Consider the following 72,089-nt stretch of genomic DNA (forward strand, 5'->3'; position numbering starts at 1 on the left):
ATTTGAAGTGTATCATGGATTACCATAAAATAAACTAAAACATCAAATCTGATCCTAGATTCGGCTTATAAACATTACTATCAAACCAGTCATGAACTCTTATGCAGCTATTATACTTGACTCAGACTAAATTTCTAGAAACCCGGTTGGCAAGATATGATCTTCTTAATTAAGAATTCATAAACATCAAATTCCCAGAAAAAGGCTTACGAGTGTAAAAAACAAACATATATGAAAGTACATACACAATCTATTGGTGGTTTCATTGGCAGAATCGACTACCTCCATCGTTCTAAGCTTCCCCTTTCTGTGAGAGTCGGCCACGTACTCGCTTAGTGAAAAGCAGAGCGAGAATGAGAATAAAAATGGTGAAGGACAGAACTAGAGCCAGAAGCCAAATCTCACCATCATGAGCAAATTTGGGGTCGCTCGAGAATTTCACCTCATGCCCTTGTTCTGCAGACTCGCTTGGGACTATGGAAGCTGAGGGAGACATTGACAATGGTCCTTGTTGAGAAGGACAAAGATGAAGAAAGAGCATGTATAAGCAAGTTGAGAGTGTTTGGAGCTTTTAAAGCATAATAGTCGTATTGAAACTGAAAAGGGAAAGAGAGAAGCTAGGTTTACAAAGGGATGGAAGGAAAGCTAGCAAGGACATGAAGCTTGCCAGGTCCAGAATATGTTGTCTGCGTCTCCAGGCGTCGTTTAGTTTAGGAGATAAGCATCTTGCACGAGGTATACGGTTTTCATATGCGTTTGGTCCTCTTGTCTACTTATCATTGGCAATGTGACATGTCACATCTCATCTTGGAGGATTGTGTTTAGTGTTCCTATTATTCATAGTCAGGGCACAATTTTGTTCCTTTCGTCGCACTATAGATCAAATTAAAGGCCAACTTTGGTGCAGCTAATTAAACTTATAGATATATTAATAAATTAAAGCACAATAATATCAAGTAATAATACTTTTCTCTCCTGTACTTTAATTTTATTGGTCTTCTTTAAATATGTGCAGACCCTCTTAGACATTTTTCAATTATTTGCTCCACAGTAGATGCCACATTAAATGAAATTACATATTGAAAAGGATTTTTTTGGTCAACAACATTTTATGAGATTTGGTTATTGATAATAGAGCATAATGGTTTTGTGTGTAATTTATAACTGACATCACCCAGTGGGATACAAACTTGCCATTATTGTAACTAAACTTCTGGATTTCAACCCCTTATCAGTTAGGAGATATATATTTATAGTTTTATTTCCTCCACCCATTGTATACGCTATGCACTTCAAGTAAAATAAAATTGCAACAGTCAAGCCATTGTTGTCAAACTCTTTCGAATTTAACGTTTTATATTTTTATTTTACAACATCATATTAACTCATTCATAAACTCGAACTAAATATAAACTCCGTTAAACTTATGAGTTTATCTCTGAAGTTACCATTTTTACATTTCTAATTTATAAAATCGTGTCAACTAATTCATAAACTTGAACTAAATACAAGCTTCATTAAATTGTTAATAAACTCATCAATTTTTTTAATTAAGTGAGTTAAGTATATATTTTGATGAATTCAATTCATAAAAGTTATTTGACCTGATTCAAAGAAAAAACTTGAAATGCAAAAACTAATCTTAATACAAAAATACAAAAATACTAAAAATAAGTTCTCCTAATTTAAAATTTTTATATCTTTTATATGATAATTTATCAATATAGATGAGTTTAATTTTAATGATTTATATTTTTAATATATTTAAATTAAACCACGGTCATATTTTAATAGCTATTTGTTAATAAGGATAAATTTTTACAAATTTACCATTCGAGTTTTAGTTACGAGTTTACATTACTATCACAAATTTATTTAAACTCATGAGTTTAACAACCTTAGGCCTAGCACTACAATAAAAAATGACCAACCAACGATCTGCCAAAAGATTTGATTTTGAAAGAGTAAGATTTTCTTATTTTTCAATCTTCTTGCTCATTAATCATCTTCCCTGCATATTCTTTTAGTAATACTCATTCATTCACAAAGAATTGAAAACCTCATCTTGAGTTGCATAAAGAACTGGATGGAACTGGATTTCAGCCTAACCTAAAGTCTGGTCTCTTTCATGTAAAGGATTGAGTTAAACAACCCATAATTCAGTCTAATCTAATGATAACTCAAAAATTAACAGGATTGAACTTGATCCATAGAACTAAAAACTTATCCTAATAGTTTAGTACTCACTTAGCTTTTTTTTTCCCTTTTCTTCTATAAGAGGTAATAATTCATTTTAACCTAATAAATTCAATTAAGATAATAAAAACACTTATAATCACAATACATCCATAATAATTTCTGACAACAAAAAAAATATTTCAATTACAGTCCAAATAGTCTAGATTATTAAATTATTAGTTTGAGCATGTGACCGTGTGAGGAACTAGGTTTATTAAATTATTAATAGTCTTAACTTATTATCATAAATAATTAATAAATTAATTATAATCATATTAAATAAATTTAATAGAATTATACTGGACCAAGTAGTTAAGATGTCCAGTCTCCTGTTTAGTCTAACCTAAAAAAATAGTATGATTTTTTTAGCCTTTTTAATCCTAAAGGACCAATTCTTAGTAAGACCAGACATGACCGAACTTTCTCAGGTCAAACTGAGTCAAACAAGATTGTAAGACTTCTACACAACCCTCGCCTATTTAAAGGTTTTGTTCCACAACTATAGTTCTTCTATCTTTACCATTCAATTATTTTGTAGCTACTGTTAGTTCTCCAATATCAATGTAAATCCAATCCAATAATTGAGAAAATCAAGCAAAAAATAGAGAAATATAGCTTGCAGATAAAATATGAGAGTAGATTCCCTTCATAATGAATAGAAGAATTTTAACTAACTCATTATTTAAAATTATTAATTAATTTTAATAACTATGTTTCGAATTAAAATGTTTTGACTAAAATGTCTGTGTAATTCATGCTTACCTTTTCTCTTTAATTTAATTACATTCTCCATTTATGAACGATAATGTGAGACAAATGTAATTAATATTTCTTGAAATTAAGTATAGGTCTAGAAGCTTTTAGACTATAAATTCATCTTTTATGCAATATTTTCTTTCATTTTTTGACAACGATACAATTTGACTCTTGTCATTGAAGTTAACTTTAACTATTAGTTTGATTAGAAAAATTTCTTGGCCCTTTTTTTATTTTCAAGTCATTATATCTAATTTTGGTCCCTTTTTTATCATTTTTAAGGTTGTTTTTCTTGTTTTTGAATCAACTAATAGTTAAAATTAATTTTAATTAATGACAGAAGTTAGATTGCATCCTTTTCAAAAAATAAAAAAGAACATTACGCAAAAGATGAATTTATAATCTAAATATTTTTAAATTTATAATTTAAAAATTAACTTATTTTTCTATTCAATAAAAACAAAAGAATATATAGTAGTTTCTATTATATTTAATAATAGAGGGAATATATAGTAAAAATATCCAGGCATCTTGGGGAATCAATGAGGAGTAGGTGTCACTTCCTATTTCTTGTCTTTCTTTACCTAACGCAGTTATTCACTATCAATTATTGGAAAGAATTCATATTGATCCGATGCAACACTTTCTCAATTACTTTTCTTTCATGTGAAATAATTCCTCGCGCATGTAGGTCTATCATTTCATTATTATAAACGTGTTGGACCCCGAGGACATTGGAGCATATTACTGGGACGAGGAAGAGTGAATGATTGATTGGGTGAAGAACTGTTTTTGTATGATTATATTGCTGATTAGCAGGATCTTACCTGGGGAATAATCCTTGTTTGTCTCGTATCCTGGTCCTATTTTAATTGTCCTGTTTGATGATTACTGATGTAACGGGGAACAGAAATCGAGAGATAAGAATACGAGGCAGGCGCGCTTGAGAAAGTTAAAGATTGGCTGGGCCGTACTCAAATTATTAATGATAAAGAATAAATATTGCAGCCACTTTTCCCATGCTACTTTATCATGTCCTAAAATATAAAAAAATTTAGTAAAAATATATTTAATTAAGTATAGATATTTTGATTCTACTTTTCTCTTCTTATTATATTTTCTTTTTTTTAATATAGTATTTTCTAAAAATTTATATTTTTATTTTTTCAAAACATAATGCCGTATATTGTGATAATGGAGTACCAGACAATTCCTTTGTCATCCTCCATTTCTTCCACATTCTGGGACCCTCCCTTTTCAATTATTTTTCTTCACCTTCAAGACAACGAGTCCATCGTGCGTTGTATGTCCAAAGATTCCAATCTTCTTTGGTTTATTTTAAAATTCCGATATTTGGGAATTGAACTATACAAGCCCTTCACTACTGGAAATAATTAACAAGGCAAGACTTGAAGATCACATGCAATTATAGTTCAAGGGCCTTGTGTCTTGTTTGGGTTGCTAGAATTGAGTCCATAGCAAGTGACTACCAAAGGTTTGCTCATCAGCCTCGTTACATTGACATGCCAAGCCTACACTTATAGATTGTACTAACCGATCTCATCTTAGACTTTTGGTGTGATGAAATGAGGTTTACCAGAACAGACCAGAATGCCCTAAATTAAACTGGTTCGATACTCTTGAGCCTATTTATGTGTGATGAATTGAGAGGAGAAAGGCTTTTTTTGTCCCTCTCCATTCACAAAAGGTGAGCTAAATGGACATTTTCCAAAAAGCAACATTCTGTTGCTTCTCATAAACATTGCATAAGAAAGTGTAAAATCGGATAACCAAACATGCTATAAGTATACTTTCAGAACATGCTGAATAGCAATACATCTCTTGAGCAGGCGTTATGAGGACTTCACATTGCAAAATATTTATTACATTATGAAAGGAAATAGTGGTGGTGATTTGATGTACGCTATTAAATATTTATGTCATCAAAGAAAGAGTATCTATATCTTTCTATTATTCTTTTAAGAGTTATGTATATATATATATAATGTTTATTTATTTTTTTCACTCAAAAATTCCACGGACCAAAAGGAAAAGGAAATGAGTGTTTTCTTCAAGTGCGGTGGCCCAGCAAGGTAGGGCCAATACCATGAGGGTGATGGCCAACAAGACCCATACAAATATGGGTCCTCCCTATTTAACCACAAGTTCTTTTTCCAAGCCCATGCATGGCCCATATACACTTTCTTTCACTGTTTTGCATTTGAAGAAAGTGAGCTTTTAAAATAATAAAGCAGTCTTTTAAAGCTAACAATGTTCACTGCACTGTTGGTGCTATTTAACTGTCGGAACTGGGCTTTATACAAGTCCATAGTATCTCTGTTTTCTTTCTTATTATACAGGAAGAAAAGGATTAAATGAAAAAAAATAGAAAATCCCATATTTAATAAAATTGATTATTAATTAATGCTAATCATGCATAACTAATTATGAAAAATCTAACACTTGACAAAGTGAGAGGGCTCAGGCGGCGCAATAATAATGGGATGATATTCAATTGAAAGCTTAAACTAGAGGCCCACCAGAAATGTCTTCGCATTTTCTTGTTGCATGCCTAAAGTCCTCTATTTGACAATAGAAAGGGCGATGAATCTCCGTGAGTTGATAGCATGCTCATGTAGATGATCAGGAAAACTACTGGTAATGATCTAGAAGATATTGAAATGTTTGGGTTGTTTGAAGATATTGATTACCATTATTTTTATTATCTGGAAAAGTAAAGTGGGAGGCTTTAATGTTTGATGGACTTTCTGATGATTTCATGTGACTTTTTCTTTCAACATTATTAAGCGTATCTCATATAACTGCTAATTAAATATTCTAACATGTACGCTATCTTTGCTTCGTTCTCATCTTAGCTCCCTTGACTAATTGCAACTTGCAATTTCCTCCTCGACTACATATATAATTACATACATTCATATAACAATCCCAAGTGTTTGGAATCCTCAATTCCCCCCCCCCTTCAAATTTTTATAGATTAATTCAAAACAATGATATATACAAGATATATGAGATATTTGAAATGAAATGCCTAAAACACACTAAAACCAGAGTGTTGGCAAAAAATATTATCGGCATCGTGTCAATGAATGACTATTTTGATCAAACAAAATGATCCCTAGAATCCTTTATCATAATTTTCTAAGATGTTAAGATACGGGTTAAATATAAAAATGAATGAAAAAAATATTTGTATTAAATGAAATGAATGAAAAAAATTGTATTAAATAAAAGTAATGCAGGCTAATGTCGGTTATAGCATGGGGATATGAAAAGACTAACTTTATTAAAAAAGGCCACAGTAAAATCATATAGGGAAAAAATTCAATTCATGTCAAAGCAAATAATACTTCTGCACCCCAAGTGTGGATTAACAAAAATGGTAAAGTCTAAATTGTTGTTTGAAGCATGATAAACCAATCAATTTGCACACTATTAACTTATCTAAAAGTATGATCAAAACTTACAATCTAGCTTTTCATAACTAAGTCCTCGATCTTATTGATGTTATTTGAGAAAGGTGCATGGTTCTAAGAGAATTCCCATTGAATAAGTGTGACGACTTTGGTTGAATTTGATGAGTAAACATTGACTTTAGTAAAATTGCTACTCTAGCAAAGTCTAAGGCCTTTTAAGATTCCTATAAATTATATTTGGTATGGAGGAATGAGGAAGTGAGATTAGGATTGGGATTGACTAATCCCAAGCTTTTGGGTTTGGTGAGTGAGAATGAAGATTTCAATCTCAATCTCAATCCCACCTAGGTGGGATTATTCAGTACCACTACCCCCTGGTATTGCAAAATTAATCCTGATATTGATTTTTTGTAAAGATAAAAATGCCCTTAGCCTTACCTCCCGTGCACTTCATCTCCTTCTTTCATTAGTTTGAGTATCTATACGCCGTCTGATCCATTATCTTCTTCTTTAGTTTGCTCAGATCTGTCGCACATGTCCAATCTTGCACCTTCGTCTCCACCTTTGTCTTTAATGCACTCTCTATTTTCTCCAATCTCATAGCCTTCTCCTTCTCCTTTGTCTTCGACGCCGTCGCCTTCTCCTTCTCCGATCTTGTAGCCACCAGCCTCTGGATCTAGCAACAAAGTGATGATGGAGTATGGAGCGTGGAGCGTGGTTGCTTGTCGAAGGAGATGAACCTCTCATAGTGAAGGGGTAATGGTGGAGTGCGGTTGCTCGTTGGGAGAAGGTGAAGTCCAGTTACAATTTTTTTTTAATTTGAAGGGGTCTTATTGTCTTTTCATAATTTATATTTAATTGTAAAATAAAAAAATAAGTATTTTTTACAAGTATTGCTTCATACCAAAACATAATTTTAAAGACTCATTCCTACTACCATTTCCACTACCTATCCTAATTCGAATCCTAATGCTAATCTCTTTAAATTGATGCCTATGTACCAAATAAGGCCATAAATTTTTTAGCAATGCTAGAATAATAACTATGGTATTTAGAAAAACTCCTAATCCAATTTTCTTGATTGTCTCAGAGGATTCCTTCACAAGCAATATAATCATTACCTCTAATAAAGCCATCCCATCAATATATATCCAATCTTATCCAGTTAGATTCAAGAAGGTTCCATTTTGCATGGGCCTAATCATGTCCCAAAGGATTGTTCTTGAGTTTTGAATGCAAATTAAGGTCATTGATAATGTTTTGGGTGTAGGCGAAAGAAATGTCTTTGGCAAAATGGTCTTCTTTTAAATAGATGAATTTGCATCCTACTTCCAGATATTCCAACATACATGAGCAAAAAGTCTCTACTATAAGGTTCTTCTAGTATTGGGTTTTCTCGAATTATTTTTTGCATTCTAAAAAACCAGTCCTACAATGAAAGATTAATTTTATAATTTTTGACATGTTGCAACCATACTCCTTGAATTTCATACAATCATACAGGATATGAATTAAAGAGTCAAAAGAATTGCAGCTCTAAGGGAGAAAATTCTTTTACAAGGGCTTGCACCCCTCATGGTAACAAATTTAGATTAAAGCCGATCCTAAGCGATTCTTCATAGGAAAGATTTGATTTTTTTTTCATATGTAGGCCATTTTCAAATAGCAGACCAAAAATCATATTTGCTTTTGCCTTGATGATTGGCAATTGTTTTATAAGTGAATTTGATAAAAAAATTATCATACGAAAATGGCCTCTAACAAAAAATGTCTTCGTTACCATGTGAATTGGGTGGTTTGACAAGTAAGATTGATTTAATCACATACTAGTGAAGGTAATGACCAATCTTATCAACATTCCATCTTCCTATGCTAGAATGAAAATTAGAGATAGTGGCGTGGAGGATAGACTTGATGCTAGGAGAAGCGTATTTGAAAAGGGCTTGAATAGGAGTCCACCTATTGTACCAAAAAGGATATCCAATTGCCCTTATTGACCTTCCACCCAAGATGAGCCATGGATTTATTCCAAACTTTGCTTATGCTAAACCGAGTATAAGAAGAGGAGCTAGATTTATAAACCATAAGTATAGTGGGTTTGTCACGTAAGATTTGAACCCACAAGCAATTAGATTTAGTCATGATACCCCATCAAAGCTTCATAGTAAAAATAATATTTTGGCTTTTGAGATTCTTGAATCCATGGCCTGCTTCATTTTTGTCTTTGGTATTAATGTCCAAGGAAATGAGATGTGATTTTTTAGCATTGTCAAAAGAGTTCCAAAAGAAGTTTCGTGAGCTTTTTGGCCAAATCGACAAGCAATTTATCTAGATGAAGCATTGTCTGCAGTGTGTAGCTAAGGAGGGCAGCAATAATAGTTTTTATAATTATAGATTTTCTCAGGCTTGTTGAGATAACGACACTTTCAAAATGACAAGCTTAAACTCCTTTTTTCTTTTTTTTTTTTCCATTTGCATTTGCATTCGCATTCGATGCTCATCAAGCTAGGAGCAATCATGACCCTCTATTTAGTCTAAATTGATCTTTTCCGTTCATTTAAATTAATTTTAAAACACTTTTAATATTATATTTATTAATATAAAAATATAAAAAAATTTAATATTAAATCTGGATTATTTAGATACATTAAATGGTTAATTTATAAAATTTATAAATTTTTTAATATTAATTAGGTCATTCAAATTATATTTGAACTGTCTAGAATTTATTTGGATAGTCAAATTATAAAATTATAAAATTTTTTAATATTAAATTAGACTGTTGGATTAAATCTATATTTGTTAGCACTTAAAATCTCAATTGAACATAGATTGTGTTATGGTTGAATCAAAGGTTAGGGGTTGTGCAAATTAATCAATCAAACAATTAGGTAATTTTTATAGCATTGAGTTAGTTATCGTTGCTAATTGGCCACTAGTAATAATAAGTAACTTGGTGTCCAACTTAAAAAATTTTAAATATTTTTAACCCAATTATTTGGAAAGGAATTAAAATTAAAATTAGGAACAAGGGTTAGGTAGCTAAGTCATCAAAGGGAATTCCATGTCATTGATTTTTCTAACATTTTCACACACTCATTTTACTCCATTAATTTCAATTTAGTTCATTAAAATAAAAAAAAATTGAAATAGCTTTTATTGTTTTATTTTAGATAGTTTGAACAAACTTTTACCTTGCTATTTTATTTGTGTTTTTAGCTATTAAAATTTTAAAATATCAACTTCTTGAGAGATTCAATCTTGATTGACTCTAAACTACGTTATAGCTAACTTTTTTAATTGGAGCATACATGATTAAGAGTTATCACCTATCAAAGGTGATGAGCACCAAATACAAACACTCTTTTTTTTGAAGCAAGAGTAAATTTAAATGTTGTTTCATGAAAGATAGGGATCTGAGATAGTTGCCTACATTTCTAATGAGAAGTATGCCCAAGTCTTTGCTAATTGAAAAGATTAAGGGTCCTACATAAAAAAAAATTAATATTATAAAATTCATTAATAATTAAATTAAAATCATGAATTTGTAATAATTAATTTTTGAATTAAAAAAAATATCCTGAAAGTTTTTCAAAAGTTCACGAGGTATGCTTATATTTTAATTGAAGTAATTTTATCTTGAAATTTTTAGAAAGAGAACAATTTTGTCTCATAAGTAACCTATAATTATGTTGACTATTAAATATTTGTGTTGACCCAAAAATTTACACGTGTCTCTGCCAGGCTGATCTTCTTCCTCAGTTCCTAACCTCTTCGTCTCTCCCTCTCTACTCTCACCGTCTTCCCTCTCAAGTCTTGATGGCCATAGCTAGGAAGCTAACCAAGCTCAAGTCTATCATCAAGAGGCGGCCCTCTCTATCTCCAAGCTCAGCCACTCCAACTCCTGCGTTCTCACCGCTTCCCACGAAGTCGTAGCTATTCCTCACCACAATAAGGATGGCGTCTTCCACCCTGTCTACATAGGCTGCTCCCGTTACTGTTACCTCGTCTCCTCCGACTTGGTCGACCACCACTGTTTCAAGAGCTGGTTGGCCTGTCTACTTCGGCTCGAGATGGCCTTGTGGTGGCTTGCAATGTAATCTTGTTCGAGGATTTGCTGTGGATGCTTTAGATCAGCACCGAGACCCTCCTTGGCTCCATGGACAAGCTCCAGTTCTATACTTGCTCCTCCAATTGATCCCATTCATTATTTGACGAACTATGAGTTGTAAGTTATTAAATTTAATGATTCTGTCCATGGTTGTTATATGTAGATATGGTGGTCCTCTATAATGATGGGATGTGGGTCTGCAAGTGAATGTAGATTGGGCAGCGAATTAAATATTGTGTGATTCAGAAGGGGGAAGTAGCATATCAATCTGATTCGAATCCAGGATGCAAGAAGTGAGATTTGAAGGGAGATTTTCAGTCATAGGCTCTTGGCAAATGCAGAAAGAGGAGGAAGAAGACAGAGGAGAGGTGCCGTTCAAAGAGAGAAAGGAGGAGAGAACTCAAGACAAAATTAGCTTAACACCTCGTGTCTTCTATTTAGTTAAACTTTAATTTTAATGGTTAACATTCTCCAGATTTAATGGTGGAGCAAAATTATTTCATTTTTTTAACATTTTAAGTTAAAATTGTTTCAAGTAAAAAATAAAGGTACCTCATGTTTTCTTTTTAAAACTTTTAAAATATTTTTTTTCTTAATTTTTAATTTTTTTGTGTGGCATTTTAACATAATTCTCCCAAAGATTAACTCTGCACACGCTAACGATTGAAAAAAAAATATTTTTTTAAAAGATTAACTATTATCTCGTAGTATGGTTTTGTAGCGATTTGCGTCCTTTTTACCTCACCGCCTATCGTAAGCCTATTTATAGGCCTATATTGTATGGTGGCTGTTTTGTTTCTGACATATGTACTCCATCCATTTTTTTATATAAAATATTTTTTAAAAATTTATTTTATTTTTAAATATAAAAAATGACATTAATATTTTTAAATAATTAAACACTTACTTTTCTCTTAAAAAATTGGATAAATTATTAATTATATATTATCCCTACCATTATTAGTGATAAAATTAAAAAATTATTGTATTTTTATGTAAGTTTAACTCAATAACAAATGTTTATTGATATCCGAGATTCAGTTAAAAATACTGTATATAGAGGAATGGAGGGAGTACTATTTTTATTAAAAAATATAAAATATTTTTAATAAAATCTCATCTTTTAATAAAGTCATTACTTATTTTTAAATTAATCTTATATTTTTATATTTACTCTTATTTAATAAAAATATCTTAAAAAATATAATAATTATACTTTATAATATCAAAAATATTTTATATTTTTAAATAAAAATATTTTATATTTATGAACAGAGAGAGTATCACCTTTCTAATTTCTTGGACAGTGTCCATGTTAATATTTTATGGAGCCACCTGGAGGAGTTATTTACTTTTTATATATCATTTCACCTATCTATCTATCTATCTCTTTAAAATAGTTGAAAGTTTAGATCCTCCATATCCATCCTCATTGGTTGTGATTAACTTGTTTTAATGACGGCTTTTATAAAACATTGAATCTGAACATCCCAATATAATTGGCCGGTACTGCCATGTTGATTCAAAATTCCAACATTAATTGAACAGTTAGCTGATGAATGGGCTCCCATGTGATTGAGCGTGGAAGTACACATGACTGCACGTTCCCCTTCTCCAGTCTCCAGACCGTACAATCCAAAGTCAAATTGCCATCTCAATGTAATCCGAAGCATAAACTCTAATTAAATGATCAGAGAGAATTGAACTGTCAAATAATGCTTCTCATTTGGACGCACGTCCTCCACGCGGCGCGTTCCTGCACGGCAGTGCTTTGGAGGTAGATATCAGATATGTGACATCAATATTTTTTAATTTTTCTTAATCTCTAGGTCAAAAACTTTATATTGACCGTCATAATTATTCATACGTCATTCAGAGTATTAATTATTTATTTATACAGTGAATTTACGTCATTTTATTTTCCCATCAGCTTCAGGGGCATGAGGTTAAATAATTACTAAACTTTAATTGCCATCCATTTCTGTACGGAAAAAATCCATGCAGATCAACAAACAAGATATTTATAATTTTATATAATTCCATAGGCTACCTCACGTCAGACCCGGCTATCGCAACAACTTGCTCTGCGCTTTCACACTGTGAACGAGCTGCCCGTGAGGCATTCTCTACCGTCTCACCTCTTTTCCTTTCAACTAAAAGTCAAAATCTTCACTGTAAACTCAATGCCTTTTTTAAATCACTAGACGAAAATTCAATGACAGTTCACACGAAGTTTCCTCAGATTCAAACCAGGTATCCAAACTCTCTCAACATATAGACATTAATTTATTCTCTACCAACCCACCATCAAAGCACCAAAGATAACAGAGACAATTCAGAGCTCACCTCATTTCACATCCTGAATTTGCAGATTCCGCAGCTCACAAGTTTTTAGCAGTCTACCCAATACCAGGCTTATAACCAAGCTTTCTTTAAACTTTGTGCGTATATATAAATAGCAAGGGATCAGAGAGATTAGAGGCCATTCATACCTCAAGAAATTTGCTTGAGGTATCCCAGAGTTTTGGGGGCAGCCATGGCTACTATTCCCGTGGCTTACCAAGAGCATCTTCCTGCTTCTCCTGAATGGCTAAACAAAGGAGACAACGGATGGCAGATGACAGCAGCTACACTGGTGGGCATCCAAAGCATGCCAGGGCTTGTGATTCTGTATGCGAGCATCGTCAAGAAGAAATGGGCCGTCAACTCTGCTTTCATGGCTCTCTATGCCTTCGCTGCTGTCCTTATCTGTTGGGTGCTTGTTGGTTTCAGAATGGCCTTTGGAGACGAGCTCCTTCCCTTCTGGGGCAAGGGAGCCCCAGCTCTGGGTCAGAAGTTCCTCATAGCTCGAGCCAATGTCCCTGAAAGCACCCACCTCTACAGCAATGGCACTGTAGAAACACAAACCGTGCGGCCATTTTTCCCATGGCTACTCTTGTCTATTTCCAGTTCACTTTTGCTGCTATCACGCTTATCTTGCTCGCCGGTTCGGTTCTTGGCCGCATGAACATTAAGGCCTGGATGGCTTTCGTCCCTCTCTGGCTCATTTTCTCATACACCGTAGGGGCATTCAGCTTGTGGGGCGGCGGATTCCTCTACCAGTGGGGCGTCATGGATTACTCCGGCGGTTATGTTATCCACCTCTCCTCCGGAATCGCCGGCTTCACCGCCGCATACTGGGTAAACAAAATTCCAGTCCCTTCCCGTGTCAGAAAGATTTTAGTATATATCAATCCCCCCAGGAAATCACGATTGCGATGCGAATAAACTAACTTCAGGTAGGACCGAGGCTGAAGAGCGACAGAGAGAGGTTTCCACCGAACAATGTGCTGCTGATGCTTGCAGGAGCAGGGCTTCTATGGATGGGTTGGTCGGGGTTCAACGGCGGAGCGCCGTACGCGGCAAGCGTTGACTCGTCGATGGCGGTGCTGAACACTAACATATGCGCAGCAACGAGCCTTCTGGTATGGACGACGCTGGACGTGGTGTTCTTCGGGAAGCCTTCGGTGATCGGAGCCGTTCAGGGCATGATGACCGGACTGGTTTGCATCACCCCCGGAGCAGGTACGCTACAGTACATCTTGATTGGAAGTTTATTGATACTAGTTTTATTAAATGTGATAAAAAAATATTACTTTGAAGGATGTGTAAATGTAATGATGAAATTTGAAAATGAGAGAGTTGCTGATTAAAAAATATCGCCGGCCACGTTATGGTGGTCCACGGAAGAGTGATTCATTTAAAAACAGTTAATGGAGAAAGGTTGAGGGTAGTGGGGGCAAATAAGGAAGGTGCAGGTTGACTATGATTTTCCAGAACTTTACTTTACTTTACGAAGATATTCCATTGATATTTTTGAGTGGATGTTAAAAAATAATGAAAAAGGAAAATATAATACAGGGTTGGTGCAGTCGTGGGCGGCTATAGTAATGGGAATTCTGTCCGGCAGCGTTCCATGGTTCACCATGATGATCCTTCACAAAAAATCTTCTCTCCTTCAACAGGTCCTCTTCCTCTTTTTTTTAATATTCATATTAATATTGGCTAAAACGAAGAATTAGAAAATGACTAATTCTTTCATTGAACTATTTTAGTTACATTTGATTCATAAATAAATTTGCTAAAATGAAATAGTCATTTTTTTATTTCGTTTGATTAGTAACTCAATTAGAATAATCATTTTTAACATATAATAATTATTGAGAGCATATATATTATCTTGTCAAAAATCAAAGTGTTAGACGAGTTTTTAAAGACTAAATAACAGTTTTTTATGTTTTAACTTACTTTTTTTTAAGGAAAAATGATAATGATATACTTCTGAATTATATCAATGATAATGCTATCTCTTAAAATATTATAATTTCATTCAAATTTTTAAAATTTTTTTTGTCATTAATAAATTCATTTAAATGATCAAATTATCTTGGTAGCAATATTGAAATTTGAACATACGAAACTGTAATTTGTTCTTGCATTATTATAAATATAAAAAAAATTATAATTATTTAAATAAAATTTGTGATTATTACTTGTTATTTTTAATCACAATATAATGATTTTTATTTTTAACAAGAATAATTTAATTATTTATATAAATTTATTAATGATAAAAAAGCTCCTAAAAATTTTAGTAAAATTATGACACTTTAAAAAGTTAATTTATCATTTATAGAATTTAAAAAAATTTTATTATCATTTTTTTCATGTCTAAGGATATATATATATATTGGTTTTTTTTTTTTTCCTTGTATCTTGAATCTTGATAGAAATGTAGTATTCTTTTATTTCCTTTTGCTTTTTTTGCCACGCTTAATTAGAAAGCCACGGTTTATCCGCGGCGTTCCCTTCACCTAATTTCTTTCCTTTTTTTTTTTTAATTTCATGAGACAATATTAATCCCATCATATAACATCACTCACAATATTGCATTATCATAAGTGCTTCATATCACGTCAATGCAACTACATGTCGAATTGTTGATATTATTTTAGCATAGAGCTTGATTTATTTATTGATATTCATATTAATGTATACATATACATACCAACAATAAAATACTTTTTCTTATAATTTCAAATGAACAATAAATAAAAATGCATATACACATCATGGATGTAGGTAGATGACACCCTGGGAGTATTTCACACGCACGCAGTGGCGGGGCTTTTGGGTGGCCTCCTGACTGGTCTCTTGGCGGAGCCGGAGCTTTGCCGGCTGATATTGCCGGTGACCAACTCGAGGGGCGCCTTCTATGGCGGCAGTGGCGGCATTCAGTTCGTGAAGCAGATTGTGGCAGCCCTATTTGTGGCGGGATGGAACCTGGTGTCCACCACCCTCATTCTTCTGGCCATTCGTCTCTTTATACCGCTGAGGATGCCGGACGAGCAGCTTGAGATCGGCGATGATGCCGTGCACGGCGAGGAGGCCTATGCACTTTGGGGTGACGGAGAGAGATATGAACCTAACAAGCATGGCTCCTCAGACATTCATGGATCTGCGGTGTCACCGTACGTGAGTGGTGCAAGAGGCGTTACCATTAATTTATAGAGACCATCATATTTTACCATTTAGAAATGTATATTTCTTGGATTTTTGGTCTTCGATGAATTTATGTATGTGTGAGATTTAAAATACGTGACATTTCCCACACATACATGAAATTTCCGACGTATGCTGTTTTATTTTGTTGTAAATCTTTCTGCGTTTTCTGAAGTCAAAATTTAGGTGATTGTTCATACATGAATATGACGTGATCTTGATGAAGAAATCAAAAGAAAGAAATTATTCTTTTTTATTTTTATAGAGATATTTCAAATTAATTAAACTATATATTATTGTTTTGGAGTAGTCGTTCTTGAAGCAGCTAAAACTGCGAGATCCATCAATGCCTGGAAATTAAAGAAATTATTACTTTTAGGCTATGTTCAATAATTACCGTGGAAGAAAGAAGTCTCAAGGAAAAACAGACCAACGAAGAATTCCTTATCGTATATGTCTAAAATTATCAAAGAATATTGACACTGCCCTTTTAGGCTATGTTTTTAAGGAAAGTATGTCTTATTTGTGCGTCCTATCATAAAAGAAATAAGACAGTGCTATTTTGCCCTCACTTATAAAAATATTTGGATTATCTTATCCTTTGGAATTTTTAAGATCATCATTATTTTATATAAATATTTAAATAATGTTATTTCTGTTAAATTTTCACAACTTACAAATTCTCGCCCTTTTCATTTCCCTAAAAAACGAGTCCATTTTACATTAAAAAGAAAAAGCTTAATAATGTTGTCACGCTCTGTACTTTGAATCTCTCTTTTGTTTAGCCGGCATGATTTCAATGTTCACGTGAAACGTAGAAAATCCAAAAGAAGAATGTTCACATGGACACCTCTCTTAACATAAATTAAAATATTGGTTGGCTACACTATAAACTCTTTTTGCTAAATCCAATCTCATCAGTCCGTATGTTGAATCTACAAAGCAGCAATGTGACGAAAATGTGATTCTCTCAAATCCAAGCGCATTAAATGGTTTTGTGGGGCCATACTTGTCCTTTGTCCATGAAAACTCGAAACGTTACACGTAAGACCACCTTCATTGGCGGTCTCCCTTTCATTTTTGAAAAGTCTTCAGTTATCGCAGTCTCTTCGGACCACATGCCACGTCCCCGTCTTGCCATTTCTGGGATCGTCGTTCATGACACGCTCATCAACTTGCTTTACTCGCTTAGGCCCCATACTTTCAATTACTAATTGAAAATTATCAGATTGGCAGCTCCAAATAGGATATGAGACAGTGTGAATTAATTATATACTCACTCCCTCCTCTGATATTTAATACAAGATAAATTTTAAAAGTTGTCTTTAATATAAAGCAAAGTTAAAATAATTAATTTGATTTTCCAATTTTATCTTTGTTTATTTATCATATTTTAAATTTCTTGATAACAACTTATTATGACTATTAATTACTTAGAAGGATAAAATTAAAAAATAATATATTTTTTAAATAAGTATGAAGTTGGTTAATTTTATTTTATATTAGGGATCGAAAAGAGTGGCTCATACATTTAAAGCTAGAGGTACTATTAAAATTATCAAATAATCGATACTTCTTGCCTGAAAGTATGTCTTCTTTACTTGGTATAGGAAAATGTGCTTCCTATCATGAAAGAAACAAGGCATTGTCAATTTCGCCCTCACTTACAAAATATTTGAACTATTTTGTCCTTTCTTACATCTAAAATAGTTTCCTTTAATTTTTTAAAAAGAGTATTATTTTGTATAAATATTTGGATGTCATTTCTCTTAAAATTATTAATTTTTTTTATGTCAGAATAGTAGTGTCTACGACTTGGAAGACTCAATTTGAGTACATTTTTAATTTTAAATTCAAATTGATACAATTAATCAATTACGGTTCAGAACGCATACAGTGAAGGATCACCTCTTAATCATTATCCATCACCTTCCAACAATACAGTGGAGGTTGATTAAAAAAAAATTAAAAAACCTTATCTAGTTAGAATTATTGGTAGCTAACATATGACCACAGCCATTAGCCTCTCTAAACATAAAAGACAAGGAAATATAGCAATTCCTAAACCAACGAAATTTAGCATAGTCAATTATATCTCTAGACGAGGGTAAAGCAGACTGTGTAAGAAGATTCAGGACCTCTGTATAATCCGTAAAAACAATAATATATTTGAGCTCCATTTAGAGAACCTCAAAGGCTAAGAGAACAGACAGATGCTTCATCTGTGGCCAAAAATCTGAAAGCTTCTAAGGCACCATAAATCCCAGCGTATATATCCAAACGGAATGTTCCAGGGGATGTGTTCTAATTTACGGGTCCAACCAAAGGACCGATGTCCCCCAAAATGTCACTCTCCCAAATCCTCAAATGGGCTTGTGGGGCCCCGACACGTTCTTCGTCTTTTGAAATGATACAAATAATTTCATAAGAAAAATGATACCCGCCAAGAGCATCTATCATCACCTTCTTCGGAACTTGGAACTCTCACTCGGACTTTTGAAAAGTCTTCAGTTACCGCAGTCGCTTGAGACCACGTGCGACGCCAGTCTTTAACGTCATTCTCGGATCATGGCATCCCTTCGAAGTTCAAACCGCGCCGATGACATTCTACCATGGCCATCCTTTTATCTTTGCATATAAAATATTTTTAATTAAATTACATAAATTAATAAAAATTAATTATTTACTTAGATATATAATAATATTTTAATTTTACTTTTAATTATTATAAATAAAAAGATGAATATCCTTTTTTTAAAGTAAATGAGTACTTTTTTTTTTCTATTCTAATGAAGTAAGGTTATAATTCATTTATTAAAAAAAATATCCTAACAACTTTTCATAATTAGAAATAAAATTTTTTTAAAAAAAACCTCTCACATATAGATATGTATAGATATGAAGGGAGCAGATAGTTCATATTTTTTCCCTTTTTCTTTAAATCATAGTTTTTTTTTTCCTAATTTTTTTATCATTTTTTTTTTGACTCATCAAGGTAAAACATACTCTAAACTCAAAAAACACTTACAAAAAATTTACAAATTATTCACTAACAAAATCCTTGCATCAAGAATAAGATTTAAATCCATAACTTTGTCGGTTATGCCAAACATAAAAAACTGTCACATTATTCATATATTACAAACAGTGCTGTTTGGCATAACATTATGTTTTATAGATATTGATTTGATTTTTTCAGAAAAAAATTGCACCACAAGGCAATATAAAATTATAAATCCATCGTGTTCTTGGTTAATATGATGGGCCGAAGTTACAGAGTATTACAGCAAATATATCCTACAGGGTAAACCGATTAATGGCATCTCGGTGAAAAAATATGATAATTTAAAATACGGCCGTGAATCGAAACTAAATAATAACAATGACACATGTTACAACCATGAAAATAGTGAAATGAATATAAAATCAAAATGCAACAATGAATCTAACTTCTAAGGAGTAGGTTTATCTTGTAAATATTTTATCTAAATCAAGCTAAAAATTCGAACCTTGAATTTATAAGCAAGGCCCAATAATATGGCGTTGATCAGGCTTTATAGTTGAGCGTGTCATACAATTTCCAATACGACCAGAGCAACTATCAATCGAACTGCTCCCAATCTTGAGTTACCCAGGTTGAAGTTGAAGACGATAACGTTGAGGGTGGGGTGTTCCCATTTCCCTGCTCAGAGTCGAAGGTCTCCCATTTGGTTGTTACTGACACACTGTTGCTGAAACCGTGAAAGGGATTGCCATTTCTTGACTTTAAAGAATCTAATGTATCCACGTAATTCTGCACACGACACACCTGTTGAAGGGTGGCAAAGTTGATCTTCAGGCTTTCAAATTATAATAAGAGATGATGCATTAATCAAATACAGGTAATAACAGAAATGTGAAGGTCACAACTGTGACAATATAGTTGAGTAGTGAAACTATGCATCCCTTCATTCCCAATGGTTGCTAGATAAAATCAGAAATTGGTATCTAAATAAATACTCAAAAAAAGAAAAAGAAAAGACAAAAAAAAATTGCTGAGAAGACAAAAACAATACATAAATGAGGACAAGATTACTTTTAATAGCCCTATGGGAAGAGTCAAGAGGGTTAACAACTACTCTTACCATGAGAGGTTTGGCCGAATTTTAGAAGATTTTACTCTACCTCAGTTGTTGCAGATTCATCCCTCAAAAATGCACAAAACATAGTTGCCGAAGGACATGGAGCTACAATGAACCTCCATTAAAGAATACAACTTCAATTTTTTCATTGTAACTTGACATTACTTACTCGCCTACAATTGGTAAACATATTGCATCTGCACCTATTTGCTATATTACTTCAGTTTATTTTTTCACTTTTAATAAGAATTTCGGCTAGCTTCAATTCATTGAATCATACTGCTAAATTACGATGGGAAAGAAGTTACGAAGTCTCATGATAAGCACAAACAATTTTCATGAACATGATGGCACAATATTGAGCAATACTGCACGTCTACATCAATTCAAACAAACCGTTGCACATTATTCCACAACCTGCTTTATAATTTACAATAAAACGAAAAGAAACTATACATTTCCCCCTGTGCAATGAACGTGACATAACAACATAAAGTTTCTTGAAAACTGTACTCATCTTTTTAAGACTTGAACCCTTTAAAATATGTAGAGAAATATTGAACAAATAGAAGGAAAAAAAATGTTGCAGGGAACCCCAAAAGAATTGCAATACTCGTGGTTTGTGAATAGGGCAACCTCTTATGTATTTAACATTTTATATAAGTATTGATAGTCATCCCTGACTTACCAGCACAGGGGATCACATTAATAAGAAAATTCCATCAATCAGAGACAAAAAGTTAAAATTTCAATCCACAATGACACCACATATTCTACCCCAGCATCCATGGCTTACCAATATAGAGGATCACATGAATAAGGAAAATGCATTGATCTCACAAAAAGAGTCAAAATTTCAATACAGTAACAATAACACCATGTATTCTACCTCAGCTTTCCTCTGCAACTTTGCTTCACCCTCAGCCTCAATACCATCCAGTTTCAGCAGTTGCCTCATAAGTAACTCAGTCAAGACAAGAAACTCATTCTCAGAAACCTGGAGCCCCCCATCAACGGCCGTTTTTATGGCAACCACCTGGAAAACTTAAATAATTTATATGATAATTCTCCAGCTACAATGTTTCTGGAACACTTATATTGGAGATAAAGGTGCTCACCCTCTCTGAGAGCTTGTCCACCTCTACTTTGACTCCAGCAATATCTTCAGACGCTTTTGAAATCTCTCTGTCCTTTGTAATTTCCTCATGTTTCTTCTCTCTGCTATTAGCATCATCCAAGAGCAAAATCTTTGACTTGTCCTTCACACCTTCAATGTGCAAGTGTTCTTCATCCTCTTTTTCCTTTCCTCTAAAGAAAAGCCGCTGCTCTTGAGGATCTAAACCAGTTGTATGCGTAAGCAGATTCTTGACATCCCCTGTTATCAAGTTACCCAAAGGATATGTGCACAAAAATCAGTGAGAACGTAATATATCCCTTAGCACATGCGTCTTTTAAGGCAAGCACCACTTTTCCAAAAAGACTTCGATGAACAATCAGTCAATACCATGATTATGAGCAAAAACATCAATATGCTTTCTTCATATATGAGTAGGATAAAAAATCAAGTCAAAGTAACATTTTTATCCATGTACATTGCTTTGAGTCCAAGAACTTCCAATCATATTATGGTTCTCGCATGATTGTATTTTACCACGAAAGAAAACAAGTCCTTCTATTAACTCTTATTTCAGAATTTTAGAAATTATTGGAATAGCATATTTTTATTTTCTAAATAACACTGAAACATGACAAATGCACAAATATCACCAATTTAAGGTGTCTTGTCTAAATCTTTAAGGCAGAACTATGGGAGCATTTCAGCAAATATTGTTGAGCTAGTGAAATCAACCCAAAATTTTTAGCCATTATAAGAAAATATTAGAATGTATATTAGTTCCTATAATTTTCTTCAGAGATATTATATTACCTCTCTCACACCAAGTTCGTTTACTTCGAGTTTGATAACTACCATTACACACGTTCTCACTAATTTTTATTGGCTATGTGAGAAAAATTATGATGTTTTCCATAGGATTTAAAATTTCATCTAGTATCGCAAACATATCGTTCTAAACAGATTCTCCACTCACCTTAACATTAGAATTCCAATTTACACCTTCTAGAAAAAGAAAGCAATACCCCTCCCTTCTGCTAGCATTGTCCATGAACAATTGGACAGAAAAGTTCAGTATCTTAAACTGAATATACTATTAAACTCAGATATAAATGAAATCATCAAAGAATGATACTATACTTTACACAAGAAAACGCAATGTCCATAATGGAATATCAATTTATGGTATCCACAAAATAAATAGCAATTTAAATTCTTCACCCACATATTAATTTATAATACATGATTTATAGCACTGAATCCAACAAAACAACAGCAGTCCCAATCCCAAGAAGCTCCCACCTTAAGCTGTTAGACATATCATACAAGACCAAAGACCAATATGAAACACTGTTATCCTGCAGAGTCCCAAAATCCAGCTCGCCGAGGACTTAACAAGCAGGATTACAGGGCATCATGCTGGCACGGTGACACAACAAAATATGTAGCCTGTTTTTAAAACGCTGCAATTTCCTATCCGAAGACTCGATGTAGCTTTCCAAGTTCAAGATGAATTAAAACATGCAATCAAATTCGATGCTTCAAATTCAAGAGTAATTGAAGAAACACCTAAAAGGAAGACAGGAGGAACTTACAGAAAGTAGATTGAGCTGGGAGCTGAACCTCGTGCAGAGATGAACCATGAGAGACATTAATCTTGATCATGGGCACACCAGGAGAAGAAGAAGAAGTTATACTACTATCATCTTCAACACCCACCTTGGGTCCTTGGAAGAATGCTCCGACGCGACTCATGTCTCTACTTATGGACTGGTCGTTCTGCGCCGCCGGTGACGTCTGATTCATCAGACTCCAGTCAATTCCAAAGTTACAGGAAACGAAACGATTCCGAGATTAAAGTGGAAGAGAATTTTTGAGTAAGCTAACGAAGTGGACAGAGTTTGACAAGACGCAGAGATTGTAGCAGCGAGAAGAGGAGGAAAAGGGTTTGGAGAGGAGGGACGGAAAGTGAATGCCCGGATGGGTTGAAAAATTGAACTCAATATAGTTCAGTTCAGAAAAGCGTCTTGTTTGGTTTCATTTTCGTATAATCCTAAACGGCTAAACCCTTAATTTCATAATAAATAAAAAAATTAAAAAAAAAACTTCCACGGTTAACTTTTAAACGTTGATAATATATTCTTTAATATTAATTTATTTAAATTTAATTTTTAAAATAATAATAATTAACATAAAATCATTAAATGAAAAAAAAATATTTTATAAAATTAAAGGATAAAATTAAAATTAATTAAGAAACACTCGACAAGCACGACTTAACTTTATTATTGTTTTTTTCCTCTCCAATGTTTCTTGTTTTAATCTTAGACAATCATGATATTTTTAATAGAAACATTTGAAATGGCACTTGCCTCAAAGCCTTCAAGTTCATGGGATCTTAAAGGAGTCTCTGGGTATATTATGCAATCATATGGTTCAGTAAAAGTTCATGCAAAAAGTTCCAAGGGTCTGAAAGGAAGCTCAGTAAAAGAATTCTGCAAAATTAGATATTCTTCAATCATATAGTTATACAATTGTTTTTGAGCAAAAGCAGTCGATTTTATCAATATCCAAAGAATTATTACACTCACTAATCAGACTCAAGAAAGCAAGAAAACCCTCTAGTATAAGACTCCAAAAAACCACCCAGATACAACTTCCCAATCCCATATAGTTATACATTTAAAGAAGAAATAACAGGGATGTGGGGTGTATATTTTATACAATCTTTTCAAAGATTAACCAAAAAAAAAAAAAGCAGCTGAACTCAAGCTTTGCTTGCCACTTGAAACTCAAAAAAAATATTAGGAAAAAAAAAAAGGAAAAAGCAGCTTAGTTACAAGATGGTTGGGGGAGGAAAATTTGATTAAAAGATGGGCAGAGAACATGCAAATGTTCCCCCGAATTGCAGGAATATAGGTTGTCAAGTGAAAAGTAATAGTACAAGAAGGGTGATTGAAGGTGGCAGAGGGCAATAAACACGGCATTTCTTGCTTTTGAATGAGATTGACCTTATAGAATTCTCATCATGTAGTAACTCAAGTGAAAAATCTTCAAGAGACATTCATCAATTCGATCCATTCTCCGTACGAATCAATTAATAAATTTGTGTGTGTAGGTACGTATGTTAGTTAAAACCTTCACATCTCAGACAATTCTTTTGGTGCCTTCTGTTCTGAACTCTTGTGGACATTTGAAGAGAGATTAAGACAATCCACCATCCACCGAAATTGGGTCAAGTTGTAATGTCAAGAAAACTCTGCGGAAGAAAATGACCCGTTTGGAGCATGACGCTTTCCAGTAATTTTTTTAACCAACTTGAATATATTAAAATAAATATCTATTTCAAACCCAGCGGCCATTCCTTTCACTTCTTTACCTTTAATTTAGATGAAGAGAAAAATAAAGAGAAGAAAATATTAGGAAAAAATTTCAAAAAAATGACTTTTTTTAATCATTTTTTAAAGTTTTTGTTTCTAATATTCTCTCATACTTATTTTTCTGTCATTTTTTCCATATCCAAACTAACTGTTATCTGACAGTTAGGATCAGGACCCTCAGTTTTTATACTCACATTTCGTTTGCATATCATGTGATCTGAGACTGAGAATAGTTCAGAAAATTCGGTTGGTCCAACTTGTAGCGTAAGTAGTTATGTTACTCGGACACGGCACTAATATGCGATGTTAATAAAATTTATGCAAACATTTAAATCATTAATGATAAGTGATGAAAATGTCCTTTAGTGTTAGTTACTCATTTACTATAAAACTGTGATGTGATGACAAAACTTATCCCAAATAATAATAATATATACTACTCACTCCGTTCAAAAATATAAAGCATGTTTAACTGAATATCACTTTAATAAAGTAATTATCTACTTTTAAATTAATCTTATTTTTTATATTTATCTTTATTAAATACTTTATAATAAATATAAAGTTATTATTAATAGAGATGCTTTTAAAAAAATATAATAATTTTATCTCAAAAAATTAAAAATATTCTATATTTTTTAACATTTAATTTTTTAAAAAACATTTTATATATTTGAACTTAGGGAATATATTATAGACATGCTTTGAGATTTTTTAACACGTGAGTAAACACCGGCCGAAAAAAGTTGATAGCATCATGTTTCATTTCGGCAATTAATGAACCGATCATTTTGACTTCCACAAACAGTAAAGAAAAACTGCATCATTAAATTTGAACTCATTAAAAAAAAATAAAATCAGGAGGTCATATGGCTCGTGAGTGTGCATATTGAAAAATTAGAGCACACTACAAAAAGACTTCCATATTATGTTAAAATGCATATAGATTTGAATTTTAATTTTAATTTCAGCTAAATTTATTATTTAAATAATTAAAAATATATGAATTTATATTTGATCCAAATTTAAAATCAAGTTTCACCTCAATTTTTTTTTAATTTAAAATCTTTTTCAAATCTCTATTAATCTAAATTCTAACTAATTTCTTTTATAATTTGATTAGCTAGCCGAAAAAGATAGGACTGAACCGGGACAGGGTTGCCATTGTCAACCTAGACCAAACTTCCATCGTCGACCAAGATTAGACTGCTAGTATCAATTGAGACTGAACAATTGACTTTCGTTGGGACCAAACTATCAATGCTAACAGGGATCGAAAGACTGACTTCTACAAGGATAAAACCACCAGTGCCAACAAGGACCAAAGCGTGGGCGACAATCAAGACAAGACCGTCGACTTCTACTAGGACCAAACAACCAACTTTTACTATGGCTGAACTACTAACAACGACGTGGACGGGACTATCGATGACAATTGGGATCAGATGGCCGACTTTCATTAAGACTTGACCTCCAGTAATGACAAAGACATGGCAACCTATGATGATTGGGATCGAGCGGCCTCCTGCAACCAAGATCAAACCACCAGCACCGATCAAAGTCATCGGTCTGGTCTCAATCACGGTGGGAGCCAACCGTTCAATCCCTATTGCATGTGGCAATCCAATGTTGGTGGGAGCTATCGATTCTATTCTAGTTGATGCTGATGGTTTGATCCTAGTTGAAGTTGGCCGTTCGGTCCCAATAGGCGCTGAATTATTTCAAAATGTATGACTTTAATTCTATGATGATTGGGATCGTGCGGCCTCCTGCAACCAAGATCAAACTACCAGCACCGATCAAAGTCATCGGTTTGGTCTCAATCACGGTGGGAGCCAGCCGTTCAATCCCTATCGCATGTGGCAATCCAATGTTGGTGGGAGCCATCGATTCTATTCTAGTTGATGCTGATGGTTTGATCCTAGTTGAAGTTGGCCGTTCAGTCCCAATAGGCGTTGATAGTCTGGTGTCAATGGAAGTTAGCTGCTTAGACTATCGACTTTTATTAGAAATGGACCACCGACGTCATCTGAGTTTCTTTTAAATTTAAATATAGAATTTAAAATTTAAAATTTTACTTTAAAATTCAAAGAAAGAATTTTATTATTATAATTTAAAATTTTTTATATCATTTAAATAAAAAATTTAGAATTTATAAATTTTAAATGTAAGATTTTAAATTAAAATTTTTAACTAAATTCACCCATTTAAATGCACCTTCAAAGAATTGAAGAAATTATAAAAACCATTTATTAGCTGAACCCGTTACCACCATTCCAAGCTTCCAACAATATGTTCACTGGAAGAAAGCTTTCAGAATGAAAATGATCATGAATTATTTCAAAACGTAAGACTTTTGAAGGGGTTCATAAATACTCAAGAGTGGTATCTCTTTAATGTTTTATAAATCGTCAGCGAAAGGTTTCTCTTTTCGTAGATTCATGAATTACAAAGTTTATGAGCCACCATCAGGGTATGAATATTTAAAGAATCACCCTAATGTTCTGGTTGGCCGTCTTAGCATGTTTTCGGAGGACCAACATTATGTTTAGGCTTTAAACTGTTTGTCCTCTTTTACTTTTCCTTTTCTTCTTTTCAATCTTTTGCTTGCCTTTATATCCAATATATATATATATTCTTTTCGTTTAAAATTATAAAATGTTTTTAATTAAATTTTATTTTTAATAAAATAATTATTTATTTTTAAATTAATCTTATATTTTTATATTTTTCTCTATTAAATATCTTATAATAAATATAAAATCTTTCATTAATAAGGATACCTTTAAAAAAAGCAATGATAAAAATTTAAAAAATTAAAAATATTTATAATTTTAAATATTCAACTTTTTAAAAAATATTTTATATTATTTAATGGAGGGAGTATAATCATGTTACTTGAAGATGTACCATATCATTTCATTATCCGTAAAGGGCGAACATCTACCAACATTGAAACATACAAATCCTAAACCTTGACCATCATTGTATTTTTAGTACGTTTATTTAAAGGTTACCAATTTTTTAATAATTTAATTTAATATTTTAGATCATATATTTTTCAATAAAAAATTCAATTGATACTAGTTAAAAATAGACTATTTTTCTTTCAAACAAATAAATGAAGGGAAATAATCACATTAGAAAAAGGGGCCCCACAAATAATAAAAATGATTTTATTTTTACGATGAAAAACGGAAAAAAAACATTAAAATGGAACTAGAAGTGGAAATTTCCTATTGAAAAATCTGTAAACCTACGGTGTAACATTATTATAGTTCAGTACATAAGTAAATTTTGTAACAATTCATTAATGATTTGGTAAAATGATTCGTCGATGTCCAAAGGAAAATATCAAGGCCAACAAAGAAAATGAAGATGATGACATCAGGGAAACACCAGAAATCATCAGTGAATTTTATAATCAATCACATTTCATCCTGAAGCACGCGGCTAGAGCAGGGCTTGCCGTGAGAAGAGGTTTGTGTGGAGGGAAAGCGGGTGACTGAGATCTTGAGACAGTAAAAGCTGCTATTCAACCTAAAGGACAAACAAAACGATTTCATTGTGAGTTTATATCAAAGCTTCGTCTTTAAAAGAGCCTTTAAAATCATGAATGTGCGTTAGCCTTTGTTATCTGCAGAGGAAGCCATACATTTTTCTTCCTTCTCTATCGCAGAGTATGAGACAGAGAGACTCTGAAGAACTTGGGGCAATATTGTCTTCCTCGAGCCTTGTAGCATGTCAATCTCCCAACTTAAAGAAATTCAACTCTATCTGTTCCAAACAAATACCGGCACTTTCTCGGGTTGAACTTTCCTTCTGACTGACCCTTTTGGCTGTCCTTATAACTATAACTAGGCATTGTTTCCCCACTATTAGTAACTAGCGACCAGCACCACTATTCCTCCACCCTCATTCCCTGTAGGACTCTACCCAATTCAAACTCAATCGTCAGCTAACCGCTAATCCGAAGGCTCACCAACTCCCATCATACTGTTTCGCTGCCTCCTGGCATGGTTTTGTTATAAGGTCCAATCACTAGCTAGGACAAGAAGCTAGTTAGCCCCGCTGAGGGGTTCACTATTCACCAGTTTCAAACCAAAATTAGTTCATTTCAATAATCCTCACCATCACTCCCTGACATCATCAGAGGCAGACACACGGAGGAAACGGTGACTGATGTGTGTGTTTCAGTATAATCTTTTTCCCCATTTGGTTATCAGATTTTGTTATCAGATACACAGAGAAATACTTATAATGATTTACTATTATAAAATGTGCCGGTGCATTATATCGTTCTGATTATTTTAATATATATCATTCTACAATTCTGGGCAGAGATTGATATGTCTTTGACCATAGAAGCAATAGATTTGAGTGGACATGTAAAGCGGGCGACATTCATATGCACAAGGAAGAATAATTAGAGTTCTACCCACTCCCCCACCCTCAAATCGTGAAAGCCGGAGCCACATGTGCTCGTGCTCTCTTCTTGTCCGTCTCACTGTCCGTTTGACTATAAAATTTTCTCTCATCGCCAAGAAGTTACTATGCTATCAGCTTTTACTCTTGTATTTCTAGAAAATTTCTGTATCATCATTTACATCGCACAGCAAATACCACTCCTCCAGTATTGTGCAGAGTAACAAACCACAAACTACAGTCATTCAAACTGATTAAAAGTCACTAAAATAAAATTAGAGACAGATCCATTCCTGCCCGTGTGACCAAACAGAGGATTTTCAATGCAGTTGAGAGAAAAAGAGCAATTTTAGATTTTCTGTGTTTAAAGTTCACAAACACTTCTAATGTTAGCCACTTTGAGATCACAAAAGGGTCTAAAGGGATGTAATGCATGGCATGAAATATATTGCTTTCGAGGAATATACCCCCAACAAAGACCAGAAAAAAACAAAACTTTAATTTCTTTGGGATGGGTGGGGATTTGAAAATGAGGCTTTAATAAACTAGTGGCTCCAGCAAACTTTGAGTTATCACTATTTTCTTAAAAAGAAGAGCTGATTACTTGGTTCCACCATAAACTCTCTGCTTTACTACATAAAAAGAACAGCACCCAATTGTAAAACATGAATAGGTGTGAACATAAGGTGGAAACAAAAGCAAAAACCGTACATGATAAAGGCAGCCAACGAATGGTCTATCTTGTCCTTGGATTTAGACATACCTGACAGTAGTATATTTACTTCATTATTTGCTTCGATTTCAGGAAAGGACCCCCCAGTAGCTTTCTCTTTCTCTTGATTACACCTCTGAGGCTCTGACCTTTGGAAGCCCAAGAGAGACGAAGGGCCTAATCTCTCTCCGAGCTCTTACTGATACTGGCAAACTGATTAGGCTGATAGTATTTCTGCCCTTCTTCCTGGTGGGTCATAATGTCGCGCTGCGAGTGAGCGGGAAAAAATGTGTACTAACACTTGACTGGAGTCAGGAAATAGAGAGGCTCGAAACTGGATAAATCCCCCACACAAAAAGGAATAACAAATATATAAGCATTTCAACACCTAACCTCGTTTTGATATTGGTCCAAGTTATTCAAGATGAGCAATATCACTCAGTATAATACCCAACTTCTAAATACTCATTGAACTATTGAGGTGTCATGCTTAAATTTTAATTCAACTTAAAACCAAATAAATCTACATGAACCCCAAAATTCGCGCATTCACTCAATAAAACCAAAAATGCATTAAGATTAAAACAAAAATTAAAGGAGAGGAAATGAACAGAGCTGATTTATTTTTCAGTTGGGACCCAGACTTCGGGTCCCTACCGAAAACACCCGTATCCTGCGCCAAAGATTGGCTGATTCACATGATGACATCTCTTTCATTCATTCAAATCAATGTTTCAACATCACATTCTTCTCCCTATATAAGCCTGGTTTCGAACCACGTTTTCCTATCAAGCTGAAAGCCAAATTCTCTTCAAAAAATCTCTCACAAACAATTTGTCAAACGCATGGAGTACAACATCCCTCCTACCAGCAACCATAACTCATCAACAGCGTCATCTTCGAAGGCGAAAAAAAAGAGCGGGAAGAAAAGCAAGGGAGGAGTGAAGCTTTCCACTGATCCACAGAGCGTGGCGGCTCGAGAACGAAGGCATCGAATCAGCGATCGGTTCAAGATCTTGCAGAGCATGGTCCCTGGTGGGAGTAAGATGGACACAGTGTCCATGTTGGAGGAAGCGATCCATTACGTGAAGTTTCTGAAAACTCAGATATGGCTCCACCAAACCATGATCAGCTCTGTTGACGATGACCTTCCACTTCCCAACCATGAACAGTTCACTTCGCTTCAACAAAACCCATCATCTTCTTCTTCCGTGGGTTCTGTGCAGAATTTGACACAGATACCACTGGAACAGTATTGCTGCTTCCAAAATGAAGCGGCAACAACAATATTGGACGCCGATATGAACTATTGGCCAGCGTAGTCTTCTCTTCTCTACTCGTCCTATAAGCTTAGTACGTCTACTTAGTATCTGGCGTAAGGCTAGCTGTGATGTGATTACAAAATCTGCGTGTAAAAAATTGTTCAAATGCTGTCTTAGTTGGTGTGTGTGATCTATGATGCTGTTTTGTAGTGAAGGAAATGTCACTCTAGCCTTTTTGCACTGTGATTATCAGACTTTTTAGTTTTTTTATTAAGATCTTTTGATAAAGAAATACATGCATAAATGAAGTCTGAAAAATTAATGTTGATTTACGAAGAAAAACATATTTAATGTTGAAAGTTGAACGAAGCAACACATTTATGATTTAAAAGAACACCATATATCAAATTTGAACCTGAGCTTTCTCTCTCTCTCCAAATTTGAAGTTATAAATCCTTAGAGTTGGATGATCAAGGGATATAATCGTGATTTGAGTGTTGATCCTATCAGCCGAAGGTGTCTAGTTTGGGAATCGCCTGCACCACATTTGAGATGTTTGGTTAATGAGCTCTTTTGAGTTTTGTATTTATAAATTAATTTTAAAAAATAATCATGTTTTACAAATTAGTGAAATTACATAGATACATAATGTCTCTTACATATAGAGTGAACAAGGAAAATAATTTAGTTCTGTTTTCCAGCATTTCATATGACATATTCACGCCCAATATGTAACGCTCGTTGTGTTTTCAAGTCCAAAGTATCAATTTTTCTTTTTTTTTAAAAAAAAAGTCAAAGAACAATATAAGAATATAACTTTAAAATAAAATGTTAACACTTAACAAAGTCCCCCAATGGAATTTAACTTTAATAATTTCAAAATTAGACACGTTTTTTTAACATTATGATAGTTAAAAAGAAAGTAAGGTGTGAATAGAGATTAGGGGTTTAACCAACAAACGTTGGTCGGTCCTAATGGAGGCATTATGGCTACTTAAATAGGACCTTTTGAATTTGAATTTATGTGAATATAAAAAATATTTTTAAAAAAGTTACTTTTAATTAAACTTGATAATTTTTCAATCTAATCCATTTAGATAATCATATATATAAAAAATATTCACATCTTAAAATCTTGTATTTCTTAATTATGTGATAAATTTCATCATGAAAAAAAATTAAAGTAAAAATGGTCAACAGGATGGGGAGGTAAAAATACCTAGAAATGAGGATTAAATTTCAAAAAACTTAAAAGGTCCTTGAAAGAAATTAAGTTTAGCTGAGAAAATTATTAGAATATCTGTCTGATTTAATATTGAAATTGAATTGCCATTAAAAAAATATGGCGGGAATGGACCAATTATATTATGACACATCATCCAATTAAAATATATTTTTAATTTTCTAACTTTATATAAAATTTTAATTTAATTTTTTAATTTTATTAGGTATTTTTTTAGTTGTCTAATCTTAATATCATTAGTTTTAAATAATTATTTTTGTGTCAATCATTATTATTTTTAAAAATTAAATTTAACATGTCAATATTTAAAAATATTTAATTAATATTTAAAAGTTCAATGTAAAAATTTTTTATGATAAAACTAATAATATTAAAATTTAAAAAATTAAAAATATATTTTATAAAATTAAGAGATCAATATATATTAACAAATCTTATAGAAGGACGTTGATTGGTTAGCTCTTATTCAATCTCATTGTTCAATTTATTTTGATCTTAATTTAATGAAAAAATTAATCATTTAGTCATTGTAGTTTTGATATAGTTATAAGTCGGTCACTGAATTTTAATTTATTATAACTTAATTTTTGAAATTTTGATTTAATTGTAAATCAATTCCTAAACTTTACCTCTTATAATTTAATTCCTAAAATTTTAATCTCTTAAATATTGGTCCCTATATTTAAAAAACAAAATTAAAAAAATAAAAAATATTTTAAAATTTTAATATTTATAAATATTAAAAGAATTTAGTAATTTAAGATATTAGTAATAAATTTTAAAATATTTTTAATTTTTTATAATTTTTTTTTTAAAATATAGAGATTAATATTTAAGAGGTTGAAACTTAAAAGGTTAAATTACAAGAGGCTGATTTACAATCAAGTTAAAATTTTAAAAATTGAGTTATAATGAGTTAAAATTTAAAAATTAAGTTATAACTGAATTAAAATTACAAGAATTAAACAATTAATTTTTTTAATTTAATTCTCTCATGCAATTAGCTGTATTCTTGTGCTATTTTTTCTATCTTTCCTATTTTCATCAATCCTACTACCAGCTCCCATTTCAAACCGAAACATTTATCTCAATCATATCTCCAGCTCCATTTATGCCGTGGCTTATTCCCAATGATTCTTAATCCCCTGTTTGGTCCCCTCTGTTGACAGGACCATAAATTCCTTCCATCTTATTGGTCATCTGACTTTGTTATGATGTCAATACTATACTCTCATTGGTTCATTCAATTTTGTATATCCCTCGGTTATATGTTCGGTTTTGGGATTCAATCCTGCCTGATTCAGTTTAAATCCAAGGGAGCATTAACTCCAACCGTTTATTAACTCTATTGACGTCCATTGCTCTTTCCAATGCCTATTCTAATCTTCAATTTCTCGAGAGCGTTTCCTTTACTTCACTTTCTTCATTCTAGTTCTACATACCAGTCTTCCTTCCCTTCGCATTTCTTGACAGCCAGTTCGGATTCCTCTCCTCTTATCGTAGAATCTCATGGTTCAGGTAATATTCTTTTCTTTTTACAATCAGTCATTTGTTTTTTTTTTTTTTTTCCTGCAACGTCTTCTCTGTCCTCTCTATTATTAAAGTTTTGTTTATTTATAGATGGATACCAATCTTTAATTCAAGCTGTTCTTTTCCTATAGACGTGATACACTCTCCCAGAATTGAACTTATTTGTTCTCTCAGACTCTCAATCGTGCTTCTCTCATCATTGAAGAATTTTGCGGATCCAAAGTTGAGTTCAATGTCTTTGGGGACCATACCAAATGGTGGCCTCGCCGCCGGCAGGTCCACCACTAGTCGTCCCACCTCTGTCTACGGTGATGTCCAAACCAGTCGTATCGGCTACAATCTTCCTCTTCCTTCCGTTCTCTGAAATCCTCAGGTTGTTGGTGGTCCCTGAAGCTCCGCTGCTGGACATCCAGGCATCAACTTATGCAGTCTATGAATTTTCTAGATTCTTCTCATCCTTGAGTCTTACATCAACTTATGCAATCTATCAATTTGGGGAATTTCTATTGTATATGTGAAATTAAGCATGCGTGCGAGGAGAGGGGGAAAAAAGAAACCACCTCAAGGTCTTATATCCCTGCCTTATTGTTAATGAGATATCCTTTCCTATTTTAAAGATATTCTTGATACGTGTGTCATCTAGAATCCTTATGAAGTTTTCCTGTGATAAATGGTTTCTCTCTCCCATGTTTTTTCTAGAAGGCACCACATACTGAAACTTTTCATATTATTTGCAGTGATTGTCACTGTGCATTATATTGATTTAATTTAATTATTGCATATTAAGCACAGGGGCATTGTCACGGTTGATCCTATCAGCTGATTCTCTTAGAATGGCAATAAATGAGTTTCGAGCATCAAAGGTGAACAAAAATATTGACATCTTCATTTTGGGTATAAATTCAGCAAGCAAAAATGTGATGATAGCATTGAATAATGTCTAAATCTGAATATTTCTTTGAATTAAATTTTTAATTAAAAGTAGTAGACATGTATGAGTATTATTGAGATTTTATAATGTAACATAGGAGGAATTGTTTGAAAATTTGATTGAATGTGTGTGTGTATTCTTGGAAAATTAGATGTTTGAGACCTTTCTTGGTTATATGAAGTCTGATTTGACAGGTATTTGATGGAATTAAGACTGTTAATTCTCTTGGATGATTGTGATACTTGCATACCTCTAACAGACAAATAAAAGGTCATACGCAGGGCACATAGATGCTGTTGGGAGACTTAAGTCTCTTGGTTACATGACTGTGTGATGTTTCTTGGAGTATGAAGGATACTTCAAAATAGGTGCTTAAACCTGCTGCTCTTGAAGGCAATAAAGAAAACAAGCAGTCAGTAGACATGATTTTCAAAGATGATAAATCCTTAAATGAGTTGTTCAGTGAGATAAATTGAAGCTAGATTTTGATGTTTATCTGCCAAATGATGGGAAAAGAAGAATCCATGTAATCAGTGTGGTAGATGAAATCAATATGGAGTATAAAATCATGGAATATTGCTACTAATACAAGAAATAAGATTTGTCATAATTTAAATTCGTATAGAAATTCATGTACTTGATATAAAATCATGGCTCTATAGCTACAATATTGATCTAAAACCGTTAGTACGCAATCAGTGCAATCATGGCTCATTAGAGGTATTAAATGTTGCTTTAATAATCTCAACAGCTGGCCAATGCTTCCATACTGTCCATTATATACCTGATTACACAACAGGAAGATCTCATTAGCAGGGCATTAAAAGCATCTATCAGTTCTTATATATGCATTATAAGTTATAACTAAGGTCTTAATAACTTGTATTCATCATAATGATTGCATTATTTCTTATCTCTTTCAAATCCTTTTTCTTATATCTGCTACTCCCATTTCATATCCAGATATTGGTATTTTTCAGATATATAGTTTTTTTCAAATTACTTTCTCACATTCTTATGATATCTAATGGACATAATGTGAAGAAAATACTCGAGCCTGTTGAGTTGGATGGAACAAAGAGATTTACAATGATACAAATAATGTTACATCTAGTGGCGGAGTTAGGACTAGGAGCAATTTTTTTTTTTTTAAGAATATGGTTATGCATATAATCATGTGAAGTTATGCATATTAACATTAAAAGTATATAAAATTAATATATTTATATAAATATTTAAATTATGTGAAAGGGATATATATATATATATATATATGAAATTGAATAAACTATATACTTTCTTTTTATTTTTGATGGAAAATTTTATTATAAATTAATATTGTAAAAATTTTGATTTATCATAAATAGTTATTATTACTTATTTAATGATAATGATTTGAGCATATCTCATGCATTTTCTTGAAGTTTAAATAAGTATGTATCTTATATTTTATCTTGATACTAATTTTCTTTTAACAGTTATTTTATTTTCTATTCAAATTCAAAATACAAAAAATTTCTTTTAATTAACACATAAGATAAAATTATAAAACAAAGTTGTTGCTTATTTATTTATTTATTTATTTTTTGACTGTTTCTGTTTGATTGAAGTCATTATTTCAAGCTAATCTCAACATGGCACTCACACGCTTTGCTCCTTTCCTCATTTCTAAGTTTGCTTCTTGAATTCATACAAGCGGGCAGTTGGGGGGCATGTCAAAATATGAGTGGGGTTATAGTGTAAATTACATAAAGATATTCATACAATTTTCAGATTTTAGGGGAGGCATCTACCCACTCTGGAGTTAACATAGTTTTGCTGTTAGTTACGTCGGAAAAAGTTACATTTTGAGCTCTCTAGCTCAAATTTGAAATTTCTATGCCATCAATTTATTTCTATTTATGTCCTTCTTTAATCCGTGCAACACAAGAAAATTTCATCATACCAAAGATATTTTGTGAAGTTAATATGTTTCAAATGATTTCAATAACATATAATTTCTAACACTGTAGATATAAAAAATTTAATAGTACTCTACTAACCTCTACATATTATTACATTCCTAATATAGCATGATTTATTATTTAATTTTTTTTTGTTCTTTACAGTAACAATGTATTCACAAAAATCGTTGGTATGTATTCAAAAATTGAATATATATCTAAACAAAACTTCGAAAGATAATATTATTGGTTAAATTGAAATTTTGTAAATGTTGTAATCTATATTACTATTTATAATTTTCTCAAGTCAAACCCATTCAATGCACGTGATTCAGTTTATTAGCTATTTATTTCACGTTTCTCTCCACGTCTTATAGAAATGAAATGTTCATGCTGGTTGCTTTCATTTGACAAACTCCTCATCGTGGGGAATTAACTCTAGCCAATCAAATTATGTTTTAATATTTTTTATGGAAAATTTGACATTAAAAATTATCAAATTTAAAAAGTCAATATAAAAATATACATGATCATTGACATTATTTAAATTATGAATATCCACGATGTAATTGAAGCTATTCTCTTTCTTTGCATATTTCATATGATAAAACCCAAACTACTTATTCACATTATTTAATTATTTTAAAATTTTATAATATCTTTGTATATCATACATTTTAAAAACATTCTCTTTAATCTAATGCATCAAGTTATTTTTAAAAACTACTCAAAATAACTTATTAAAATAATAAAAAATCACAGCCAAATAATTCATTCCTTTTGTTTTTATTGAAATTATTGCTTTCATCAAAATTATTTAATTTGAAATGATATTGTTCGCATTCGCCTTGTCTGTGCAAATGTTTTATTTCAGAATCATTATTGATTTTTTATCCATCAACATTCTCTTTTCCACATCTGTTTTATTTTAAAAATTGTTTGGTAGATTTTGTGATCATCAAACAAGCTTTGTTCAACTAATTTAAGGAATAATAAAATCAAGTTGAAGAGTTGTAAAATTTTACTAGAGCTCATGGTTGATTGATTTTGCCGCATCAAATGAAGATAAAGTCACTCCAATGTATAAATTAGAAGAGGTTTCTGAACTTTTGTAGTCTTCACATGTTAGTATTGTGAAAGAAGTGTCGGAGGTCATCTTGAAATTATTAGAGCATAAGAGTCTAATTGTAAAACAAAAGGTATGATTTTTGTTTTAATAATTGTTCCTTGCTCAACTTGCACAAATTAAAAAAATTGTGGCCATTCAAATTTCTGTTTTATGTTGCTTTCTTATTTCATAATTGTTTAATAAGAAATAGTAAAGCATGGTAAATATTCGTTTCAACGCTCCACTGTAAAAGTTTAAAATAATTCATTTTAAATTTAAAATTCTCTATTAAAATATGAACATAAAAACCACCTAATAATATTTAATTACTGAAAATTGAAATTTGAAAAACCATATTCCTACTTTAACTCTGTTAGATTTGACTTTATTTATATTATTCCTCATCCTCTTTCTTGCAAAGATAATCATTATAACTAACCCATTAAAGTTACTTATTCCATATTCTAATCACACATTCTTCCATTACTCCATTAATGAACATTTACGATCAAATGTGTAAAATATGTAAAATACCAGTTTCGATGCTTGACAGTAAATTAAATCTCAGTCACTTCAAATAGTGAAAAAGATTAAATTTTAAATATTCAAATTTTCAATTATCTCATTGGAACCTATAAAACTATTTTCTTAATACTTCACTATTGAATTGGTATATGTTTTTATTTCAATCCCTCCAACCACTCCTACTACCAGAATTAATTTTCCAACCAAAAGGCTCTCATTGTAGTACTTTTTAAGAAACTAAATTAATTCAAGATTAATTTTTTCAAAAGTTGTGTGTTTGCAGGTAGTTGACAAAGAATATTTTATGTGTAATTATCAAATTAAATACATTTAATCATGCAGTGGGAATTAATGTTCTGTTTTGTTATTCTAAACACTTGATTAATTAGAATAACGTTCCCTTGTTGCTTGCATGCATTTATAAAAGGCCCTATGTTTTATTACTCTGAATTATTTCCTTCCAAACATAACTATTCCTCTTTTTAATTCTTCCTCATCTGATTGTGTACCTAAATCATCTGACGTAAAGATGAAATTTAATGAGTATGACTTTGTTATAGACATTAATGACTCCGTAGAGACATAGTGTATTGTTGTGAGAGTCCTAAGAAAATGGCATACAGAGCGGAAAAACCCACCTTACCACATGTAGAACATTTCTTTCCTCCTCATTGATGTTTTTTTAATTGTTTTTTTAATAATGAAAATTAAATTAAACTTCTCTCAAAGCCATGTAACAAAAAGTATAAAGGCTCATTTTGTAATCGATTTCACCCCATAAGAAAAACCACCTACTCATAGCATGTTGCCACCACAAGAAAAATTCTTTATTTTTCTCCGAGCATCTCCTAATTGTTTCAGAGCAACTAGAAAGAGATTCTTTAATTAGAAACTACTCTCTCTGTTCAAAAATGTAAGGCATTTTTTGAAGAGTTGAATATTCAAAAATATAAAACATTTAGTTTTTCGAGGTGTAATCATTGCCTTTTTTTTCAAAAATACTTCTATTGATAATAATTTTATATTTATTATAAGGTGTTTAATAGGATAAATATAAAAAAATAAGATTAGTTTGAAAGTAGGTAACTACTTTATTGAAGGGTGAGATTTTATTAAAAATGTCTTATATTTTTGAACGGAGGGAGCATTTAGTTTAGATGTAGAATATCTATCCAAAAGTTTTTACAATTCAATCATGTATAATGGAATTATTAAAGATTTGACCTTTTCAAACTCCGTCTGTAACTCACTATAGGTTCGAGAAATAAAGAGAAGATGTGTACGAGCAAAATATCCAAAAAAAAAGAAAATTAATTGAATAGAAGAGCTCTTGAAAATTTAACGATCTCAAATATGTCAATATCAATAACAGCTATGATATTTGTTTTAAATTTTTTAAATTGCCGTGCAGTACACAAAAATTGTTTAGTTTAAAGAAAATATTGTGTAAGTACACTTCATCTTTTATATTTTACTGTAATATAGAGTGGCACCCGCATCGATGATCCAATCATATTTTTACTGACGCCCAGCTTCTCACCATCTGCCACGTTCATACAATAAGTTAGTGATCGACAAAAAAATGCAAAATCACAGTCTCTTCGAATAATTTTTTATTGATAATCATTTGTCATGGTTTCATGACTTCGCTGATCAATGGTAACCCAAAAAAAAAAAAAAAACATTGCTGATCGGGGAGTATCACAAGAACCGCTTCAAGAAAAAAGTGAATATTGCTTCCAGAGTTCCAGTCATTGTTTTGTTGGATGCCATTATGTCAATCAAAGATATTTTTCCCCGTTGCTCCATACGCCCGTCCCTGTGAATTGTTGACGATGCACGTCGAATTACGCTTGAGATATACGTTAAATACATGAGTTGAGTTGTTGAACTGAATAGGGCTCCTCAAGTGTTCGATGAAAGTTCGGAATGAGCATAGTGGTTGTTTTATAAATTTTCTGACCAGTGAGTATTACAGGAACCACCTTTGCTAATCAGTAGGGATTTGTTGCCTTTAGTCATTGACGGTTGTCAATTTTAGGATGATTTTCTGTGCGTACGTACCACACATACATCTACGTGTCCGTGTACAGAAAGAAAAAGAGAAGACAAGAAAAAGGGGAGAACGGTTTCAACTTGTGTGTGAATAAAAGGAATTGAAACCCCAAGTTCCTACACAAAGCATTGATCCATTTATTTGCTGGTCACTGAGTAGTACCACAAAAACCACCTTCAATAAATCAGAGATGCGTTATTGCTATTTGGATTGTGTTTGTGTGTGTATGTACATCACGTCCATGTATGTAACATGTATTCAGAAAAAAAAAAAACAAAACAAAAGGATCCCAATTGAATAAAGGGGAAAGAATTTTTTTCTCTCTTTTTTCTTTCTTGTTTTTTTTCATCTCAGATGCGACTGAGAGGAAGGAGAAGCCCAAGAAACAGAAAATGTTGAAACTGCTGGTGAATGGTGGCATGTACACCTCGGGTTATGAATAGCCTTCTTCCTACTTATGTCGAGCCTGGAGCAGAAAACACAATACCTTCCTCTAAACCTTGGAATACCCAATTCATCTTCATATTCATAGTCATCACAGTCCTCTATCTCATCTGAATTCTCTTCTGCTTCTTCCTCCTCCTCATCGTAATAATCATCAGAAGGTTTGTATGTCAGCCCAACCATGGGAAATATTACAAGGAGGATCTTATGAATTCTGTTGTTGCTCCATTTCCTTGCTCTCTCCCAAAACATCAGTGGTGCAACGACCGATCCCGCTCCCACCCCAAAGCCTACTCCAGTGAATACAAACTCCCAATCAAATTCAGCCACTGCATTTCTAGCATTCACTTTTGGACTTGTACAATTTGGAGTCAAAGGAGGTCCACATAACCCTTTATTACCACCGAAGGAAGATGCATCAAATGATTGAATTTGGGTGCCCAAAGGAATCATCCCCGCCAGTTGATTAAGAGAGAGGTTCAAGAATGAAAGGAAAGATAAACTTGCAATTTGTATTGGAATCTTCCCACTCAAAGAATTGTTTGACAGGTCCAAGGACTCGAGCTTTCTCAAATTCCCAATAGATGATGGTATCTGACCAGTGAGAGCATTATTGGACAAGTTCAGAATATATAGTGCTTCAAAATTCATCATCTCTTCTGGTATTGGTCCTTCAAGATGGTTGGATGAGAGGTCAACGGCAGTGAAGACAGTAAGAATCTTAAACCACTTCATCTGTTGACCTTTGCTGGTAACAATCACTCTATCCTGATAATAAATATCATCATATTTAAGGATCTCATATTGTAGGGTTTGTGCTTTTTCCGGCATCATTCCTTCCCATGTTGTGAGGGATTTTCCTCGTAGTTCGCCAGAAAAATTGTTGAAAGCTAAATCAACAATTTGAAGCGTCTGCCAGGTATCATTGGTGTTCGGGCAGCCAATGGAACCATGGAAACAATTGTTTCGAAAGACCAGGACCCGAAGTGTGGAAATATTCTTCAATGAACATGGAAATCCATCCATAATATGATTGTTTCCCAGGTCTAACACCTCTAATGTCCCGCAATTAGCAAGAGACTTTGGCATTGGTCCATCTAATTGATTTCCATTGAGATCCAGAGTCCTTAAAGCACAAAGAGCTGGAAACTTGTCAGGTACGACTCCCGTGAGATTATTTTTCCGCAGAGTTAGGATGGCAAGGGTGTCACTCATTGCCATTAAACATGAAGGAATTGTACCAGAAAAGTGATTGAGCGAAAGATCAAGCACTTGAAGACTTGAAAAATTGCAGAAATTAGGAATGCTGCCTTGAAAAGCATTATTTGATAGAGACAGGAAAATTGTGAAAGCCAGGTTATCGCTTATATCAGCCGGGATAATAGAGCTGAAATTATTGGATGAATAATCCAAATAGGCAGCGTATTTGGGAAAAATGGTAATTGGACCTTGGAGTTTGTTGTAATGAAGGTCAAGGAGCACCAACTTGGAACTAAGATTCTGCAATGGTCTTTCAATATCAGTCAACAAATTGTGAGAAAGATTAAGGTAAGTGAGACTTTCAAGTTGCCAAATCCAGTTGGGTATCCTACCTCGAATTCGGTTATCTGAAAGGTCCAGCATAGTTAATCTGGACTGTCGTCTCAAGAAATCAGGGAAAGTCTCCAGGTTGCAATAAGCCAATTTTAGATTGGTCATATTGAAAACCGAAGACATGTTAGAATCAGACGCATTCATGTTGACTGACAGATTATTGTATGAAAGGTCTAGTGTAGTCAAATTTCTGAGCTCTGTGATCACATCTAGCAGCATTGGCCCGCTGAACTTGTTTGAGGAAAGTTGGAGAATGGAAAGTCCTTTCAGTTGGAAGATAGACTTTGGAACAGGACCTGATAAATTATTGCTGCTTAAATCGAGGGTGTTTAGTACAGATGAAGACACATTGAAGAACTCATCCAATTGACTGAATTTATTGTTGGAAAGCAGAATGATTCGCAGAGATGGGAGAGCAAAAAGAGAGGTAGGAATGCTGCCATTGATAGAATTATTACGCAATTTAATGCTGGCCAGATTTTGCAGTCCTTCAAATCCACCCGATGATGAAATTTCGCCACTTAGAAAATTATCAGAAAGGTCCATGTAAGTGAGCTTCTTGGCAGTACCAAATGACGGAATTGGACCTATGAAGCTGTTTAATGACAAGTCCAGATAAGTGAGTTCAGTCAGTTTTGAGATTGAACTTGGAAGTCGTCCAGAAAATTGAGAATTTGAAAGATCTAATGTGGATAAGTTCCTCAAGTTACTTATAGAATCCGGAAGCCTCCCGGAAAAATTTGTGTGACTCACTATCAAGGTCTGGAGAGATCCATTCAGTGGGAAATTTGGGAAAGAACCACTAAGACCAGTATTATAAGATATATCAATGAAGGTCAATGTTTTTACCAGGAAAACACTTAGAGGAAATCTTCCACTCAACCCGCAAGAGCTAAGGTGCAATCTTGTCAGATTTGAAAAATTACCGAAGAAGTCTGGCACTGTGGCTGACAAATTGTTCTCATCAAGGCGAATTACCGAGAGGAGCTTCAGTCTAGATAGGGAAAAATCAATGGGACCTGAAAGATTGCAGTTTGAGACGCTCAACTCTTGCAGACTTGAGAGTGATGACAGAGCATTGCCCCATTCTCGTCCCTGAGCTGATATGGTTACACCATCTAGATACAATTTTCGAATGCTGGTAAGATTCTGAGTAAGCATTCTCAAATTCGGATTCTCAAGTTTCAGCTCTTTCCCCGTTAAATAATAAGAAAGAGACGAGATATCCAGAGTAACTAACCCAGTCAGTTGAGAAATCCCTTTTGGTATCTGCCCCACAAAGCCAGCATATGACAAATTCAGGTAGTTCAAGTTCTTCAACTTGTAGAACTCTCTCGGAATCACAGAACTGAAATTATTAGAAGCCAAATTTAACAGCTTGAGATATTGGAGACTGAAAATACTGCTTGAACTGTCAAAACCACCAAAGATCGACTCCGCACTCAAATCAAGGCCAATAACACGTCCTTGCTCATCGCAAGCTACACCACTCCAATCACAGCAGGACCGCCTTTGATCCCAAGACACCAGTTTGATGGAACTTGATTCGTTAAAATTGAGGCTGTTCTTCAATTGGAGGAGCAGAGATTGCTGGTCCCTAAGACACTGGCTTGACGCCGCATAGATGTTTAAACTGAGAAACATCCAGCAGAAACAGAGTATGAAGGAAAGCCATGAAACTAAACGAGTTCTCATTGGATTCTGCAATGTCGGACACCCATAAAACCAAAGACCAAAGCTTAAATGATGGATCAAACAGCGATCTCATGGGATCTCAGGACCCATGAAAAACGCCTCTCAGCTCTGTACTTCAGTGTTTGACAACGCTGGCTGAAGTTGCGAAAGAAACGCGCAGCAAGAGAGAGAGATGGGAAATTGGGAAGAGAACGGAATGGTCAAACACTGAGAGCCTGTTGTGGAGCGCGGTCAGAGCAAAACCATGTTCATCACTCCGTTCTATAGAGAAAAACAATAGAAGAAAACGTCAAGTTGGTTGTAAATTATTGCCGTAAACGCGTTTCAACGTCGGCCTTGTCATTTTCTGAAGACTTTTGGGCAGCTTCTGGTATGGGACACTTCCAAGTTTCAGATTGTTCAACAGTTTGAACGGCTGGCAACCATAAATTAGGCACGATCCATTTAGCATAAAGCAGGTTTTAATCTACTTTTTTTTTTTTTTAAAAAAAAAATCACAGCCGTAATAAGTGATAATACTAAACCGAACTTTTATTAACGTGCTTCGTCAAACAGGAAAACAAAAAAAAAAAAATTTGAGGTAGGTCACTTAAAAAATTTGCAACGTTGAAAACTTTTTGTTTTTTGTTAAAAAAAATTGCCGCAAATTATGTTATTTAATGATTTATGGGGTTTAAAAGGAAAAAAAAAAACTAAAAAAAGAATATAAGGGTTGTAACTATTTTACGTGCAAACAATTAATGCAGTTGACAATTTTGAGTTTTGCGGCAGTGTATTGATGTGTGACGTTTAGTTGCGGTGACTGGCGGGCAATGTTTCCAGGAACTGAGTAAGAATGCTTGTTGATTAAAAAATTTACAACTAAGATTAAGATTTAATTTAAATTAATAAATTAAAATTAAAAATTTAATTAATATAATGTGATTTATATTTAAATTTTTTTTAAATCATTTAAATAAATTAAAATTTATTTAAATAATTTAATTTAAAAGTTAATTAAAATGTTTAATGATAAAAATAAACATGAGTTTTTAATTTTAATTTTTAAATTTTAAATAAATATATTTATATTTTTTTGACTAATTAATAAGTAAAAAATATTAAATTTAAAATTATAATTAATAAATAAAATATTTTAAATATTTCATAATAAAAATTTAAAATAAATTAATATTTAATTAATATGATTTACAATACCATCTCTCAAGGCTGCGTTTACTCTCAATGCTTTAAGCCTTTAACAAGAAGTTTTTTTTCATGGGTTATTATCAAAATATTATCTGCTCCTTCTTTTAACGCAAGACATCACCAAAATATGCATCATAAAGTTTAATATTGTTCCCGAAGGTTATCTCTGCTTACCTCCTCATCCCTTAACTTTCTTGCTATTCATGTACTGTAAACTCTTGTTTTTAAATAATATTATTATTTATCTTCATATACATATATATATATATATATATATATATATTCCCCACCACACAGCAGAGTGGCACACAGCCGCGCTCAATTTTGTTCGAAATTTTTACATATATACGTCGATGCATTATTTTATTTATTTTTATTTTTTTATCTAAAGATAGGGCTAGGAATACGAGTGAGTCCGACTCTTATGAGCTCAGCCTTTAAGAGCTTGAACCTTAAAATCTAATTTTTTATTTCTCAAGTCTAGCTCTTATGTGAAGGGCTTAAGGTCGGGCCCGTAAGCTCTTTTTAAATAAAATAAAATAATATAAATTAATTAAAATATTTTAAAAATAAAAAAATTAAAATTCTCATAATTTTTTTAGAAATTAAACAACACATATTTAGAAGTCTAGTAATAAAATTTAAATCTTGGTTAAAAAATAGTTCATTTTTTTATAAATACACAAATATAATAATTATAGAAAAATAAAAAATATCAAAAATTTTATACTATACACTGATATTTATTAAATTATATTAAATTAATCTTAAAATAAATTAAAATTAATAATAATATAATGCATATAGAATCAAGCGAGTAGGTCATGGCTTCAAACATGTGTTTCAGCAAAAAATAATAATAATAATAATATAATAGGACTTAAAGGGCCGTCTAAATTCGATTTTTTTTTACAGAGTTTATTAAGGTCAAATCTTAAAGGTTAATTATTTAAAAAATTATTTTTAAAGTTTAAACGCTTATTTAAATAAGATGTTAAAGCTCACTTTTGTTCTGGCTCTACCCAAAGATGCATTATTTTATTGAAATTTGAATAATACAGAAGTAAACAACCTCCAGTTCTTCGCCAAAAGTGAAGTAGACTGAAAAGTAAAGACTGAAGACCACGCCAGTCGTCAAATTTGTTCGATTTCTAAACCCCATGTGTGAAGGCTCAGAGCAAGGCATGAAGAAACAGGAACCGAAAGCAAAAGCAGCAGAAGAGACCTAACAAACGAATAAGGATTCGCTGCTCAAAGACGAAGACTCGGAAGAGAAGAAGAAAGGCCACACACTTCTCGACGCATCCCCATCCCTCACATGGCAGGCTCCTTATCTTTGGAGCCACAAATTCCCGTCCGTGCTAGTCCATTCTTCTCCGGAATCACCGATTTCTGAGGGCTACTACTCCCCCACTCCCACCCTCGATAAACGCTTCTCTCCTCCACCGCAAAACTCACCTCCCCGCTCCTTGCCGGATTCATCGATCTCCTCTGATATCTGCTCCATCGTTGATGGAGCCCCTCCGGTGGAAGAGCAATGAAGGCGAAGCAGCGAGGTCACAGGAGAAAGAAAACAGGCACAGTGGGATGAAAAGCAGACTTCGTGCCTCGTGTGGTAGATAAATGAGAGGAGGGAGCATGCAAAAAAAATTTAAAAGCTAATCAATGCTTCCAACGACCACTGATCAACGCAATGCAGGAAAAAAAGAGTCAACGCTATCAGCTTTTTATTAATACTCATTTAGCTCTAATTAAGGTTGATAAATTTTGTTAATTCAAATATCAATTTTTATTTTTTTTTATCCTAAACTCACTTTGGCTTACTTTAACTGAAGATAGAATGTAAATCAAACATGCACTAATTCACGATTCCCATGGCTTGTTGAATCAAAGATTTGCATTGATAATATAATAATTAAATAAAAATAATATTAAATATATTATATAATAAATATAAAAATATTTATAATATATTAATAAAATAATATAATATGATTGTAAATTAATAATGTTATAAATTATAATTTTATAACTTATAAATATAAATATATTTTAGTTAAATTAGATATGAATGAACTCAAAATTATATGTACTTGCATTTATAATTTTTAATATCTTTATAAAAAATAGTCTCAAATTATATTTTATACATATAAATTGTTTAAAAATAAAGTTAACTTTTAGTATGATTTAATTTTTTAAATTTTTTAGTTTTTTTTGAAGATTTTAAGATTTTTTTAATATTATGTTTAAAACAGTTTGATTTTTTGAAAATATTTCAATTTTCAATTTAACTCTAATTTTTGACTCAATAGTGATGTAACTTCGATTTAATCTAATTTAATTATAAAAATAATTTTTTAATTTAAATTGAGTCGTTAATGACTCTAATAAAAAATGATATGGTTTTTATGTCATTTCTGGTGGGCATGAGAAACGTAGAGTTCTACAATAGTAGTTAGCCTTTTGATTATTCACTGGGATGGGAGTGTAGGGAGAAGCTAGCTGTTTAAAATATTATAATGTTTGAAGTTTTGTTAAAAAAATAGGTGTCTATATTTACCTTGATTGGGTTTTAAATGAAATTGTTTCTAATAAAAAAATATACGTTAGTAATAAAAAAAAAGTTAGCATTTATACTCAGATAAAAAGAAAAGAAAATGTATTATCGTTTTCATTTTCAGATACAATGCTCAATCTTTTGTTGTTGGTTTCAAAATTCCAAATAAGCTTTTTTCCAGGATATTTTCAACAGTCTAAATAGCTATTGGGTCAAAATCAAATAACCAAATTTTGAATTTCAATATTTAGGCTAAAAATAAGAAAAATACTCGGTCTCAATATAAAATATAAATATTTTTTAATAATAATCTATCTATTAATAAAATTTTTATTTTTATGAAAAATTTATATTGTTTTCTCTTTTTACTTTTAGTTTAATTTATAATAAGTAAAAAATGCCATAAATTCACAAATATAAAATTTAAATTAATGAATATAAGTGGTAAAATGCAAAAAAATACAAATGCTAAGTTGCTTAATCGGAACAAAATTTGTTTAAAAAAGTGCTTATATTTTGGATCCAAAATAGTACTTTTTATTCAGGGTCCAATGTTATTTAAGTTGGAATTCATTAGTAATATCAAGTACACATATCTTAAATTAAAACATTCAAATTGAATATTTTAATTATGGAATTTATAGTTAGATCAAAATGTCCAAAAATAACTTTCTATTCAATAAAATTTGTAAATATATTTTAAGCATGAATTATATTTTCTCATATTTTACATGTTTACATCAATTTTTAAAAATGATTACCAACAAGTAGTGACGTATTTAAGAAAGTTGGAAAAGACAAAATGACCACCTATAGAGATGAGGAATGAATTGAGCGTTAAAAAAGAAAACCCCTCAATTGACGTACGGACATATTAAAATTTAGTTTGTGAAAATTTAGGCTCATTTTAACATTTAAACCCTAATAAAATACGTGAAGAAATATAAAAACAAAAATACAGTTGTGCAAGTCTTTTTAAGTATGTGAGAAAAGTAAAAGAATAAAACACGATTAATTATGATTTATAGGCATTTAAAGTAAGAGCATCAAGCAATTGATCTATAAAGAACTTCGAAAAAGTAAAAGCAATTTCATGGCTTGAAAAAGCATTTGTGCTAGTCAAGAGCACTGAAGTTTAAGGATCTTAATACAGTATTGACTATTGACGCATAGATATGGTTGGATGGGAAATCTAAAGAAGTGAAGGTAACAAGAATCTAAAGGCTTGATTCACCAAAAAAAAAAAAATACAAGAAAAAGAATCTTATGGCTTGTCAGATTTTATTGATATTTTTTAATTTTTTAAAATTATTTTGTAAATGAAATTTTAAACATTGTTTCTCAAAACAAATGAAAACATTTTAGAGTTAAAAAAAGTTCAATAATAATGGTTGTCGGTAGTTAATGGTGATAGTTTATGATAGTAATTAATGATAACTCGAATTAATTTATAATAATCAACAATAATGTGTTTTAAAAATAAAAAAGAATAATTAAGAAATATTCAAATCCAAAACATTTACTTGAACATTTTTTATTTTTAAAATAAAAATCAAACAAGCCTTTTAATTAAGGGTTGAGGTCCATATCTTGGCCTTGTACTTACTCTTTAGGAGTGCTGGGTACCTTATACTCTTAAGTAGGATAATTTTACTCCTAAACTATTTTTTCAAAGAGAAAAAACCCCTTCTATTAGTCAAGTGTTAAGTTTTCCATCTTTTGTTGACATTGCATGTGCGTGGAGTTCATGCATAGTGACATGTAAGATTTGATCATGTCATTTAGTGTTGCTTTGCTCCTGAACTCTTTTTTAAGAGTGTTTAGCATCCTAAGTTTTTTTTAGAAGTGTTGGACACCTTGAAGTCTTGTTAAAATAGAATTTAATACATATTAATAAAATATTAAGTATTTAATTTAAAACATTACACCACCCAATTTAATATTTTTAATATTTTGTAATTTTATATTAAAAATGTAGGGAATGAACTTCCAAATTAATGAAGGAATTTTTTCTTCTCATCTCTCCATTTTTCTCCTATTAAGTAATTTTTTTGTAATGTATTAATGGAATAAGTGATATATTTCAAATTAATATTTTTGTTTACATATTGTTGGTCTTAATTTGTCATGTTTATGATTTTACTCATAATATTGCAACATACAGAGGGTATTAAATTTAGATAGTGAAATATTTTAGAAGAATATCGTTAGTTAACTAATATTAAAAATATAAATAAGTTCTGGCACACAAAAAAGACGTAACGATTGAGCACTGTCTCAGAGAGAAAATTGAAGATTGATGTATAAAAAAAATTCATTTATAAATTTATAAAATATAAAATGCTAGTTTGAGTTATTACTATTTAAAAAGTAATTTATAAATTTTGAATAAATATTTATAAATAATACTATTAAAATTATTAAATATGAAAATATTTAATATTTTGAAAACATTTATTAAATTTTATTTTAATGAGACTTTTGTATCCGGTGCTCCTATTTAGGGTGCCCGCGCTCCTTAAAAAAGAGTTTAAAGATAAATTAATATCAAAGGATATGGTTAGATAAGTGTATATTTTATAATTAAATAGATATAGATTTTGGTTTGAATTTGATTATATTTATTAAAGTTTTATATCTATTTAATTAATATTTACATATTTTTCTCTCATAACTTAATTATAAGATAGAAAGAGATTTTAATACAAAATCTACTCATATTTTTTTATTTTTATATTTTGTAGGAGAAAAAGAATAAACTTGGTAGAAGAAAAGAAAGAAAAGAGAAATATACATACATACATACATACATACATATATATATATATATAAAGGGGGGAATACAGAAAGCAATTATCACAAGCATATGTAAATATATGTATTGAGGCTAAACATTATGGGGAGATGACGCACAGCATGCAAAAGATAAAATAATATATACATAAGAGTCCCATATCAACAAAGAACAAAAGAAAGAGTATTCACTTTAACTGTAAATATCCCCTTCATCAAGAGAGAAGGCATCCAATCAATTATCTGAGTACCTCAAAAATTCTCTGAGATATTTGGAGCTTGTAGAATCATTCTGAAGGTTGAAAGCGAGATTGTTGAGGAGTTTTACAATTCATAATTATTTCTTTTCTGCTTTTAATTTTTTTTGTGATCATTTTTTATGATTGAAGATTTTAAAACAATTTCATTTGATTTTATTATGTATTTCTAAATTATCCAGTTGGGGTAATGATGTATTGGGAGCAAGTTTTCTATTTTCTTTGTTTGGAGTCTTTGCATTGATATTTATGAATATTTTTTTCTTTTTCAATTATATTTATTTCTCTTGTTCTTTATATTGATTTAATGACTAGCCACCATTTAATCAAATCTGTAGGCAACCTTGATGGACTGGGAGGTGAAGAGAAAACCTAGATCTAGATAAATAAACATAAATAATTAGGTTAGGAATAGTTTTAAAAATTTATGATGATTTAAACTATAGCTTCACGATTTAATTAGTTGCTTGGGTATCATGGGAATGAATTCAATGCTAATTAGAAAGGGATTAATAATTCAGGCAAATATTAAGACATTTTAGGAATAGCTGTCACTATAATTTATCAGAATCAACTCAAAGGGTAGAAACTAACAACCTATAAGGTGAATTCTAAACCCCAACTCTTCAAGTGATTGTGTTTTCATCATCATTATTTTCTTAATTTATTTTTATTATTTATAATCTCATCAAAATTATCCATTTTATTTATTTTTCTTGAACTATTAATTATTTAAATTAGTAAAAGCACAACTTCCCTGTGGGTTTGACATCTGAAATACTCTAAGTAATTTATTACTTTGATCTCATACACTTGCAAGAGCTATCAAGTTTTTGGTGCCGTTGCCGAAAAAGTCATAAATTTACTAACTATTTAATTTTTAGTTCATTTTAATTTTAAATTTTATTTTTTTTCCTTTTATTTTTTATTATTTTTTATGCAACTGAGAAGTTCTAGTGACTTAACTTTGATTCTTATTAATCTAGAAATTAAACGATTTTGTAAGAAAAATATATCTCAAAGAAGAAGAAAGATGGGTGATGAAATTATTCCAGAGCCATCCATTACATTTAGAGATATTCAACGTCCATTTATCACATCTAATCCATCATGCATCCAATTAAGTATGAGAGCGTGTAATTATGAATTTAAGAATATTCACTTAAATGCGCTACCTAATTTTAACGGACACCGAATTGAAGATGCCTTGGATTTTATACGAGAATTTTATGCGGTAGTTGATACACTACCGCTAAATAATCTATCGGATGATGATTTAAAGCTGCGTTGCTTTCCTTATTATTTAAAAGGAGAAACTTGTCAATGGCTTTTACGATTATCAAAAGCTTCCACAAGCTCTTGGATGGAGATGTATGAGCAATTTATATTGAAATATTATTCTCCTCAGAAGACTTTAGAATTAAGGGACAAGATTCACTTCTTCACACAGCAAAATAGTGAATTGTTCCATGAGGCCTAGGAACATTATAATCTCCTTATAAGCCAATGCTCCTATCACCAATTTCCATACATACTCTTGATGGATTTTTTTATGAGATTTATAAAAGTTAATAGGAATCAAAAGTTAATAATACAGCTCGAGATGATCCAAGTAATATGACGGTTGAAGAAAGGCAAGAGATTTATAAAATACTAGCAGCAAATTCAAGGCAGAAAGTGATTTGAGGAAGGAGGGTGATGGTTAATGAAGTTTCTATATCAGATGTCTCATATGAACTACGGGATTTAACAAAGAGTTTAAATTTATTATTGAAAAATTTTAGTTCTGTTAATTCCCTTTCTTCTATTGATAATTCTCTTCATATAGGTTGTGATGGTGACTATATAGAGGAGGCTAATTATATGGGAATCGGTATTGATCGAATTAATCCTAGGAACGATCCCTACTCTAACACATACAATCTAAGGTGGAAAAATCACCCAAATTTCTCTTGAAAAAATTATACCACTTAAAAGCCACAAGCACCACCAGGCTTTCAACAACAAAGAAACTAATTGAAGATCATACAATGAAGTTGGAGGAAGCTTTAGCTCAAATGGAAAATTACCAAGTGAATAGTATGAAGAGTATGAATCAAGAGATTGACCAACTTAAACAAGCAGTTGCTTCAACACAAGCTTCTGTGAAGAATATGGAATCACAAATGGGTAATTTTATGAAAAATGTAGAAATAAGCAACTTGGCTAACTTACTTACTGGGTAGAGTCAAAATAAGTTCCCTAGAAATACTATTACAGAGGAGTGCAGTGCAATTTTACAAAAAAAAAATCTATTGCCTAAATTGAAAGATCCAGGGAGTTTTACTATTTTTTGTGACATTGGTTCAAATATTATTGAAAATTGTTTGTGTGATTTAGGTGCTAGTGTTAATTTAATGCCTTATTCTTTATGAAGGAAACTTAGGATGACAGACATCAAGCCAATCAATGTTACTCTTTAACTCGCAGATAGATCAGTTAGATATCCAAGAGGTATAGTTGAGGATGTAATAGTGAAAGTCGGTAAACTTTACATTACTGCAGATTTTATTATTTTAGACATTGAGGGTAGTTGGAACGTCTCCGTAATTTTAGGAAGACCATTTTTATTAATTGGCAGAGCCTTAATTGATGTACTTACAGGAAAATTAATTTTTAAAGTTGGTAAAGAAAGGAAGTGTTTCAAGTAGCTAAAGCTGTTAAATTCTCCTCTTTTGATGAAACTGTTTTTAGCATTGATATTATTGATACCCTTTCCCAAGAACATTTTAACATGTACTCATACAGTGATCCTCTTGAGGCATGCATTGCACTAAACTTAAGTGAAAAAGAAAAGGATGAGCATGATTTTATAATAACAATAATGAATTTAGAAGCTTTTGAAATTGAAAATAAACATTATAAGAAACAATATGAGGATTTAGGAATAGGAAATTTATCGCCCTTACCTTCTCTAAACTCACCACCCTTTATTGAATTAAAACCTCTTCTTTCCTATTGAAAATATGTTTTCTTGGGTGATTCTAATGCTTTTCCTATCATACTTTTGAATAGGAAAATAAACTATTGAGAGTCCTAAGAGAATTTAAGCACACTAGTGGATGGTCTATTACTGACATAAAGGGCATTAGCCCCTCCATTTGTATGCATAGAATTCTTATGGAGGAAAAATTACATGCTAAAGGTGCAACTACAAAGAAGACTCAACCCCTATATGAAAGAGGTAGTTAAAGTAGAAGTTTTAAAATTGATTAAATTTTGTATTATTTATCCTATCTCCGACAGCCCTTGGGTAAGTCCTGTGCAAGTAGTTCCTAAAAAGGGAGGTATAATAGTGGTGAACAATAGTAAGGATGAGCTCATTCCCACAAGAGTAGTTACTGGGTGGTGCGTATGTATAGATTATAGAAAAATGAATGAAGCAACACCCAAAGATCACTTTCCTCTTCCATTTATGGATAGTATGCTAGAAAGAATAGCAGGGCATACTTTTTATTATTTTCTAGATAGTTACTCTAGGTATTTTTAAATACCAATAGCACTAGAAGACCAAGAAAAAATAACTTTTACCTGCCCCTATGGTACTTTTACTTATTGTAGGATGCCTTTTAGGCTTTGTAATGCCCCTGTTACTTTTCAAAGATGTATGATGGCTATATTCTTTGATATGGTAGAGGACATAATTGAAATTTTTATAGATGATTTCTTTGTATTTAGTAATACTTTTGATTTATGCTTAACTAATCTTTCTAAGGTTTTGCAGAGATGTCAAGAGACTAATCTTGCGCTTAATTGGGAAAATGTCACTTCATGGTAAGTGAAGGTATAGCTTTAGGCTATAAAGTTTCTAAAAAGGGAACTAAGGTACATAAGGAAAAAGTTAAAATTATTGAGCATATGCTCCCACCCACGTCAGTGAGAGGTATAAGGAGTTTTTTAAGTCATGCAGGCTTTTATAGAAAATTTATTAAAGGCTTTTCTAAAATTGGTAAACCTCTTACTAACCTCCTTGTGCAAGATACACCTTTTGTATTTGACAAGGCTTGTTTAGATACATTTAATAAATTAAAATCTACATTAATTTCTACTCCTATAATTGTTTCCCTAGATTGGAGTCTTTCTTTTAGAGTTATGTGTGATGCGAATGATTTCGCAATAGGGGCTATGTTAGGACAAAGAAAAGATAAACACTTGCATGTCATATATTATGCTAGTAAGGCCTTAGATAGAGCACAACTTAATTATGCTATCATTGAAAAGGAATTTTTGGCTGTAGTCTTTGCATTTGAGAAATTTAGATCATATCTCTCTTGTTTTAAAGTAACAGTATATACTAACCACCAAGCTTTGAAATATTTGATTAAAAAAAAGATACTAAAGCTAGGTTAATTAAATGGGTTCTTCTTTTACAGGAATTTGATGTCACAATTATTGATAAAAAGGGTGTAGAAAATCTAGTTGCAGATCACCTATCTCGACTAGAACATTTGCCAAAAAATGAAATTCCTATTAAGGAAGAATTCCTAGATAAAAAGCTTTGGGTGGTTAAATTCTTACTTGCTCCTTAGTTTGCAAATTTTATTAATTATATCCCTGGTCGGTTATCTTTGAGGGATCATAGATGAAACAATACTAGTATGACTTTGATTAATTATAGAGATATAAATTAAAGTCATAGGTACTTGAAAGAGTACAAGGTGCTGGACTGACCCACTATGAGAAAGCTGCATGGTATAAGTCATAAGCTTATCTCATATGTAACTATATCACTAAGTCCTTTGACCTGATATCATCATGGATTCCTACATGATGACCACTGAACTTTGACCTAGTTAAAAGTTACCTTTGATTGGGTGATCATAAAGGCTATGATTGAGTTTAGTGACATTCATGCAGAGGAATATGAGTAGTCAAGATGGAATTTATCCCTCACATTAAGTGAGATATTACTCGGCCCCTCGATGAGTAAGACTAAGAAAATATATGGTTATACTATAATGGAAAGGGTTTTTCCATTGCTATTATCATCTACTTAGAGATCGAGAAAGTAATGGTTAGGTAAAGGAGAATAACAATTCCATGTCTTATACTTGATCAAAATATCGCATGACAAAAGGGATGTGATATGTTTTATGATAGGTTACATTAGATCATCGATCTCTATGTGAATTAGGTAGTTGCAATGTCTTGCTAAAGGCCACTTGTAACTTGTGGGCTAATAGTGTAATTAGCCCATTGCCAATTTCATATGGGCCTATAGGGTCGCACACAAGAACGGCCCAACTTTAGTTATAATGTCCAAGTTCGTTGAATCTAAAATATGTCTAGATTCAATGAATGTAATATAGGGTGAATAAATTATATATATATATATATTTTGAATATTTATTTGATAAATATTTATATATATATATTTATATGAAATATAAAATTCAAAATATAATTATATATATATATGTATATATATATTTTTGAAATATATATATATATATATCCATATGTATGTGTGTGTATATATATATCAAATATATATATGATATATGTATATGATATATAAAATTAAATATAGATAATATATATTTTTTTCAAAATATATATATATATATATTCGTATATATGTAATATAATATAATATATATATGTGATATATATTATATTATATTATATTATCTTATGTTAGTTTTAAATTTAATTTTATATGATAGATTAAATTTAATAACTAACATGATAAGAGAGAATATCATGTCAGTTTTATAATTTGAATTTATAAGATAAATTTGAATTAGATATGATATTATGTATTAAATTTATGAGATAAATTTAATTAATTTTTGTGAGCTTTTAAGTGAAAGATAAAAACCCTTATCTATATTTTTATAGATAGGGACGTCCTTATGAAGGCAGAGAGCGAGAGAGAGAGAGTTAGAAAAGTTCTGACGGTAAAAAACATTCTGAGAGCCACGAAACACCCTATAGAAAGGAAAATTAACGTTTAAAGAAGAACGGACGCTAAGAGCGCTAGCATGCTGTTTAAGTTAGAAAGCTGTTTATGTGAATATCAGTAAAGGGAGCAGATCTATGTTGTCAGCTCCTGAGATCCAAACATGTGCCAACTTCAAAGAATTAAAAAGGTAACTCTTTTATCCACCTTGACTTAAATGAGTTCGTTCGGTCCATATTAGGATAAAGACTTTAAAATTTTAATCTTTTGCTGCGCCTCCCTATCCAACAGAAGGTTCTTAGCAGAAGCAAGACATTACCTTTGGGATAAGCCACTTCTTTTTAGACGATGTGCTGATGGGATCATAAGGAGTTGTGCACTAGATAAGGAGATGATCCCAATTCTTGAAGAATGTCACTCCTTTCCTTACAGAGGCCACCATGGGCTCGATAAGACAGCAACCAAAGTCCTTCAAAGTGGATTTTATTGGCCAACATTATTTAAGGATGCAAGGACCTTTGTGACAACTTATGACAAATGCTAACGAACAGGTTCTATTGTAAGAGACATGAGATGCCCCAACAAGGTATATTAAAAGTTGAACCCTTTAATGTTTAGGGCTAGATTTTATGGGACCTTTTCCTCCTCCATATATTTGTTATTGATTATGTTACCAAATAGGTAGAGGCTATGACAGTACTAAATAATAAAGCTTCTAGTGTGATCAAATTTGTTAAATAAATTTTATCTAGGTTTGGCATTCCTAGGGCCATCATATGTGATAATGGGGTGCATTTTAGGAACTATCAATTCAAGTCCTTGTTAAGTAAATATGGGTGTCACCTTAAGGCTAGTACTACCTATCATCCACAAACTAGTGGTCAAGTTGAAGTCTCGAATAGGGAGTTAAAGGGCATATTAGAAAAGACTGTAAGTGCATCTAGAAAAGATTAGTCTTTGAAATTGAATGATGCATTGTGGGCATATAGGACTGCATATAAAACACCCTTAGGTATGTCCCATTACAGGTTAATATATAGTAAGTTTTGTCATCTTCCTATAGAGATTGAGCATAAAGCATATTGGGGCTGTGTGTGCTTTAAATTATGATTTGAAAGCTATAGGTGAAAAGCATTTTCTTCAACTCAATGAGTTGGATGAGATTAGATGAGAATCTTTTGAGAATGCCCGTATATACAAGGAAAGAACTAAAGCTTGGCATGACCAAAGAATTCTCAAAAGAGAATTTAAAATTAGGCATAAAGTTTTATTATTTACTCCTACTTGAAGCTATTCCCAGCTAAGCTAAAATCAAGGTGGTTTGGTCCTTTTGAAGTTGTAGATGTAAAACCATATGGAGCCATTGAAATTTGATTTGATGATGGGAAGACATTTGCAGTCAATGGACAATGCTTAAAGTTATATTATGAGGAAGTCCATATTGACACATCTCAGTCTATCTCACTCAAGGAAATCTAAACCACTACAGTAGTATCTAGCTATAGACATTAAATGTAGCGCTTGTTGGGAGGCAACTCAATTTTGTTTTCATTTCCTTTTATTTATTATTTTAAATTTTTTAATTCTCATAAAATTTTATTTGATCACTAAGACCCCATCTAAGATGAATTGCAGGATTACAATGCTTAAAAGGGAGCTTCTTAAAGGTTGTCAAAGTCACATCAAAGCAAATTAAACCAGGGAAGTTTCAATTCTTTTATCTTTTTTCTTTTCTACAAACATTAAGGACAATGTGAAATTTAAGTGTGGGGGAGGGTATATCATGATAATTTTCTATTGCTTATGCTGTTATAATTTTCTCAGCAACTTACATGCTGTAATTGGCCTTAATTTTGAAAAATTTTGAATTTTTTTGGGAACTTTTTGCTCTTTGTACTATTTTATTTAGCTATATAACTATTAAGGGAAACTGTGTTTGAGAAAGAATTTAAGGCTACTAATACCCTATAAGAGTTTATCAAAAATATACTTAAGGCATGAATTATCTATCTTATGTATTTATGTTTATACCTAAAAAGCTAACACCTTGCAAAGTAGTTAAAAAGGAAAATGATCCTGCAAAAAAAAAAGAGAGAAAAAAATGCTGAGTACCTACTCTGCTGATGCCAACTGGGCTTAGTAACCAAGGACCTTCATCACCAATGTTGGCCTTCGCGTCAAACAGCTTAGTAAATATGAGGAGTGTGCCAATAAAGTTCTTAAAGTATGAGTAATCGGGTCCTTGTATCACCAATATGAGGGTTTGTGTCAAAAGGACTTAAAGATTATCTAAGAGAAAGACAATCATGAATAGTTAAGGATGGTGACCCCATTACACTAATTCAGAAAAAGAAACAGGTAAGGTCTAAGAGTATAGACAAATTTATTTTATAGATAAGTGCTCAATCAGAATTTAATTCACTCCCTGTGGTGATACTAGCATAATTATTGGCTTTCTCTCTCATATTGAAGCTCTGTAGGTTGGTTATAAAGTTAAGTTTTACTAGTACTCTAAGTAAAGTTCCTGTATTTGATATACTTATTTAAGGAATGAGGCTAAATGCAGAAATATTTGCTTGAGGATAAGCAACAAGTTAAGTGTGGGGGAATTTGATAAGTGCATATTTTATAATTAAATAGGTGTAGATTTTGGTTTGGATTTGATTATATTTATTAAGATTTTATATCTATTTAATTAATATTTACATATTTTTCTCTCATAACTTAATTATAAGATAGAAAGGGATTTTAATACAAAATCTACACATATTTTTTTATTTTTATATTTTGCAGGAAAAAAAGAATAAACTCGATAGAAGAAAAGAAAGAAAAGAGAAATATACATACATACATACATATATATATATATATATAAAGGGGGAAATGCAGAAAGCAATTATCACAAGTATATGTAAATATATGTATTGAGGCTAAACATTCTGGGGAGATGACGTACAGCATGTAAAAGATAAAATGATATATATGTATATATTAGAGTCCCACATCGACAAGGAACAAAAGAAGGAGCCTTCACTTTAACTATAAATACTCCCCTTCATCAAGAGGGAAGGCATTCAATCACTTATCTAAGTACCTCAAGAATTTTCTCTTAAATATTTGGAGCTTGTAGAAACATTCTCAAGGTTGAACGCAAGATCGTTAAGGAGTTCTACAATTCATAATTATTTCTTTTCTACTTCTTAATTTTCTCTGTGATCATTTTTTTGATTAGTGATTTTAGAATGGTTTTATTCAATTTTATTATGTATTTTTAAATTAACCAGTTGGGATAGGGATGTAGTCTAATTGGGAGCTAATTTTCTATTTTTTTGTTTTGACTCTTTGCATTTATATTTATGAATATTTTTGCCTTTTTCAATTATATTTATTTCTCTTGTTTTTTATATTGATTTAATGACTGGCCACCATTTAATCAAATATGTGGGCAATCTTGATGGACTGGGAGGTGAAGAGAAAACCTAAATCTAAATAAATAAACATAAATAACTATGTTAGGGATAATTTTAAAAATTTATGGTGACTTAAACTATAACTTCACGGTTTAGTTAGTTGTTTGAGTATTGTGGTAACGAAGTCAACGCTAATTAGAAAGGGACTACTAATTCGGGATAATATTAAGATATTTTAAGAATAGTTGTCACTATAATTTATCAGAGTCAACTCAAAGGTAGAAACTAGTAACCTATAAGGTGAATCTTAAACTCCAACGCTTCAAGTGATTGTGTTTTCATCATCATTATTTTCTTGATTTATTTTTATTATTTATAATTTCATCAAAATTATTCATTTTATTTATTTTTCTAGAACTATTGATTATTTAAATTAGTAAAAGCATAATTTTCCTGTGGGTTCGACACCTGAAATATTTCGGATAATTTATTACTTTGATTTCGTACACTTGTGAGAACGATCAACATGGTCATAATCTTACTTATTGCTGTGCATGGGCCCCTCGTACATCCACGTCGGCAAAAAATAGAAAAATTAACAACCTTCTAATAGAAGAGTATTTTTGGATCTCAAAAAAATATTTCAAGAAAAAAATTGCCTAGCTTAAGATTATAAGGTAAAAATAAATATAGGAGTAAAATTGAACTTTAATCCTTCAATCAACTATCAATATCTTGTGCAAACTTGACATGGAATCCAGGTAACTTGACAGCCAAAATAACAAAGTTAAAGGGGTCGAAACCCCCTCCTAGTTCCTAAATCGGGGTGATTATCCTATAAAAATCATGACCGTTCATCCTTTTTCATTTAATCCAATGTTTTTTTTTAGGTGCTTTCTTTCGCAGCAACAGATTTGAAAAAATTAGTGACTTGAGACAAAATTTTTACTTAAGTTAAATCTTAATTATTTAAAAACAAGGATAATTTTCAATATTAATTATTTATAAATCTGAATCAACTTTTTGTTCCTTTTATGACTCTAAATTTAGTTGATTTTAATTCCTTTCTATAAGTTTTCAGAATTTAGTAATTATTTGGACTTAGATTTTAATTTCTTGCTATAAGTTTCAAAATTTGGCAATACATATATATATATATATAGACAATTACAGATAGGCAAAATGGCATACTAAACAATTTCGTTGAAAACTTTTTTCCAAGTTAATTAAATTTGAGAAGAATATTAACAATATTTCAAAATATAGAATATTAACAATTTTATCGCCGCTTTATAGTTTGGTACTCTTCGTGTTTAGAAAGCCAAACCAAATCAATCTAATCTATTGCTTACCCGTAACTTAATTTGTCTAAAACTTCAAAGGAAGAGGAAGGTTATTGAACAGCAAGAGAAGGAAAAGCCATGGTTTTTTTTTTAATTCATATTTTAGAAGTCACGGCTTCTTGCCAAGGTCTAGGAAGCTAGCTAGCTAGCAATATTCTGATATTTTACACATTAAGCACAAAGAAAGATGAAGAAACATTCCCAAAAAGAAAGAAAGAAAGAAAGAGTACAAATATGCTTATTTTGGATCAAATACAAATATCCACGCCCAACTACGTACCTACTCATTTCCTTGAAGGGAAAAGTAACATACACATTCCTTAAATCTTAATTTCATATGATATAGAACCTTCAAGCTCCTTCTTTCATAGGGAAATGAGGTGTTATTGAGCAAAAGGTTCTAGGCAGGTAGAAATACATACTACTACCTTTTACTTTAATTTAATTCAGAAAGGCTTCCACTTCAAAGGTTTGTAAGTTTTCCCTCCATGGTATTCATACACAAAATCAAGCTGGGGTATCATCTTCTAAAGCATGTAGTTCACACAATTGAAGTACAGTAGCCTCCATTACCTCCAAAAAATAAGGGGTAAGATCACAATTCCAAGGCCAAAAGTAAATCCCAATTCAACACTCAAAACATTCCAATCAATGGAACTTTTAGAATGTGATGGTAATCCAGGAATTGTACCAAAATTGCAATTATGTGTCAACATTGGTCCACATAGTCCTTTATTGCCTTCAAATGAATTTGCTTCAAATGACTAGATTTGAGTACCAATTGGGATTAGTCCCATCAAATGATTGAAAGAAAGGTTTAGAACTGCAAGGAAAGACAAACTTGCGAGCTCTGTTGGAATGTTTCCATTAAAAGAGTTTGTTGACAAGTCCAATGACTCAAGATGCTTTAGATTCCCAATGGATGAAGGGATATGGCTTGAGAAAGCATTTTGTGACAAGTTAAGAGGATGGAGTGCTTTAAAACTCAAGCTCTTCTAGTATTGGCCCTTCAAAACAGTTAGATGAGAAATCCAATGAAGTGAAGGCAATAAGAATCTTCACAAACTTCATTCTCTCCCTTTGTTGACAATTGTTACTGAATCTTGGCAACTTCTACCTCCTACATCTTCAGCATAGAAATCATGGAAGAAGTGGTTGACCACATGATAGGAAATTAGTCGCTTACCCTTAAAATTAAACTAAAACTAACCTTAATGCAATATAAGGCCAACTTTAGGTCATCTCTCAAGGAATGATTTTAGTCTAATTAAAAGTTATTTAGTGGAATAAATCACAGAAAGTTGTAGGAATTTAGTTACCTAGTTATCTAAACTAATTACCTAATGTACAAGTAATTAAAATGTTAATTAAAGTGAGTGAAATGAACTTTCCTTTTCACAAAAGTGGAACCCTAAAGATTAGTTGATTTTGGATTCTTTATTTTCTCATGATTAGGCTAAGTTTAGCTTCCCTTTCCTCTTGACTAGAGTTGTCATGACGTAAGAAAATTATTCTAAGCCAATTAACCTAATTAGCTAACTTTCCTAGATCTTAGATTAAAGTTCATAGTTCAATTAACCAATTGGTGAAGAAATTAGCCAAGTGATTCACCTAAACCTCTCCCTCAAATGCCACGACCAAGACAAAGAATTAAGTAACCATAAGATTATGTCAAGCTACTCAACAATTCAAGCATTAACATTACAAGATTATGCAACATTAACACATGTAATTCACTAATTGAAAAATACAAGATTATGTGCCAAACAAAGAGTGGCCAAATTTAGTCATGACTGTCTAAGAAAAAAATTAAATGAAACAATCCTCTCTCTTTGCATCAACATCAAATTCAAATTAGAATTTACAAGCTTAAATATTAAGTAATATAACCATCTAGTAAAAAGAAAAGAATATAGAAAACAAAAGAATTTAGCCAATTTGAAGCTCAAGACTCATCCTCCATCTTCATCTCTCTAGGATTTTACCAAAGAAATTAGCCAATCTTTATCATATTCAAGAACCCTAGTAATTGCTTATGAAGGCCAAACTCCATAACTCTTGAATGATGGGAATGAGCTTTAATCCTTATGAAAGTGGGGGGTGTTAGGACAAGATTGAAGAGAGGAGAAGCATGGTGTGAGTTTTGTGGAGGTTTGGTGGCTGAAAATGGAAGATATGGTGCTGAAAAATGAAGAACAAAAGAGAGAAAATGAAGAACATTATGAACAAGTGAGAGAAAGTATAGCAGATGAAATGAAAATGGATGTTGGATCTGAATTTGGGTGAGAATGGAGGTGCTCCTCTTATTTCCATCAACTGAATGCTAATTAAAACATAGGAAAAGAAAATAAAAAGGAAATGGGAGCCTTGTCACACTTACAAAATGACATCCTCTTATTGGCTTGTAGATGATTCCAATATGTATACAATTAATCTCATGTGATCCACAATTTTAGCTGATTTAAACCACCAAATAAGAGCTCTTACACGTCCAAACCATCAGCTTTTGACCCTATGAAGTTTTGACTTCATTTGCCCAATTGATGCACAAGTCACATGCCATCTATATTACATAAATCACATAATTCAATTAAATAACATGTGATATAATAAAATTTAATTAAATTCTAGAATTAAATTCATATTAGAAGGGAGAATTTATTAAAATAACTAAGTTTTTGGATGCACAAAATTATATAAAAATTTTTACATAACGGCAAATTGAAAATTAGGTCAAATTAGGACATTTAAGAAAGTATTAACTTTTTATTTAATTACTTCCAAAATAAGATGAATTTCAAAAATATAATTTAACCACTTATCAAATGGACATAAAATTCACTTTATCAAATTTTCTTGTATATTTTCTCAAAAGTTTATTTTTGGACTAATATACCCTTAATGCACTAAACCTGGACACTTAGACAATTTTTCAAATCTAATGCAATGTGTGCACTTTGAGGTGATAAAATATTAATAAAAGGGTTTTAATTGACAAACAAAAGTGTGTAATAAATGTGTTTTATCACCATAACATGTGCTTTTGCTCTTATAAGTCTATCTAATCTAGGTGCTATACTTTTATTCATAATAGAGTGCAATGCACTAAAAAAGTCCATAGGACTAATATGATCAAATATGTCAAAAAGCAAAAACCCAAATTCTAAACTAGCTTCATCACCAAGTATAAGATCTCTCCAACTTTGTAGGAGTGATCTTGGTACTGCACCGTTGAAATGATTGGAGGCTAGATCAACAATTTAGAGAGTCTCCCAATTTTCAATTTTTTGCGGGCATTAAAGAGGGCCTTGGAAGTTGTTTGACCTTAAAATCATGACTCCTAAGGTGGATATGTCCTTTAAAAAGCATGGAAACCTATCAATTAATTGATTGTTTCCTAGGTTTAAAACTTACAAATTTTGACAATTGGCCAATGATTTTAGGAGGGCACCTCCTAAGAAATTTCCACTAAGATCCAAGAACCTCAAAGAACATGAAGTTGAAAATGTATCCATGATTTTCCCCTTGATCTCATTCCTTCTAAGATTTAGTGTTCTTAGAGTGCTACTCTTGTCAAACACCGAGGAAATGTGCCATTGAAGCCATTATTAGAAAGATCAAGAATCCTAAGAGTTGGACTATCACAAAAGGATTCATGATTTTTTCCATACAAACTATTGTTTGATAGAGAGAGGAAATAAACAAAAGAAAGTTTGTTATGAATGAAAGAAAGGGAAATGTAGCTAAATCTATTATTTGAGATATCCAAATAGATGAAGCTTTTTAAACAAAATGGAGTAAGGCCTTCAAGTTGGTTGGAATGAAGGTCAAGGATAAGCAGATTGGAACTAATATTATAGATAGGTCCTTCTAAATCAACCAAAAGATTATTTGAAAGATTTAGGGCAATCATAAAATCAAACCTCCAAATCCAATTTGGTATTATTCCATGAATTTGGTTCCTAGACAAGTCTAGGAAGAGTAAATTGGACTAATTCCTTATAATGGTTAGGAACTCTTTCAACTTGCAAGAAGCTAGCATAAAATGGCTTAATTTGGGGAATGATGACAAATGCTAGTTATGTCTCAAACTTGTGTTGATTGATAGATTGTTATGATTGAGATATAGTATATCCAAACTTTTCATCCTTTTCAATGCATCCAAATGTATAGTGCCATTGAACTTGCTTGAGAAAAGTATGAGAACTCTAAACCTTCTAAGATGGAAGATGGGTAAGGGAATAGGTCCTTCTAGATCATTCCTACTAGCATTGAGGATCTCTATTGAGGAAAATGATGCATTTGAGAATTCTTCCAATACAAATTCGTTGTGAGCAAATATAAGAAGTGTCAGAAGATGGGAGTGAAAAAAACGATGATAGATGTGAACACTGTATTTTGTCCGGATATTTTTGAATAAAAATAATAATAAATTCAATCAAAAAATGAAAGTTTAATAATATAGATACAATAAAAAATATTTAATTAACAGGCTTTAATTTAATTTTAACCTAAATAATCTTTTGTTAGTTAGGATTTTATTTCTTCTAGTTTATTAAAACAACCAAAAAATATAAAATACAAAAATGAAATTTAATCATTTTTAGGATTATATTTTCATAAAATAATAATAATAATAATAATAATAATAATAATAATAATAATAATAATAATAATAAATAAAGAAGATAAATAAGTTAATCTCTCCTTAGGACCAATTTTGAAAATAAAAAAAATCTTGCTTAAGTCTTTGATAAATCTCTCTTAAATTATCTCAACAATTTGAAGCTCATGAGAATCAATATTTTGAGAGTTTAATATTTTAAATTTCTCTTCTTAAATCTTGTTATTTTCCAAAAAAAAAAAGATATCCTTGTTTAATTTAAAATCAGATTTTTCCTCTTAATCTAATTTCTAAAAGCAATGAACATAATTAACAAGCAAACAAAAAAAAAGGTTATGGTTTTAAAAAAAAATATATAAACCAAAGCATCAGTTCCTAATCTTGCTTTTGGTCAGAACATACAAGCTTTGACCCTTATTTCCCTTTGCCATCTACTTTGCCATGCATGAGAGAGAGATGCAGGGAGCAGCCCTAAAAGGCATTTTCCCCGGCGCAGAAGACACACACATAGATGAAAAGGCACAGAGAAAAGAAACCAAGAGTAGAGCAAATAGCAGCCTTAAACACATTCAGCCAGATACAGGGAAAAGGAGAAGAACAGAGATGAAAAGAAGGCAGAAAAAAAAGCTTCACTTGGCAACAGACTTGCGTATGAAGATGCAAAGAGAAAATAAAGTAGAAATGTAGACTCACAAACACATGAACATAGCAAACGGAATGCAGAAGAAAAGAAAAGGCAGAGAGAGAGAGAGCGAACTCACACACACACAAACATAGCAGACAGAAATGCAAAAGAGACTAGATGCAGAGAGAGTGATGCGCACACACATGAACAGGTCTGGCCACATGCAGAAAAAAAGTGAGAAGAGCAAAAGCAAGAAGAAAATGCAGAGAATAGCAAGAACAGGCGAGAAAGGCATAGAAAAGGGCTTCACTTGGTAGGAGAGGCATGAAAACTTGAGAGTACAGCAAAAGGAAAGGGGACATCTCTAAACACAACAAGAGGAGTGAAACACGCAAATAGCCTTTGATCTCACATGCAAGCTCTAATAAATTCTTCCTTACTTCTGCTTTCAAGGAAGGAGATGGTGAAATGGAGGAGAGAAGACCTGGTATTTGCATCGCATTCTTGGCAGGAGAGGGCGAAAATTTTCAAAAAGAGAGGAGGAGAAAAGAGACGATGTCATGTGATTAAAGGAGAAGGCCGAAGCTGAGGAAGGAAAAGATTTTGGTCATTCATCATTGCTTTAAATTTTTGAAATGAAGGATTATCCAGACTAGCCTAAAGGAAAAGGGCTTTTAGAGCACATCAGCAAAAGGACCATCACCATATAGGGCAACTATTCGAGCGCTTCTACAAGCTGACTTTTGTATGGCCATGTATCTGTACCTGCATGATGGAAATACTATTTCATTTGGTCAACCTTAGATACTTCAGTTATTATTTTTGGCCTTGGCTTCAATAGCTGGACAGAATCCTCTTCTCCAAAGCCACATTGGGATTGGGCCAAAAAGGTGGACGTAATAGGTGTTGAGTTTGCAAAGAGTGTTATTGGGATACCACTTGAGTGGAATATACAAGTCAGCACCTGGCTTCATCATTGTGAGTTTACTGCTTTTGCATTTTGAGGCTTTCCTTCATCATTCAATGGTTTGAATTATACATGCTAGTCAAGTATCCTAGTGGCAACGTTTTTTCCCCTATATGTGACTTGGTTTTTGGAAATGGCTTTTGATTTCATGTTGTCTTTATTTCTTATATGGAATCCTCTCTTGAATTCTTGAAACAGCGTGATACTACCAAACTTAACATTCAGCTAAGAATCATCACTTTGGAGACTTGTTTTTGTTTAACATAAGATTGGGCTTTCTTTGGAAGAAAAATAATGCTTGTTAAAAAAAAGCTTTTTTAAATTATTTTATTAAGTGCACTAGGGCTTTTCAGGGGGTTTGGTTTAGATCGAGTTATGAGAATTGAAATTATGTTGTTAATGAAATGAGGCCCAATGCAAATAAGTTCTAAATGGCTTTGAACATAAGGCATGCATTAGAGTATTTTATTTTATAGTTATTGCATCATAGGTTAGCTTGGTCTTCATGTTATTCATACCACTTCATCAATCTAGTGTTGCTTCCAAAAGTAAGCCATTTTTGTATAGGCATGAAATTTTAAATTTACATGTTATGCACATTTGATAAAGCTTAATGTGATCATATTAATGTCAGAATTTGTGTTTACTTTTCACACTACTATTTCAAAGTTCACCTTGTAAGATTTTAAGAATCTTCACAGGTATTATAAGTGATCTCATATCGTGTAAATCAATAAGGTTTCGCAGGTATATTGATTAAACTTATATATATTAATAGGGTTCTAATAGCCCATTATTCAAATTAATTCTTTTTCTTTTTAAATTTTAAAAATCAATAAAATATTCAACAATATCGTGTGAGATTTAAAGAATCTTCGCAGATGTTCAAGTTAATTTCTTCATCGTGTGGGATAATAAATCCTCACAGATATCGTGATTCTTAATTTATATGAAAATAAATGAATGAATTTGTAAATAAAATAATAAATATTTTTTTTAATAAAATTAATTAATTAAATTAATGTATTTGAATAATAAACCGTAAGATCTTTTGGTTATGTGAAATTTTTGAATCTCTATAGACTTCTAAGATAATCGTATTATCATATGAGTCAATAAGACTCAATAGATATAACGATTAAGTTTTTAAGAAATATATATAAATTATATACATACATAATAAATCAATTAAATTAAAAATGTACTTAAATGAATATTATCCTTATTGTGTAAGGATTTTGAATCTCCACAGATATTTAAAATAATCATATTGCCATATAAGTTAATAAGGCTTTACAAGTTTGACGATTAAGATTCTTTAAAAATATATAAATGCTTAAAAAAATTATTACTAACATTTAAAAATATAAGTAAATAAAATTAACTTGTTAAACTCTTTTATCGTGTGAGATTTTGAAATCTTAGTAGATATTTAAAATAATTATATTATCATATGAGCCAATAAGGCTCTGCAGGTATAGCAGTTAAATTTTCAATCATAAAATATAAAAAAATTAAACTCTTTTCTTTTCTTTATTTCAAAAATTCAAAAATTAAGAAAATAATTAAAATTAAATTAGTTTTTATAGTTTAAAACATATAAATCAAAATTTTAGAAAATTATTTTATTTGTAAAATGGTAAATTATTTGTAATTAATTTCTCTTTAAAAAATATTTTCACCAATAATTTATAATCCTAAACTATGTGAACTTTGATTCCTATCACGAGGTATATCAGCCTTAGAATCTGATTCTGGGTCAAGTCCTCCCTCGTAAATAAATAAATATTTCTCACTTAATTATTATCATTTTATATCAAACATGTGAATAAGAAAGGGATAATCAAAAGAACTTTAAACCCATATTAATTTAGCATAATTAACTTCAGGAAACCATTTTGATGAACGGGTGTTGTGGGGTGTCTAACACCTTCCCCGCACTCAATCAACTCTTGAACCTGTTTTTGATTTTGCAGACCATCCTTACCTCCTTTATATAGTTTTCCAACATTTTTTCTCAAAATTTTGATGGTGACTCCTATTTAGCCAGTTTTTGCTTTGAAGGCTAGAACTTCTGCTCTCGCGTGCCGTCCATGTCGTATTTTTGGGTGCAACAATGGAAATCTCTCATGAAAAGAATTTCCCATTAAATCAATGGTGATGCCATTGTTAAGGCTTTTAAAATGAGAGGATGAGATTTCACCTGTTCAGTGATTATGACAAACAGATTGATGCGTGCAAGATTCTTGGACATGTTGAAATGTAGAAGAGGATCGGTAAAGTTGTTGAAAGAGAAGTCCACATGAACCAGCTGGGTTCTAACATTGAATTAGGAAGCATTCCATTGAACTAGCATCCTGATAGATCCAAGGTAGACAACTTCATATATTAATGAATATGATTTGATAGCTGCCCTGAGAAATTTGTACGGGTAAGGTTCAGGCTATTGAGAGATCCAAGATACGGAAAGTTTGGTAGGTAACCAAGAACGTTTTGATTATCAGATACATCAAGGACTTGCAAGTTTGGTATTTGGAAGATTTTTTCTAGGGAACACTCAATTCAAGATGCAATTACTGAGTTGCAGGGTGGTTAAATTGGTCAAATTCACAAAGGACTCTGGCACTGAACTTGCCAAATTGTTTAGGTTCAGTCTAAGTACTAAGAGGGATTGAGGCTTCGAAAGAGAAGAATCAATAGGTCTAGAGAGATTGCAGGATGACAGACTTAAAACTTGAAGGTTTGACAGTGAAGATATAGCACAGCCCCACTCCATTACCTTAGCCAATATCATTACATCGTCTAGATACAATTCTGTGACTTCTGTAAGGTTCCGGAGAAGATTTGCTAAATCTGGCCTCTCAAGCATTAGAGTGTGAAGTGAGGTAGATAGATCAAGAGAAACTAGCTCTGTTAATTGGGTGATCGCAACAGGAATCTGTCCCTTAAAGCCAGCATTTGACAAATTCAAATACCTCAAGCTCTTCAATTTGTGCAGCTCCGAAAGCACCACGGAGTAGAAATTATTGTAAGCCAACTTCAAATGCTCCAGATATTGTAGATTGAAGAGATTGCTTGAGCCATCAAGTCTTCCAAAGATTGATTCTCCACTCAGGTCAAGAGCAACAACAAGCTCCTTTTTGCATTTTACTCCACTCCATTGACAACAATTATCGCTTTGGTTCCAATGAACCAATTTTTTGGATTTGGCAGGGATGAAAGTAAAGCTATTCTTCAAATGAAGTAACTTAGATTCTTGATGCCCAATGCAATGGCTAGTCACCGCGAAGGTATTGATGCTCATGTTTATGAGGTAAAAGGGTATCAAGAAAACCCATGAGCGGTTTGTTCTCATCGTGTTCTTGGAGATGAATGAGGGAGTTAAGTGACTTATCACTTGTGGGGAGAAAAGATGGTGTTTGGCCCAATCAACTCATCCTCTTATAGATTCTATTTGCCTTGCGTGTCCCTTAGTACTAAGATAAATGACAAAGATTGGATTTACAAGAAAGGAAAAAATTGAAAATTGGATTTTTATGAAGTACTCTCTTTTAGGACACAAACATATTGACTGGTCCAAAAATGATTCATATATATGCATTTCTTTAGAGAAGCTCATCATGTACTTTTTCTTTAATATTAAAGAGGCAAAGAAATGTAAAAGATGAAAAATAACACGTATATAATATATCAACTGAGAATAATTAAAAATGCACATATATGAAGCACTTCTACACACCAAATTGAGATCCTTTACGTTTTTTTTTTCTTCCATGTGTGCCCAATCTCATCCTTTTTTGGCAGTTCTCAGGGGACACGCCACAAATTAAGGGGAAACTTAATATTTGGAATAAGAAAAATCAATAAAGACAATAAAAGTATCCAATAGACTCTACATAGTGTGTGTTTGGATCGGGGAAAAAGTTGATTTTCCCCCTCTCAAAATTAATTTTTCCAGCAAATTATCCAAATGGTCAGAAAAGGATGGAAATCGATTCTGAGCCTATACGCGCGTTTTTTCATAAGTTACTTTCATCCGCTTTCTGCCAAAAGTTTGTCAAAAATGTTGGAAAAAATTACAAAGACAGGCCCCAAGAAAAAATTACAAAGAAAGCACATAATTTAATAAAATTTAAACTTTGTATCTTCAAAAAATTAATATTTGGTATTTAAAAATTAAATTATATAGTAATTTATATAGCTAAAAATTAATTTT

At 31.9% G+C, this 72,089-nt stretch overlaps 5 protein-coding genes across 9 annotated transcripts; 3 read left to right on the top strand and 2 right to left on the bottom strand.

The window, feature by feature from the left end:
- The first annotated feature begins 12,665 nt into the window (after positions 1–12,665).
- On the top strand, positions 12,666–16,212 carry LOC129295390 (ammonium transporter 2-like). The gene is given in 5 exon segments (XM_054933904.1): positions 12,666–13,460; positions 13,463–13,722; positions 13,821–14,106; positions 14,443–14,546; positions 15,664–16,212. Coding segments are annotated over 5 exon segments (1,461 nt in total). The 5' UTR covers positions 12,666–13,078; the 3' UTR covers positions 16,093–16,212.
- A 3,095-nt stretch (positions 16,213–19,307) lies between these two features.
- On the bottom strand, positions 19,308–23,310 carry LOC129295391 (BAG family molecular chaperone regulator 4-like). Its single transcript, XM_054933905.1, has 4 exons — positions 22,914–23,310; positions 21,323–21,579; positions 21,094–21,240; positions 19,308–19,891 (listed from the first exon to the last, which is right to left on the bottom strand). Exons 1-4 carry the CDS (start codon positions 23,122–23,124, stop codon positions 19,685–19,687), a joined length of 822 nt encoding a protein of 273 aa, XP_054789880.1. The 5' UTR covers positions 23,125–23,310; the 3' UTR covers positions 19,308–19,684.
- Positions 23,311–30,590: 7,280 nt separating this feature from the next.
- On the top strand, positions 30,591–31,311 carry LOC129295387 (transcription factor LAX PANICLE 1-like). The gene has a single exon (XM_054933902.1). The coding sequence runs from the start codon at positions 30,681–30,683 to the stop codon at positions 31,155–31,157; it is 477 nt and encodes a 158-aa protein (XP_054789877.1). The 5' UTR covers positions 30,591–30,680; the 3' UTR covers positions 31,158–31,311.
- A 2,355-nt stretch (positions 31,312–33,666) lies between these two features.
- Positions 33,667–35,364, top strand: LOC129295386 (uncharacterized). Of its 5 annotated transcripts, none has more exons than XM_054933900.1 (3): positions 33,667–33,858; positions 34,663–34,733; positions 34,996–35,364. In XM_054933900.1, the coding sequence occupies exons 1-3, from the start codon at positions 33,711–33,713 to the stop codon at positions 35,032–35,034; spliced, it is 258 nt and encodes an 85-aa protein (XP_054789875.1). In that variant the 5' UTR covers positions 33,667–33,710; the 3' UTR covers positions 35,035–35,364. The 5 variants fall into 5 exon arrangements, 3 of the variants coding, with proteins under 3 accessions (XP_054789875.1, XP_054789876.1, XP_054789874.1); XM_054933901.1 differs by having other exon boundaries at positions 35,072–35,364; XR_008589567.1 differs by lacking the exons at positions 34,663–34,733; positions 34,996–35,364 and adding an exon at positions 33,961–34,570.
- A 5,244-nt stretch (positions 35,365–40,608) lies between these two features.
- Positions 40,609–44,413, bottom strand: LOC129295389 (receptor-like protein 7). Its single transcript, XM_054933903.1, has one exon. It carries the CDS (start codon positions 44,163–44,165, stop codon positions 40,779–40,781), a length of 3,387 nt encoding a protein of 1,128 aa, XP_054789878.1. The 5' UTR covers positions 44,166–44,413; the 3' UTR covers positions 40,609–40,778.
- Positions 44,414–72,089: the final 27,676 nt, after the last annotated feature.

This window comes from Prosopis cineraria, unplaced genomic scaffold (genome assembly GCF_029017545.1).
Source record: "Prosopis cineraria cultivar Desert tree isolate PC_DT_omini unplaced genomic scaffold, ASM2901754v1 PC103, whole genome shotgun sequence".
Classification (NCBI taxonomy): Eukaryota; Viridiplantae; Streptophyta; class Magnoliopsida; order Fabales; family Fabaceae; genus Prosopis; species Prosopis cineraria.

What these genes read in the sequence shown, in the direction of transcription:
- LOC129295391 (XM_054933905.1), bottom strand. Translation starts at nt 23,124, where the DNA reads ATGAATCAGACGTCACCGGCGGCGCAGAACGACCAGTCCATAAGTAGA. An exon ending in TGGACAAGCTCTCAGAGAGG is followed by an intron (nt 21,241 to 21,322) that starts GTGAGCACCTTT and finishes TAAGTTTTCCAG; the next exon opens with GTGGTTGCCATAAAAACGGC. An exon ending in AGTTGCAGAGGAAAGCTGAG is followed by an intron (nt 19,892 to 21,093) that starts GTAGAATACATG and finishes ACCCTTCAACAG; the next exon opens with GTGTGTCGTGTGCAGAATTA.
- LOC129295387 (XM_054933902.1), top strand. Translation starts at nt 30,681, where the DNA reads ATGGAGTACAACATCCCTCCTACCAGCAACCATAACTCATCAACAGCG.
- LOC129295386 (XM_054933899.1), top strand. Translation starts at nt 33,711, where the DNA reads ATGCCTATTCTAATCTTCAATTTCTCGAGAGCGTTTCCTTTACTTCAC. An exon ending in CGTAGAATCTCATGGTTCAG is followed by an intron (nt 33,859 to 34,001) that starts GTAATATTCTTT and finishes CTTTTCCTATAG; the next exon opens with ACGTGATACACTCTCCCAGA.
- LOC129295389 (XM_054933903.1), bottom strand. Translation starts at nt 44,165, where the DNA reads ATGAGAACTCGTTTAGTTTCATGGCTTTCCTTCATACTCTGTTTCTGC.